This window comes from Barbatula barbatula (assembly GCF_947034865.1).
Source record: "Barbatula barbatula genome assembly, chromosome: 12".
Taxonomy (NCBI): Eukaryota; Metazoa; Chordata; class Actinopteri; order Cypriniformes; family Nemacheilidae; genus Barbatula; species Barbatula barbatula.
This window is the reverse complement of record NC_136775.1, coordinates 23,368,723-23,440,811: the sequence shown is the minus strand read 5'-3', so window position 1 is coordinate 23,440,811 and position 72,089 is coordinate 23,368,723. Positions and strand designations below refer to the sequence as shown.

The 72,089-nt window shown below is 39.6% G+C and overlaps 4 protein-coding genes across 5 annotated transcripts in view; 1 reads left to right on the top strand and 3 right to left on the bottom strand.

The window, feature by feature from the left end:
• eaf1 (ELL associated factor 1) overlaps nucleotides 1–1,759 on the bottom strand; it is a 4,514-nt gene extending 2,755 nt beyond the window's left edge. The window contains exons 1-2 of the mRNA XM_079469154.1: nucleotides 499–1,759; nucleotides 86–180 (exon numbers count right to left, since the gene is read on the bottom strand). Coding sequence (XP_079325280.1) covers nucleotides 86–180; nucleotides 499–601 — 198 coding nt within the window. The 5' untranslated portion in view covers nucleotides 602–1,759. The remainder of the gene's footprint in view (nucleotides 1–85; nucleotides 181–498) is intronic.
• pmvk (phosphomevalonate kinase) lies at nucleotides 1,434–6,776 on the top strand. Its single transcript, XM_079469155.1, has 5 exons — nucleotides 1,434–1,949; nucleotides 2,019–2,082; nucleotides 2,876–3,028; nucleotides 4,852–4,981; nucleotides 6,256–6,776. The coding sequence occupies exons 1-5, from the start codon at nucleotides 1,861–1,863 to the stop codon at nucleotides 6,402–6,404; spliced, it is 585 nt and encodes a 194-aa protein (XP_079325281.1). The 5' UTR covers nucleotides 1,434–1,860; the 3' UTR covers nucleotides 6,405–6,776.
• Nucleotides 6,777–13,630: 6,854 nt separating this feature from the next.
• LOC306901905 (tropomyosin-1-like) lies at nucleotides 13,631–16,700 on the bottom strand (the record flags this gene model as incomplete). Its single annotated transcript, XM_079470094.1, has 6 exons — nucleotides 13,631–13,745; nucleotides 14,757–14,827; nucleotides 14,995–15,142; nucleotides 15,455–15,503; nucleotides 15,825–15,858; nucleotides 16,587–16,700. 6 exons carry the CDS (start codon nucleotides 16,698–16,700, stop codon nucleotides 13,631–13,633), a joined length of 531 nt encoding a protein of 176 aa, XP_079326220.1.
• Nucleotides 16,701–33,392: 16,692 nt separating this feature from the next.
• Nucleotides 33,393–66,557, bottom strand: arhgef2b (rho/rac guanine nucleotide exchange factor (GEF) 2b). Of its 2 annotated transcripts, XM_079469075.1 has the most exons (21): nucleotides 66,287–66,557; nucleotides 48,799–48,961; nucleotides 46,743–46,810; nucleotides 46,168–46,231; nucleotides 45,777–45,909; nucleotides 45,361–45,470; nucleotides 44,663–44,806; nucleotides 43,387–43,637; nucleotides 43,167–43,292; nucleotides 42,916–43,033; nucleotides 42,568–42,816; nucleotides 42,407–42,483; nucleotides 42,148–42,320; nucleotides 41,954–42,021; nucleotides 41,686–41,874; nucleotides 41,496–41,600; nucleotides 41,004–41,041; nucleotides 40,887–40,928; nucleotides 35,233–35,283; nucleotides 34,807–35,149; nucleotides 33,393–34,458 (listed from the first exon to the last, which is right to left on the bottom strand). In XM_079469075.1, exons 1-21 carry the CDS (start codon nucleotides 66,344–66,346, stop codon nucleotides 34,406–34,408), a joined length of 2,625 nt encoding a protein of 874 aa, XP_079325201.1. In that variant the 5' UTR covers nucleotides 66,347–66,557; the 3' UTR covers nucleotides 33,393–34,405. The 2 variants fall into 2 exon arrangements, with proteins under 2 accessions (XP_079325201.1, XP_079325200.1); XM_079469074.1 differs by having other exon boundaries at nucleotides 41,954–42,320; nucleotides 66,287–66,454.
• Between the last annotated feature and the right edge of the window lie 5,532 nt (nucleotides 66,558–72,089).

Here is a 72,089-nt window from a genome sequence, read left to right as displayed (position 1 = left end):
ATGTAAAACACTTTTTATCATGCCAATAAAGCTTTTTTGAATCTTGAGAGACAGAGAGAGAGAGAGAGTTGAGGTTTGCTCTCACTGGTATGTGTGGTAATGTGATGGTGACCTCATCTCCTTTTCCTACTTGTAATTCTCCTTCACAAGATGTATCGATAGATGCAGGTTTAAAATCATCTGTGAAGAAAAACAGGACATGCTGATCGATCCCAGTGAAGCTTCTTGGTACCTTAAACATCGTGTTATTAGACAAACATCATCATCATCATCATCACTCTCATAACCCAAACCCTAAACTAACCACCACACAACACTTTCAGCTGTTTCTAATATGAAATAATATCACAGGAAGTGCCATGTTTGAGTTATTATAACATGTCATCAATGACAACACACGCACGCGATGGCGATTGTTCGTTATTTAGTAAACAAGACACGTGTTTGTAAAGAACTTGCGCTGTGTGGAATGTGTCGTCGTGTGTACGGCAGACTCACATCTGACGGTGTGAAACGATGATTTGGGTTTCTTCTCGAAACTCTCCCCGAGCTTTAACACGTGCTCCTCTTTATCCAGAGTCGGGTTCAAGCTGCCGTTCATCACTGCACATCACAGCTTACACATTCACGTCACTTCTGGCCTTTAATCATCATCATCAATATCAACAACAACAGAAGAAAACTTGATCTACACGCCCCTGCAGAACAGGCACTTCCGGGTCTCAAATGAACGGAAACGAACAAAGATGCTGCGTCGATATTGTTAAAGTCCGCCCCCTCGCGGTGAGTTGTGGGGAAATCATCTAAAAATCGAATCATCCATTAAACAATTGACAATTGTAAAAAGGAAAAAATCACATATTAGAGACCGAGCTGATAGAAAGCTTTTTAATTTGAAAGTGTACAAAGCAACAAAATAAAGAAAAGAAATGAGGGCTTTTCAAAACGATCATAAAGGAAGTAAACAATAGTGCTGTCGGTAGTGTTGTAAACAATGTTTCTTAAGTAAACCAAACTTAATCTTTTTATACTTTTTTACATGTTCAACTGCGGCAACTTTCACAATAAATCTTATTTTATTGCAGCTTTACAAATAACACTTCCTTACAACCCTGACAAGACGGAAGATAAAGGGAATTATAGTGAGAAAAAACTCAATAGACTGTTATATTGTTTACATTCATGTAAAGAATTCTGAACAACAGTTATAATTTACAGTAGACCTTTACGCATTTTCTTTCTTTTTTAAACATTGGAGCACAAATTAATCATCATTACAAATATAATATGAAATGTAATAGATGAAATAAATAAAAACTAAACATATATCCCAACATATACAGCAAACTAAAAAACCGGAAAACGGATACTTTTATTTTGAAAGCCTGAGAATCGCTTGCGTCTTTCATTTCCGTGTTATTACCCATTTGGTGGGTAATAAACACTTCTATTACGTCATGTTGAAGCTGACTTTCATTATTTATGATCTATACGGTGATGGAAGAAATAATGAATGTTGAACGTTAAATATTTGAGTGCAAATAAATGAAGCACACGCCCCGTGAGCAGATGGCGTGATGCTGATCCGATTACCGTAAGTCCAGCTAAGAAGTCTAAACGTCCCTTTCACCGACACTTTAAATACACATGTAAGAGTTAAAGCACTAAAGCCTTCACTGACGCCCTAAAGCACACACACACACACACACACACACACACACACACACACACACGATACTACAGAGACGGAGTTTGATCCAAGCGCATGTGTGCGCGGGGAGTGTTTGACGTCACTACGGTAAGGAAACGCGAAGGCGTTCCTATTTAAACAGCAGATCTCACGGACACGCAGACGGAGTCATGACACCTGCGCAGCCGACGAGTGTTCTTTTATTCAGTGGAAAACGCAAATCAGGGAAGGACTATGTGACGGACTTACTGCAGAAAAGGTGAGACGTCGAGGTTATGTGAGCCATTGAACATGCACGTATGAGTAATATTGTAACTGTACATTACAGACTGTCTGCAGAGATGTGCTGCGTCCTGAGACTGTCTGCACCGCTCAAACAGCAGTATGCTCAGGTACCCTCTCACACATCTTCATCTATTAACATTGCAGTGGCACTGGCTTGGACAAACTGGGAAGTGGATACTTTAAAAGAACAGCTTCAAACACACATGAATACGAATTATTTGTAAGATGTTAAAACTGTGTTTGCTTAGATGTAGACCTACAGTCAATACGCTTTGAGCTGAATTTCATTTCCCTTCATCTGCTTCACTTTACAGTACACGCTATAGATTATGACGTTGTCATTTACCTGTCTGCGCTTCACTGGACATAATAGACCCTTTTTGTTAGTAAACATTGCGAGACATTTTTTGGGCTAGAGCAAATCTGATTTCATTTGAATATGCGAGATCACTCTCTGCCCTGGAGCGCAATTATTGTTCAAACCCCCATAGACGCTCACTCGGTGGACGTACCAACAGACAGGATGACCTCCAGTTAAGTGGCCTCACATGTACATCGGTCAGACAGAGAAACCAAACCAAGCGTGTGTAGTGACGAGAAAGTGAGAGTGTTGACCTCTATAGAGACTGCTTGAACACACACCTGACATGACACACGTCTCACTGTTCCCTCTTCCTTTATACTAATGCATTTATGGAAACTGAAGAAAAAGAGACGACAAACTCTTTTGTTTTTGTTTAAAAAACAACTTTTCCCCAGTTTCTAATGAGGTGGACAGAGACTTATACGCGTACCCAGACCAATCATTTATTTCATTTTAAGAGATAAGCATGTGAGCATTAAATGATCATATTAGAGTCTGTGCAGCACATCTCTGATGAAGGTGTGTTTGAACATTAGGATCATCATCTGGACTACGAGGAGCTCTTGGGTGCTGGTCAGTATAAGGAGAGCTACCGGGCCGACATGATCCATTGGGGTGAGATGAAGAGACAAGAGGACTCGGGCTTCTTCTGTAGACTCGCCGTTAAAAATGCAGTACAACCCATCTGGGTACGAGCACTGGAAACACCCTGCAGTCTTGATATATAATGGAGAGAGAAGATAATCACGGAAGCTGCAATCTGTAAATGTTTGCGTTCAAAATAAACAAAAAACTATTATTGACCAAGTACATCAAACCAACTGTGTCTTTACCTTAAGGCCGAGCCAACGATATTCTGGGGTGTTCTGCACCGTTGACTAAAGTAAGTCCCTGTTTGAGATGCGTGGATGGGCTATTATTTCATCCGCAACCGCATCACAAAACTCATCATCCGTCCGCCATCCATCCGCACCAACGTTTTTTTTTACCACTTTTCAAAACGAAATTTAACTTGCCCAACTTTAAATTTAACTTGCCCAACACTTCCAGTGAGCAGACCCGTAAGCATGGATGTGCTGTGTCTTACTCCTGTGTTTTGCTCAACACAAACGCTGTGTGTTGAGCAGTCTTTCAAAACCGCACCTGCCCACCATCCGCTGATTGGCCGATGCAAGGCGCTGCTGATGACAGCCGCGAGACTAGAAAGCTCTTACCTCAGAATATCAGCAGTGAACTCCGATCAGCGCACAGGGACAAAAATAAATAAATAGAATCAATTAAACGCACTTCGGCAAACCTGACCTTATCTAATAGGTTACTGTACAATATTTTCATTGTAGCATAATAGAAAACGCATTTTGGCACATCATTTCAACATGCTGCTGTTCAGCCTACTACTAATGAATGCCTATTTCACTTTATTTTTTAGCAAATAAATAAAAAGCTCAAATAAAAGAAGTTATTTACATTATAGGCTAATAAACTATAGCCTAGGCGCTGTCATGTCAGGTTGACGACTAGGATGAGCCTGTTCTGAAAACTGAAAGAAACACCGACTCTATTCGATGACATCTACCGCACAACAGTGCATATTCACATTTGTAATTGTCCAGAACAACCCCAATAACTTTTTGGATGTAGGTATAGTCAGATAATAATATTTAACAATGTATATATATATTTTTCATTTGATTGGTTCAACCGCCCGAATTTAATTAAAATGATGATTTTTCGTCACGTCATCCACCCGATCCGTGGTTTATCCGTGGAGTCCGCAGCTGTAACCTCCAACCGCGCATCTCTAGTCCCTGTCTTTCTGTTGAATCGGCGGCGGAGCCCTTGTGGGAGGGAACGAACAGGATGCTTTTCTCATTTGTATCCCAGCTGATACTAGCTCTTCCCGTTTCGGGTATCAACTAGTGCCACCTGCTGGAACGGAATATGTTATTCCTCACACGCAGGCGCAGAACAAACGTGCTACTTGGCCGTCGGGATTTGACCGTAAGCTTAGTGTGTCAGGGCCATTTTGGACCCAGACACAGCCAACGTTTTCCGACCTCCCAGTCTGCCGCATTTGGTTGCGTCGGCTTGGTGTGTACCTTACTTTACCCCTAAGGTGTCCAGTCCTGCACAGTTCAGCCCTAACCAAACACAGCTGCGGCAGCTAATCCAGGTTTACCAGGCAGACTAGAAACCTCCAGACTGGTTTGTAGAGCTTGAGGACACTGGCACTTAAGTGTATGGACACTGCTGTCTTATCCCAATGCGACTGTAAACGTCTGTGGGGTTTAAGATTGCTTTGAGTAGCCATTGGGCCGAGAAAAGAGGCAAACGTTACGAATTGCAGCTTTTAGATGAACTAAATGACATCCCATAGATATGAGTTTGAAATACAGGATCACTTTATATTGACGACACTGAATATCCTTCAGTCACAATAGTTAGATCTGCTAGGATAATCATTTATCATTGTCATCTGTGTGACTGATACCCATCTTTGTTCATGACGCAGATTATCAGCGACTGCAGGAGACTGTCAGATGTTCATTGGTTTCAAAAAGAGTTTCCTGATAAATGCATCTGTGTTCGGGTGGAGGCATCTGAGAAAACACGATCACAGAGAGGCTGGAGTTTCACTTCAGGTATACATTACATATTACTTTCTTTGATTGCAGCATTGTTGTAGATCGTGGATGGGAATCTATGGCTCGCAAAGAAAATCATGTGGTTCACCAGGTGTCTTACCGTGCACCGTAATTTGATGGTTATAAAACATCATCATAATATACATCAGTAATATGATTGAGGTTTTCCCAGCCAGTGCATATGCTCAAGCGTCACAACACTAATCAATGGCAAACTACGTTTCTATGGTAACCTCTCACGCTTAGATTCAAGCTACCCAGATCGTGAGGAGCTCAGATGAGCTTTTATTGAACGCCATGGTACTCTATTGTGTATGATTCAGAACTCATTGCCTCGCTAAATAATCTATTAATGTATGTACAACGTAAAAGTTTTTGCTGTAATGCAGTAATATAACACATTCATAATTTCATTTGTTTCATATTATACCTGTTACAATCTCAGTATCGAGCATTACAACAATGTATTTCCCACCTTGAAATAATTTTCCTGTCCTCTCTAGAAAAAAAATCTGTCCAAATAAATGGAAAAAACGCCCCAAAAATACATAAAAAAAAGAATTGTTGTGATGTTTTTTTCAGCAAAGTAGTTATAATTGTGGTTATTTTAAATCAAATGAACACAAAAGTAACGCAAAAGTAGTGTAACAAAGACAGTAATATTGTAATATAAAAAATTAACGAATTTAACTTGCCCAACACTGCCAGTGAGCAGATGGAAGCAAACTGCGACCCGTAAGCATGGATGTGCTGTGTCTTACTCCTGTGTTTTGCTCAACACAAACGCTGTGTGTTGAGCAGTCTTTCTCACATATGAACCATGTGAAGTTCATATATACAGCTGTCAAGATTGACAGAGGTGTTTCAATGCTGGTATGTTCAAACCAAACTACAAATCTATTAGCAAGATGCTAATTATGTCTCTTTCATGAGCTGCTGCAGACCAATCGGTGTATGACATCAAAGTGCCACGAGAGCAGAGCTCTAAGTGCTTTCTAATCGTTCTGGCGGTACTCTGATTTCAAATGCCGGCAATCACTCTGCAGCAGTTAAAGATGTTGAACACACCTAATGGAAAGCCAAAAGACACATTTATTGAAGTCATTAAAACATATTATTTATAATGTAAAATAGCTTTTGCAATGGCTCCTTTGCTAAAATGAATGAACCAAAAATGGAAAAACGTCTCTGTGGTCAACAAAGGTTCCTGCATATCTGATTGTGCCAATGGCCTTCTGATGGGTCTGACTCGTGTTAATGTGCTTTTGCAGGTATCGATGACGCTGAGTCTGAGTGTGGTTTGGATGAGGGAGTGAAATTTGACTGGATCATCAGGAATGATGAAGATTACGATGTTCTGGAGAAACAGCTGCAGGGATTACTGTCGCTGGTTACACACAGGATGAAACTGAATCGATAAAGATGCTTAACATCGCTTTTCTGTATTATTTAGCTGTTTTCCTATATAAAGACTTTCAAAACCAGCAAAACTAATGGCTCATATCGAAATGGCCAGTGAAATTCTAAATAACATTTCCTTTTTTATTAAATATTGCAGCGTTTATTGTAAATAGCTTTTTAAAATTCATAAAATTCAGATAAAATCTGAAAATGCACATCATTATATGTGAATCCATGCATAAGTTTAAAGCGGGTAGAAATGTGACAGTTGGGTAAAACTGTTCCTCCTTCAAATATGATCTTGTCATGTGAAACATATAAAGTGTGAGTGGCCTTGAAATTTTAGCAGGTCTTGAATATGAATAAAAGCACAGTGTTGCTTGTGTGCATGCATCAATCTAATTATTTCTGGCTGTATATGTGAATCCATGCATAAGTTTAAAGCGGGTAGAAATGTGACAGTTTCATGAAACAGATCCTGCCCAAATTACACCAACCCTATTTCAATCTCAGGTCACTTCAACTTTAAATCTAATCTGCCTTCGGGTACAAATGGAGAGTTGTGAGTTTTACCTATACAGACATTACAAACATTATAGTACAAAAACTTAATTTTAAATAAAGGAGTGAATATGTTTGTTTAAAAAAGTTCAATAATTTCCTTAAATCTGTCCTTATTTAACAGCTGCTGCCATAAAGCTGTTTTATACCGCTTCGTTCTAGAACGCAGGACTACAAATCTATGTCTATATGGCAGCAGTTGAAAGTCATTGTTCAAAGGATAAGAGTCATCGTTTAAAATAGAGTCATCAGTTCTATACATGATAGAAGACTAGACTGTGAATTTCCAATCAATTTACTTTAATCTTTAACAATTTGACTCTGTGAGTTTCTATTCTAACAGACAGGTTTCCCAACCAGGATACCAGGAAAAATGTTAAAGGTAAAAAGCTTGTAAAAATAAAGTCATAATGGTTCTGTCAATGTGGAAATGGGCCACTTTTCTTAAACAAAACAGACACTGGTGCCCCTTTTTACACAGTGCTTCACAGTTTGCTTGGAAGTTAAATTTAGGATCAATGTTAATTCCAAGATATTTCGTAGGCTGGCACAGATTTGATCTTAAATAGATGTAACTTCATGTGGGTGAGCTTGTTCCTGAAGTCAATAATCATGTCTTTTGTCTTAGATGAGTTAATGGCGATAAGACACCACTTTTCGAAGTCATCAATAATCATGCCATGACTGGTCTCGTAGCCATTAAACTCACAGACAATGACAGTGTTATCTGCATACTTTACACTAGTCCTATTTTTTCACTTAGAATAAACACAAGAGGTGAGAGCACACATCCTTGTGGGGAGCCGGGCTAATAACACACTTGTTCAATCAGGATTCCTTTTACCCTCAGTCTTTGTGTCCTGTTAGTAAAAAAATCTAAACATCCAGCCCACCATATGATTACTCAAATGTAAAATGTTTTAAAGGATTGTATCAAAAGCATACGAAAAATGGAGTCAAGTCAACTTTATCTATAAAGCGCTTTTTACAATTTTCATTGTTACAAAACAGCTGTACAAGAAACATATTGACTATAAGCAAAACATATAAAGTTATACAAGTACGAAAAAGAAAAGGTGAAAACACAGAAGACTGACACAGACACACAAACAGACAAGACACGCAGACACACTCACAGGGGCCATCACTGAGAACCACACACCCAAGATAAGGAGAGAGAAACACAGGTCAAAAAATTAAACACACTATAAATTCCTATATGCAGTATTAACTTAGTAAAACTTTTACATTCTAGCAGCCCCCCCGGCCAGGCAAAAAGTGCAAAACAGTTTGCAAACGGTTGCAAGGAACCCAAAACTAAAACATGAAAAATAAAACCTCAGAGGGAAACCAGGCCTGACCAGGGGATTCCAGTTCCCCTCGGGGAAAAGCTGCAGCGCTTTCAAGATTTATGATTATCATTAATAATCTAATAGCGGCTGAAATTTTGTAGTGAAGACGTGTCAAGTCACTGCGTCCTTTTTTTATCCAGCTCTATCATCTCACCTCTTGTCAGGTCTGGACATGAACTGCATCCTGCCCGCTCCGGTAACCTTGGAACAATGAGACAAGACTGGCTGAGAGTAGAGTACTGTTCTGCACTCTTTGATGCAACAAATGCATCAGTTGTTATTGGAAGTGTCCCTGGTTCCGGTTGATCTAACTAGTGCAGCCTAAACCTTCAGAATATATATATATATTATGATAGTAGTTCACAAATAAATCGTACATGTGTGACATGGAAAAGTAAAAAACAAACCAACTGAGCCACAGGAAAGCAAAAGGTTACTCGCTTCGCAAGATGGCGCCTGTGTTCGGCTTTGCCTCTGCTCGGTCTCTGTCCTCACGTGTATTTGAGGTTTTTCTAGTGTTGTTCTTTGTTTTATCAGCACTGATAACAAATAGCTGTGTCTCAGCTGTTTTAAAATATGATCGTCACACGCTTTTCCGCATTAAGGAGACTATGAAGGACCTCTCAGTTACCTGGGCTGGGTCCTCGAAGTTTTTCCCTCCTAACATTGAATATTCTACGTCATCGCCGGTGTACTTGCTAGTCAACAAGCATCACGGTAGGAGGAGGAAGCGGGGATCCAGGGCTGGTGTCCAGGCCAGGGGGAGAAAACAACGTGGAGGGCCACCATATCCAATTGGTACCGAAGCTTTCTGGGTCGAGAGGTGCTTGCGGTCAATTCCTGTCTGCAAGGTGTCGTGTGCGCCTCTGTTGCTTTGGAGTAAGGTTAGTCAATCGGACCTGAGCTTCCTGACTCGGCGGCCCCGAAATCCATTTCCGCGTGAGCGGATTCTGAGTGCTGTGACATACCAGCGAGCAAATGCCGACCCATCGGAACGTGCCCAGCTGGCGCGATTTGCTCTGTTTAATGCGCGCTCCATTGCCAACAAGGCGTTTATACTCAATGATTTATTTATAAAGGAACAAATTGACTTTATGTTCCTAACTGAGACTTGGCAGCAAGATATGGAATACACTCATCTCAATGAACTGTGTCCGCCGGACTGTTCTGTGTATGGGACACCGCGTGTGTCGCGGCGAGGAGGCGGGCTCGCACTCGTGTACCGGGACCGTTTCTGTTGCAGGTTGATAAATTCAGACTCTTTCGACTCCTTTGAGCTACAGATGACTAAGGTTGGAAATACTGATTCATTTTACTGTGTCTTAATTTACCGACCTCCTGGTTCTGCTCGCTTGTTTTTAGATGATTTTGCAGAGTTTTTATCATCAATTATCAAACTTGAAAAAGTATTGATACTTGGGGATTTTAACTTGCATGTTGATGACTCTTCATGTTCTGTGGCATCTGAGTTCTTAACACTCACTGAATCATTTCATTTTAAACAATGTGTTTCTGGGCCTACACATGTAAAAGGTCATACTCTGGACCTTGTTTTTTCATTAGGTCTGTGCATCATCCAATTGAGTGTTTTGGACATTAATGTGACAGATCACTGTTGCATATTTTTCAATCTGTCTTCTAATGTTGACTGTCTTCCTTGTAGACCGATGCTGCAATGACGCATTATTACTCAAGCCACAGCTGAAAAATTTTCTGAGTCATTTGACCCTAGTTCTTTTATTGATTGTAGTGATGCTGAACGATTTTTTCAGTCATTTAATAATCATTGTCTGTCGGTTTTAAATTTAGTTGCTCCCTTGAAAAGTAAAAGCACATTCCCAAATAATATTTGCCCTTGGATGAATGATGAAATAATGTCTTTCAGGAGAACGTGCCGTAAAGTTGAACGTTTATGGAAATCCACAAGTCTGGAAGTACACAGATTGCATCTGAAGGAGCTTATCACATTGCTAAATGTTAAGATAAAACAGGCAAGGTCAGATTATTTTACAAATCTTGTAACTCAGAACAAGAATAATTCTAAGGTCCTGTTTGATACAATATCTAAGATAGTATCTCCCCTTGCTTCCCAAGTGCCTGTACACTGAGTGATTGCAAGAGTGATTGCAATAGGTTTTTACATGCTTTTGTAAATAAGGTGCAAGATATTAGAATGACTATAAATCCATCTCTTGATGTCATATCATGTGGGTCAACTGCCTCATACTCTTGGGATACTTTTTCACCTATCACTCTAGATGATATTATGAGCCTATTAAGTAAAGTAAAACCATCTGCAAGCCCGCTCGATGTATTGCCGACTTCGTTGCTCTTAAATGTGTTTGATTTACTTGGACCATTTGTTGTTAAAAAGATAAACCTTTCCCTTTTCAGCGGATCAGTCCCCAGTCATTTTAAACAAGCAGTTGTCAGCCCTTTACTAAAGAAACCAAATTTGGATTCTTCTGTACCAACTAATTACAGGCCGATATCTAAAATGCCTTTTTTATCTAAAATTCTTGAGAGAGTGGTCGCTGGCCAGCTGACTACATTTCTTGATGGAAAAAAATATATACTTGATAAATTTCAGTCAGGTTTCCGGAAAAGTCATTCAACGGAGACGGCGCTTCTTAAAGTATCAAATGACATTCTGATGGCTGCTGACTCAGGACAGTACACGGTGTTGATTTTACTTGACTTATCGTCTGCGTTCGATACATTGGACCATACGGTCCTGTTAAATCGGTTACGCAATGAAATGGGGTTTTCTGGTGATGTTCTTAGATGGTTTACCTCTTACCTGACTGACAGATCATTTTGTGTGTCTATCAACAACATTCTGTCAGATATGACCCCTCTGTTATATGGAGTTCCTCAGGGTTCGGTTTTAGGTCCTCTTTTGTTTTTGTTATATATTAGCCCTCTTGGTGAAATAATTAGAAATTTTAATACTGTGTCTTATCACTTTTATGCTGATGACATTCAGTTGTACTGCACATTCAATGAATCAGAGTTCGGAAAATTAACAGATTTGTTGGAATGTCTGTCTTGCATTAAGACTTGGTTATATAACAATTATCTACAACTAAATACAAAAAAGACAGAAACTCTGATCATTGCTCCAGAACAAAAAATTCCCCAAATCAAACAACACCTACACTCCTTGGACTCCTCCGTCCAGACGAGCCTAAGAAACCTTGGTGTTCTGTTTGACCAATCAATGTCTCTAGATGGTCATTCTAGACAGCTGGTCAGAAGCTGTTTCTATCATTTGCAAAATATCTCTAAATTGAGAACAATACTGCCAAAAACTAATATGGAGATGATCATTCATGCTTTTATTTCTTCACGGTTGGATTATTGTAATTCTCTTTTTATTTGTTTTAACAAATGTTCTCTCAAACGTCTCCAACTGGTCCAAAATGCTGCAGGAACAAACAGAAGGGCACACATTACTCCAATTTTATTTAGTCTCCACTGGCTTCCGGTAAAATACAGAATTGATTATAAAATTTTAATTTTAACTTTTAAAGCAATACATGGACAGACACCTCAATATATCGCAGACATGTTGACCCCCCACTCTTCTTCTCGCATTCTTCGCTCCTCAGGTCAAAATCTCCTGATGGTACCTAAAACCCGCCTTAAAACTCGGGGAGACCGCTCCTTCCAGGCAGTTGCTCCAAAATTGTGGAACGCACTGCCCTTGTCGTTGCGTGTGGCCGATTCTATTGATTCTTTTAAAAAACAGCTGAAGACACTACTGTTTAGACATGCTTTTAGTTGATTGAGCTTTTATGTTTGTTTTTATGTTTGTGTGATGCTTATTATATTGTTTTGCTTGCTACATGTAAAGCACTCTGTGATTCTTTCTGTGATGGGTGCTATATAAATAAAGCTTACTTACTTACTTACTTACAAAGCTTTGGTTTTGGTGTCTAGCGATGGGAAAAACTTTGTGCAAATGATAAGCGACTTTCAGGAGCGACTACCAAAAGGAGTTTTTGTTTACGTCATATACGTGTCTAATTATGTTTATATAAATACACACAACATAATAATATCATTGAAATATGCACGTGTATATTAACTTGTAGACAACTTATATGATGTACAAAATTGAAATATATCAAGATAATTCATGTGTGTAATTATTTTGCACAGTACATACACACATATAATGTAAACAAAAACTTTTATTTTGCATACGATTACAAAACGGAATGCTCATGACGCCTACTGCTTAAGAACTAACGTAATTAATGTAATTAATTAAATATCAATCAGGTTTGACATCTTTTGCTATTTCACAGGTTTAACTACTAGTGATGGAAATTCTGATTCATTCGAGTTATTCGTTCCATTTCAGTTCATTCACCAAAATGATTCGTTCAGACTCGTTCACTGATTCATTCAGTGACCATTTCGTCATTTATTGCACACATATGCCAGTAGGTGCTTCAGTCGGTCTTTCACAGCAGGACATTGATCCCACTCGGGTGCAGATTAAAAAGTGCCAGACGTGACTGATTTATCATATTGAATCAAAGTAACTCGTAAATAACAACAACAAACTATTTGTTTAAGTGTCATGAATGTGTCATAATCTTGAATTATTGTAAATATGATTATATGAGTACATGGTTATAACACGCAATTCTATACTTTCATTAGGAAAATAAAATTTTTCTACAAACCACAGTTAAATCATCATGTTTGTAAAATAGTACATTTAGGTTTTTAAAATGCAACTATCGTTTAAGCAAGATATTTGTAGTACAACCATTTGTATTGGCATGGTAAGAAGACAAAGTTACTACCGTACTGGATTAAAACCATGGTTCATATTCCTAAGGGTCTTTACATTGTGTTTACATTTCTGTACTTGTTGAACGAAAGACCTCCTCTCTCATTTCGTTCACGAGTAAGCAGCAGCTCAGAAGCCTGATCGTTCAGACTCAAAACACTTGTTCGTTCAGTGAATTCGTTCAGTACATTCAACCACACTCGAACGCCATTGGCTTGTGCTTTAGACACTCTTTTAAGGCAAGATGCTCTCTGTGCTCAAGGGAGACATGTCAGTGAACGAGAAATATGAGTCACACATTTCATGAACGAGACCGATTCGTTTATCACAAGAACGGACGGTATCATCAGTAGAAACACAAGACAAACGAATATTTGAGCAAAGGTAAAACGTGAAGTGAATCCAGTCCAAGCCACAATCACAGATCACACCAGAAAGCCACCTGACAGCAGATGATAGCGAAACACAGCATAGCTATCAGGTGGACGGCACATGACAAGCAGGACTGAGGAGCCACAGACGCATTTACTGCAGGAGCCCTGCGGGTTTATCGAGGGCAAGTACCTTCTCCTCACAGGCCTGCAGGGTCTTCAGCGATTGATCGAAACCCCTCAGCTGCTCCTCCAAACGCCGTCTCGAGCTGTTCTGGACGGCCAGTCACAAGACACACAAGCGCATGCAGAGGGGCATACAGAGGAGGGTCCAGACCGCAGACATGAGAAGGAAGCCAGGTTATTGAGTTTCTATTGTTCTGCTCACCAGCAGGTCTTGCTTTAGATGTGTGCTTGACATGTACATGCCCTCAAGAAGCAATAAGGGCAGTACTATGGCATCAGATTTAGAACACCAGGACTTTATGACCTCAACTTTGAAACTCTTTTATTAAGAATTCACTGTCCTAAAAATTCAGGTTTTCATAATTCAAGTTGACGCGTTCAGGTCATGGGTCTCAATATTCAGGACATCAAATACGACTTGAGAATTTCCAAGGGCTTTAACCAAGTGCTCTTACAAAAAGATTTTCAAATTATTAAAGACAATCAAACTTGAGGTAATACATTTGATGGCTTTTTCAAATTCAAGTCCTGATGCTATAAATATGGCGCCATACAGTACAAAGTTAAATGCATTTAAAAAGTAGCCATATAGCAGCGGTTCTCAACCAATAAATAGCGCAAAGGTCTGTTTAGAAGAGGAAGATAGACGGTCTTCTGGTTCAGCATCCGCCATGTTTGTCAATCTTCAACAAGAATATGTGAGGCAGATTGAAATGTGTAAAGGAAGATAGTATTGTTAGTATTGCCGTGGCCAATTGTTGGGCATATGCGGAGCAGTTGAGAACCACTGATCTGAAAAGCATTTCAATGACATTCCAGTAATGCAGGCACTCGTCATAGAGCTAATGGAGACGTGAAAACAGGCTTTAGAGAGCAAAGAACACGGTGACAGTTCATCGTGAACTGCGATGACAAGTGCCTCAATGAACATCGCAATTCTCTTCAGTCCTTAAATACCACAACCATCCCACCATTTGCATGTTTGTGTGCACTCATTGCATATTTCTAGAGTTCAGAACACCAGACGTGAGCATGAGAATTCAGCTGTACTCTTGCAGTATGTTCGTGCGCAAGTAATGAGGAAAACGACTCACGCTTCAGCCAGCGCTGCTCTCTCCTCTGCACGCTCCAGATCGCCCTCCATCACCACCAGCTTACGAGCCACCTGACAGACAAAACACAGCACAAAGCGCATACTCAACGTTAGGTCAGATTCAGGTACAGATAACTTCACATGGCATTAAGTATTTTAACAAACATACAATGGCATCTGTCAGGAAAAGAGGCACTATGTAGATACCAAAATAGACATGGACTGATGCAGCGACTAACCTCATCGTACTTGCGGAAGATGGAGGTACAGGACGTCCTGCTGAATGAGGCCAGACGCATCGCTGTGGAGGCCTCATTCAGCAGGACGTCCTGTACCTCCATCTTCTCCTCATCCTTAAGTGCTCGGTTCTCGATCACCTTCATTGCTCTACACATCACAACATGCTTTCAGCATCTGGAGTGACCGCCACCCTTTATCACTTCACAAAGATAAATGGCTCAACTAATCAAATGTGAAATTCTAAATGCATTTTTGTAAAAGCAGCATACAGTAAGTGCATAAATGTAAATGTTACACTATTTGTTCCTTAAAACAGATACTACTAAACAACTTGAACTGTCACGCTAAAATTATATCAACAGCAAGAATTCCACATCACAAACAGATACTTTTCTTTGCACATGCTCTTTTAGGAGACACTTTTCCTCTGTCATCCTAAACATTATGGGCTTGTTTGACCTCTCGCTCTCATCAGCAACTTTCTCTGCATCTTCCAGCTTCTGCAGCGCTGTCCTCAACCCCGTTCATCTCATCTTCCATCAGCCGCCTCCGCCTGGAACACAAGTACTTTCATTACACATCTTAGCATATTAACTACCGTAAGTAATAAACACACATCTTTTTTAACTCATTTGTCTTTGTAACATATACAACATACAAGTATAATGCAACATTTACTGTCCAGAACTTGTATGTCTGCGTTGTATTCAAGTTTTATCTCCCCAAATGCATTTTTTACTTTGAATGTTTATTGTGTCAGATGACTGCTATGCCAAATATATCAAATCCTGAAGTGTTTGGATATCCTGTAAAAATGTCCAGCGTTTACACGCATGATTCTGCTGGATTTGTCTGTGTCTGTGCTGTATGAGGACATGAACACATGACCTTTATCTCCAGAGATGCTCGGAGAGTTTATTTCTTATGTGAAGTGAAGCTATCAAACACACATTAAAAGAATAAGCTTCTTCCGACGACCTACCAAGATAGAAGTCAGGTTAACTACAGTAGTTTAAAGTGGAAATACAATATATTACTGTTTAATAGTAAAACATTTAAATAATGAACTTTGAAAAATGAAAGCTCATTTATATAAACTAAACGCATCACGCATAAGCTGAAGTTTGAAATTATTATTAAAATTCTTCAATAGAAAATAGGTATTTTTTTATATATTTGTATTATAATGCTGTAGTGAGGGAAGTATCACTGTACAGTTATCACTCAAGCACTGGCCTCGTCCTCACTACAATTGCATGGACGTGTATAAAATGGGTTTAGTTTGCACAGATATTAATAATAATAAATAACATTTTAAAAATAAATTAAATTGAATTCAAATGTGATTTTTTCCAAAAAGGAATCAAATTGTTGATTTTAAGAGACCTGTCTTATTTTCTCTATGGCTCTTTAGGAAATAAAAATAATCGATGGCATAATTGCTAGAACACTCGATGACTATAATAATGGATAGCTACACACCTAGTTGTTTTCAAAAATCATGTTTTTCCGATACTCTGAATTCAGACATCGGATTGGGAACGGAGGAAAAGATAGATGGTTCAGAGGTCATGGAAACCCTGATGTGTACCTGTTCTCTCTGTCTCTGCAGGGCTTCAGCTCTCTCCTCTGCTTCATCCACCTGCTGTTGAAGGACTTTTATTTTGCGTTTCACCGCTTCAACGGTGTTCGGTGTGCCCGACATCTTCAGTTTACACACGATCACTTACAGACGGACAGACACACACAGACACACACACACACAGACGGACGGACACACACACACACACACACATACGGACGGACGGACAGACACACACACACACACACACACACACACAGACAGACGGACAGACACACACACACACGGACGGACGGACGGACAGACACACACACACACGGACGGACGGACAGACACACACACGGACGGACGGACGGACAGACACACACACACACGGACAGACACGCACACACACGGACGGACGGACACACACACACACACACACATACGGACGGACGGACAGACACACACACACACACACACACACAGACAGACGGACAGACACACACACACACGGACGGACGGACGGACAGACACACACACACACGGACGGACGGACAGACACACACACGGACGGACGGACGGACAGACACACACACACACGGACAGACACGCACACACACGGACGGACGGACGGACAGACACACACACACACACACACACACACACAGACAGACACACACACACACACACACGGACGGACGGACAGACACACACACACACAGACAGACACACACACACGGACGGACCGACGGACGGACAGACACAGACAGACAGACAGACAGACAGACACACACAAAATAACCTGTCAAAATAAAAGCTGTTCGACCAAAGTCCCTGTAAGGAAAGTCACGCCTCTTGACCGCTATGTGTGACATGAAAAACAGTGCTCACAAATGGCCGTTTCGTAGATTGAAAAGACCCCGGAAACGTAATAGAGAATAATAACAAAACGGACAACAAAATAGCTAAATAAATAAAACGGGAAGGCACCATATATTAAAAAATACAAACCCAATACAGTAAATGTGTGTAAGCAGCGCAAATTGTAAACGTTCGGAGTGTTTCTTTCTAAACTGACAGTGAAATGTCATTAAATTGTGGCGAATGCAAAGTCAACATGAGAAAACAAGCATCCACTTAAAAAGAACACAAAATACATGTTGGAATCTTACAAAATAGTATTATAAATGTAGTGGGATTGCCCACCGGCCTTACCAGTGCAAGCTAATGACCATCGTATGGTCACAAGTGGCGTAGTCGGCAGGATGTTATGTGACGAGCAGAGACGGACAATAAATCGATATTTGTGTGGTATTATGGTGTGTTTCCGTTACAGCAAAACAGCAGCTGGTAAGATTCAGACAGGAGTGTAGTAGTGGAGGAAACCTTGGTTGAGTGGTAAGGGTTTTTGTTTTCTTTTTTTTCTTTTCTCTTTTTGGCGGGGGGAAGCTGGTAGACATGGAGGGTGAATTGGAGGAGTTGCGAAGACAGGTGCAGTCATTGAGGGGAGAAAATGAGCGGTTGCACCAACAGCAAGCAGGCGAGGCGATGGGAGCTGCGGGCCCCTCAACTGTGAATGTCCTACCTGCCCCTAGCCCCATAGTTGAACGAGTGGTCTATCTCCCTAGAGAACGGAGGGGCCGTATGTTTAGTGGTAGAGGGGAAGACATTGTGTTCGAGTGGGTGGAAGAGATACACGCTTGCTTGCGGGTCCGACATCTGCCTCTGGTTGAACAGACCTTATTTGTTTTAGATCATTTAGAGGGTCCTGCTAAGAATGAGATTAAGTATAGGGCAAGGGAAGATAGGGAAACACCAGAACAGGTGTTTTCCATCTTGAAGGAACTTTATGGGTGTTCACAGTCCTATATTGCCCTACAGCAAAACTTCTTTTCCCGTAAACAGCTTGAGGGTGAGTCTTTGCAAGAGTATTCCCATGCCCTTTTTGCACTAATGGATAAGGTGGTACATCAGGCCCCAGGAGGTATGACTAATTTAGTGGTTTTACTCCGAGACCAGTTTGTAGAGCATGTGCTGGATAGTGGCTTACGGCGGGAGCTCAAACGTTTTGTTCGATTGGATCCTGACTCCACCCTATTGGATGTTCGTAAAGAAGAGGGGTTTCATTATGAGATGAGGGAGAGGAGTTATTCGGTCCCAAATTCCTCTGCGCTTCAGTATGGAGTACAGGGACGAATAGAGCCCTCTGGCCCATCGGACGGTAATGTTTCGGAGCTTACAGAACTGAAGAGAATGATGAGGGCCCAGCAGGAACAACTTAATGAATTGACTCCGAGTCTACGGCAACTACAGTCTCAGAGTGTAGGAAGCCATCCTAGGCGGCTTGGCCCTATCATTTGTAGGCGATGCAATCAGCCTGGGCATATTGCTCGGAATTGTACATTAGGACAGGCTCCGTTTAGATATCAACAGGCTTGTTTGTCCCATGTAAATGTATTGCCTCTTAATGGGCAGGCGGAAAACTGCAACCCTCTGAACTGATGAGCCACAGTTCAGACGGGATAGGGCCTGGCTCAGGGGCTCGTGCCCCCACTGATAGAGGACCTTCCACTTTGTTGGGTAAGTGCCCCTCCGTCATAGTTAATATGGGTGGGGTTAAAGTTCCATGCTTATTGGATACAGGCTCTATGGTAACCACTGTCACAGAGAGCGTCTTCTTGGCAGATTTTGAACCCTGGGGTAAAGAACGGTTGAATGATTGTGGATAGTTGCAGCTTCGGGCCGCTAATGGTCTATCTATTCCCTTCGTAGGATACCTGGAGTTGGATTTTGTTATATTGGGTAGACGCATTCACAATAAGGGTGTCCTTATTGTAAAAGACCCTCCTCAGGTCCTTTCTACATCGGGGTTGCCAGGTCTATTGGGAATGAATGTTATAGGTGAGTGTTTTCAGGAGCTGTTTAATCAACATGGTTCCGAGTTGTTTGATCTCCCTATAGTTAAAGAAGTTCCAGCGTGGACATTGGCAATGCAATATTGCCAGACTGGTTGCTCTCGGAGGTCGGAATTTAGAATCCCAGTTACTTGTGCTGCGCAGTGTGGGTTTTTGTCTATGGCTCTTTATGAGCCTTCGGATCATGGGAATCCACTTCCAGCCGGCTTGTTGGCGTCTGTATCCCTGGTTCCGGTGAAAGGTGGTATCACTAAAGTCCCTATGGTTAACTTGGGCGAACTTGATGTCTTTCTGCAACCACGGCAAGTGGTGGGAACATTGTGCCAGGCCCAGCTCATGAGCTGGCCAGGAGAGATTATTGCTACTCGTCCAAGTGCTTTTTATGACCAGCAGGCTGTAGTTTCCTCACAAGTTGGAAGTGTTGATGGGGTAGAAGAGGTGATCCAGCAAATGGATCTTTCGTACCTCTCTGTAGAAGAGCAGAGTCAGGTGAAAGGTCTGTTGGGTAAATATAGATCTGTATTTTCAACAGATGATTCTGATTTGGGGTGTACCAACCTGATTACACATGAGATCCCACTATTGGATTCTGCGCCGATACGACAGAGGTATCGTCGTATCCCTCCTTCAGACTATGTTGCGGTTAAAGAACATGTGCAACAATTGCTCGCAAGTCAGGTGATTCGGGAAAGTAGTAGTCCCTTTGCTTCCCCCATAGTCATTGTTAAGAAAAAAGATGGCAGAATTCGGCTGTGTGTCGATTACCGACAGTTAAATCAGAGGACTAGGAAGGATGCTTTCTGCCTTGGATGCCCTTTCTGGTGCTCAGTGGTTTTCAACTATCGATCTAGTAAGTGGTTATAACCAGGTTCCAGTGGCAGAGCAAGACAAGGGTAAGACTGCTTTTTGCACACCCTCTGGGCTATTCGAATTTAATCGGATGCCCTTTGGGTTGTGCAATGCCCCAAGCACATTCCAGCGGTTGAAGGAACGTATGTTTGGGGATCAACGATTCCAAACCTTGTTGCTGTACTTGGATGACATAATTGTCTTCTCGACCAACGTAGCTCAGCACCTTGTGCGATTGGAGTTGGTTTTTAGCCGCTTACAGCAGGAGGGCTTAAAGGCCAAACTTGAGAAATGCTGTTTTTTCCGTCAGGAGGTTCACTACTTGGGGCATGTGGTTTCAAGAGGGGGAGTTTCTTCCGATCCCGGTAAGATTAGTACGGTGGTAGAATGGAGGCGACCTCTTAACGCTGCGGAGTTACGATCTTTTTTGGGCTTTGTGAGTTACTATCGCCGTTTCATCGAGGGATTTGCCAAGTTGGCTGCCCCTCTGCATCGCCTGGTAGCAGAGTTGGTCGGCACAAAGAAAAAGAGGGGCTCAGGCAGACCCATAGAGAGCTGTTGGACCCCAGAGTGTGAGCAAGGGTTCCAGTCTCTTAAGGAGAAATTGGTGGCAGCTCCTGTGTTGGCCTATGCTGATTTTGCTAAACCCTTTGTTCTTGACATTGATGCTAGCCATTTGGGACTAGGGGCGGTGCTTAGCCAGGAGCAGGGTGGAAGGTTACGGCCATTGGCCTATGCCAGTCGGGGGTTTAGGCCTACGGAGAAGAATATGGAGAATTACAGTTCCATGAAGTTGGAACTCCTCGCCCTTAAATGGGCGATGGCAGAAAAGTTTTGAGATTATCTCCTGGGCCATCAGTGTATGGTTTCTACAGATAACAACCCACTGAGCTACCTGAATTCAGCTAAGCTGGGGGCAACTGAGCAGCGTTGGGTGTCTCAGTTGGCAATTTTTGATTTTGAAATAAAGTATCGCCCTGGTCGGGTTAATGGTAATGCCGACTCATTGTCAAGGCAGTATTCCTCTTGCATCCCGACACAGGTCCTTGGTACACCATTGCCCAAGACACTCTGCACAGTTGACATCCACCAGGAGGATGAAGGTGAGTTGGTAGGTGCAGAACAGCATGCTATTGTCGCCTTCCCCTCTCATTCTAAGGAAGAGCTCCAGCAGATGCAGTTGGATGATCCCACCTTGAGGGGATTTCTTGTATTTTTTCCAGGAAATAAGTATCCATCTAAGGTGGAGCGACAGTTCATGTCTAAGTCTGGGCTGGAGCTCTTGCGACAGTGGGGTCGATTGTTTTTCAAGGAGGGATTGTTGTACCGCCACCTTCAACTTCCTGATGGTGGGGAGGAGGTAGATCAATTGGTATTACCAGAGGTTCTATGGAATGAGGTATTTACGCAGTTACATGATGTGCATGGCCATCAAGGCAGGGAACGGACCTACGAGTTAATTCGTTGGAGATGCTATTGGCCAAGTATGAGTGCCTATGTTCAAGAGCATTGTCAGAACTGCCGGCAGTGTACTATTTCAAAGTCCAGTTATCCAGTAGCTCGTGCTCCCATGGGCCACTTGTTGGCATCTAAGCCCAACCAAATATTGGCTGTTGACTTCACCTTATTAGAACCATCTAGTGATGGACGGGAAAATGTCTTAATTATAACAGACGTATTCTCCAAATACACCTTGGCTGTGCCAACTAGGGACCAGAGGGCAACCACTGTAGCCAATGTCCTGGTCCAGGAATGGTTTTATAAGTTGGGTGTGCCAGCCAGACTTCATTCTGATCAGGGTCGGAACTTTGAGAGTGCAGTGATTGCCCAATTGTGTCATCTTTATGGGATTCAGAAAAACGCACACGACTCCGTACCATCCTCAGGGTAACGGACAGTGTGAAATGTTCAATCGAACACTGCACGATCTTCTTCGGTCCCTTCCCCCTGAACAGAAACGTTCCTGGACTCGACACTTGGCGCATGTGGTCTTTACGTATAATACCACTTGCCATCATACTACTGGTGAGTCTCCGCATTTTCTGATGTTTGGACAGACTCCACGGTTGCCGGTGGATTTTCTGCTGGCAGGAGTGAAGGATCCAGTCGGGGGCAGTGTGGAAGATTGGGTGGCTGGGCATCAGGAGGGGCTTAGAGTAACCTATGGAAGGGTAAAAGCACGTCTCGAGGCCGCTGCGGAATATAGAAAGAATCTGTATGATCAGACAGTGAGGGGTCAATCACTAATTAAGGGCCAGTTAGTACATTTGCGCGAGCATGGAGTTCGAGGCCGGAATAAGATTCAGAATCATTTGTCAACTGCTCTGTATAAAATTGTAAGAGCTCCTCGGGAAGGTGGTCAGGTGTATAGTATATCTCCATTGGATGAGCCCATTCGGGTAAAACATGTGCATAGGTCTCTGTTGAAGCTGGCTCCTGAAACTGTACAACGGGCTTATCATGTTGACCTGGGCTTACAGGGCCAAGATTTTCAGGAAGATGAGTGTGATGGGGACTCTGTGATGGTGGTTATGGAGTCCTCACTGCCTACCCCTGTTAATGACGCTTCTGTGGAAATCGTTCCAAATGGGACCACCGAATGTACTCTCCCTTTGGTCTCTGTTTTAAATTCACCGTCTAGCGAGGCCTCTACTTTGGGGGCACATGGCGTGCGGAGATCAACTAGGAAAACTGCTGGGAAACATCCGAATCGTTATAACTTGCCCAGGACAGTAATTGGTGATGTATCCGCTAGTCTATCACTACCATCCGAGGACCCCCTCCTGGGACAAGGAATTGACTGTCATTTCCGCCCTTGGCTGTAGAAGGTTGAATCATTGGGACAATGATTGAAAATCCTGGGTTAGATTGTAGTGGGATTGCCCCTTTAAGAGTAGTCTGCGTGGCCCCTTTAAAAATAGTAGCGCATTAAGTGGGTGGGTACGTCAGGTAATCACATAGCTATATAGATGCAGGTGAGAGTTGTTTGTCATGGCATTGTACTGATGTGACCTGTTTGCGCAGGTCGTATATCTCCTTCACTCCTTGGAAAGATTTGTCAGGTGCGACCAGACATTATTAGTGAGCATGTGCGAGTGAGTGTCTTGCACGTGAAAGAAGTGGCCAGCTGCTGTTTTGCTGTGGCTTAAATGGCGTTTCCAGTTTGGGACGCGGGACTTTCGTTATTGCATTGAACGCTTGTAATTGCATTGAGTGCTCGCGATTGTCTTGAATAGAGTTGAATTTAAATTATTGTTATTATTATTTGGTTTGTTTATTTCGTTACTCGGGTTGGTTGTACCATTTCTTTGTCTTGCTTTATATTGACACTGCTCCATTACTGAGCTGATTAATTGTCGTTTATTTGTTTTGTTTTTGTGTGACCTTGGTTTATTTTGTGGGTGTTGAATGGGTTTAAAACCATTATTGTATTTTCGGGTTTGGTTGGTTTGACGTGTTTTGATTTGTATTTATTTTGAGTGGTGAAATATTCATGCAAAGACATAAGACCAAAGAAAGAAACCAACTTGTGTAGCTACTTTATTCTTTTTTTTTAAGTGTTTTTCTGTTAGTACATTTTCTTTTGTCATATCCCTCCAGTGTATGGGTGGCCGGCCCGTGGGAACTGCCTCAACGAACCCCATTGGGCTGATTCATCCACATTTGATTAAATTGTTCTACTATTGATGTTGAGCCCCAGGTGTTTTAGCAACCATTTGATAAATAAATTGATAGTCTGTGGTTTTGTCTCTGCTCGTCCTTTTCATTTAGTTGAAAGTCTGTTATTGGGGAGGCTCGAGAATTTGGGGTCTTGAGCACGGGCCTTACCAGTGCAAGCTAATGACCATCGTACGGTCAAATAAACAAATATCTTTCCAAAATATAAATACATGTCTAAAACGCATGAAAGATATGTGTCAATAAATTTCATTGACAAAATATGTATTTAGACCAGGCCCGGTACTAGCTGGATCAACTGGGGGGGATGACTGTTTTGGTAGTGACCATTTTTGAATACCTTTGAGCCTTTTATATATATATTAAGCTTACTGATATTATAAATATTAATGTGGGTTACGAAATATGATAGAAGGATCTTAGTAAACAACTACGATTTGAATACTTCAATGCTTTTTAAATGTGCTTTTTTAATCTGTAGAATGGACCATATACAACATAAACTAATGAATTCTTAACTTTGAAATCAGTATGATGAATTCTATGCCTTTAACAAAGAAAGATTGGATTAAAAATCAAACAAATCTCAGGTAATCTGTCCATCCTTCTGCTGCTCGACCTCAGCTCAGCTTTTGATACTATATAGGCTATGTCACAAGTTATTACTCTGCCGCCTTTCTGGGATTGGTGTTTCGGGTGCTGCATTATCCTGGTTCGCTCCCTATCTCACTGCTAGACAATATTTCGTCACTATCCATAATTACAAATCTCCACTACTTCATTCAGTCAGGGAGTTCCCCAGGGCTCTGTTCTCGGTCCATACTATTTATATCATGCCTCTTGGATGTATTATCCGTCGTCTTGGTCTTATCCAGATTGACACTGTTTGCAGACCAGATTTTATTCACCATCAATCTCTACCGTTGTAAGTGAGCTAAAGGCTTGGCAAAATTTTATTTTTCTCAATTTTAATATGAGCAAAACAGAAATATGAATTACTGGCCCCCCCTTCACTAACAAAACATCTAGTAAATACCTGTAATCTTAAAATTGATGCTACAGCAATTTTCCATCTGCTACTTTTAGAAACTTAGGCCTTACTCTTGATCTAGCACTGATTTTGGATGTTTACACCAGTAAGCTATCCAAAGTTGCATATCCTAAACTCGGTCGCTTAGCCCAACTTTGAACCTTTATTTCTCCAAAAGATGCTGAATCATTAGTACATGCCTTTATTACACCATGTTGTAACTATTGTAATGCACTTTTTGCTGGATTACCACTGCACTCGATTTCCTGTACAATGTATTTTAAATTCTGCAGCAGGACTCACACTAAACAATCTTCTCAGATCACCACCATCTTATTTAAAGTCCACTGGCTTCTTGTGTCTTCCCGCATTGTGTTCAAAATTCTGATGCTCAAGTCTCCTTATGTTCCGCCTAGAGCCCTTCTCACTTCAGGATGTGAACTCCTTACCGTGCCCAAGATGTTTTCTCAAGATGTTTCCAACTCGCTCATATAAAAATGAGTAAAGACTTACAAAAGTAAGACAAGGATATGAAAATAAGGAACTAAATACAACACAAATGACTATGTCTCCCTCAGGTAAGTCTCCCTTAGGCAAGTCAAAACTTTAATCATAGTCTGTGCTCCTCAACTGCTATAAATGTTACTGTTTCCAAATATATAGAGACTATATGTGTCCCCCGAATAATACTACAAAGTAAATATTTTGGTAAAAGTCTGAGAAAAAATCTGATCGTGATTTAACCTGAAGACAATGTAATAAACAACCAAAACCAATTCATAAGTTCGGCCTACTTAATATTAGATCACTAAATTCAAAGGCAGTTCTTGTAAATGAAATGATCACAGACAACAGTTTTGATATACTCTGTCTTACCGAGACCTGGCTTAAATCAAATGATTATTTCGGTCTAAATGACCGTGTACCCCACCAGGGCTGGACTAGGACAAAAATGGGCCCTGGCATTTTTACTCAGACCGGCCCACCATAATGGGTCGGACACAACCAACCAGTACACCATCCTTGCGGTCCCTGTAGATATGCATATCTACTGTTCCATTCCCCCAAAAACCTACAAAGCTGAGAACTAAGTGCCATGGACCAATGTACCAGTGCAAGTGGACCAGTGTACTCACTCTCTCTTGACTGACTCCCTGGTGATAGACCTATGCCTACTTGTGGTGTGATTCGCGCAAATTGAGCGTTAGTAAGGGAAGCCAAACAATCCAATAGTGGGATGAGACAGCGAGGTATTACAGAGCTCGCGCCGCGCTGACATGTCATCTGCACGATTCAATTTCCTATCGCCAACTGATGGGCAGCGTGGCACAAACCAATCCGCTGCACTGACCAATTAAAACATATACAATGTTCATTTGGCGCCACTCATTTACATTTTACCCATAAACCTCTGCTATTATTAACATTAATAGTTGAGGTAAAATGGCTAGGCGCAAAACGTACTACAATAATAAAATAAATTACCTGAACATGTAAACTGTCCTATATAATTTCCAGGAGGTTGGCGTGCTCCTCAAGACTACGATATTGAAAGTCATTGAAGTTTCTGCTTTGTACAGGTCTTTCCGTAGCCTCTTTAGTATAGAGTCTATACATATGTGCAGTTCTTCAAAGTATCGATGTAAAACACTACCGTTTACTTGTACACTATTAAAGATAATAATAAAAAAATATTATGCATTTCATCCTGATTTCCTTTGTCTTCTGTAGGGAAAACTGATAGACTTCAGCAGAGAAGCAATGTAAATGTTTTTAAGGAATGAGGGGCCTCTTTATTGTACATTTGTGTGTACGGTTTGCATAACGTGTGCGCTGACGAGGAGTCGGCTGGCTGGGCAATTGAATCGTGCAGATGACATGTCAGCGCGGCGCAAGCTCTGTAATACCCGCTGTCTCGTCCAACTTCCCATAGTTTGCGCGAGTTGAAAAATCTGAATTTTGGCGAAAATTTGCGCCGCTTTTACGAACCAGGAGCTTGCTCTAGTAGGGACGTGATTATGACATAGCGAGCGGAGGCAGGAATCCGAAACAACAATGAAGGACTGCGCCTCTGAAGGATTTGATGGACCCAGACATGGCGCCGAACGAGTCTACGTCGTTCTTCAGCCTTGCATAGCACATAATGCGCAGCTATCCTCTCAACTAAATCCATGTCCATCCGCCAAGCAAAATGTTCAAGCGTCCAACTAGACGCTAATAGCGCGATTTACTGCGTTTGGTGTGAACACTCTATAAGACACTGACTGCATCTGACACGAGAAAATTGGGGGGGGGTTGGAGTCTGTTAAGAGATGATTGGGCCAGCCCAGTGTCAGTATGGAAAATGAACCAATGGGCCGCTGTCCCTGCTTTATGGAACGGTCGTTGGCCGATTAAAAAATATAATATTATATTATATCGGCCCCCAAGTGCGTCGGCCCACCGGGCATTTGCCCGGTATGCCAGATTACCAGTCCAGCACTGTACCCCACCAAGTTACTGTTATATGCATGAGCCACGTCCGGTTGGTTGAGGTGGCGGCGTAGCTACAATATTTAGAGACTTTCTTACTGTAACTCAGAGAACAATTTAAGTCATTTGAAGTGCTTGCGTTGAACATAATTATTCCAAACAAAAGTAAAAAAACCTTTGCTTTCTTTTACATTGGCTACGGTGTATAGACCCCCGGGTCCCTATACTGATTTTCTGAAAGAGTTTGCAGACTTCCTATCGGACCTATTGGTTAACGTTGATAAAATACTAATTGTCGGAGATTTTAATGTCCACGTAGATAGCGCTAACGATGCATTAGCACTGCCGTTTACAGAACTACTACAATCTTTTGGGGTAATACAACACATTAAAGGACCCACTCTTAATCATACACTAGACCTGATTATATCTCACAGAGCCGATCTAACCAATATAGATATTACGCCTCAAAGCGACGATGTCACCGATCATTATCTTATAACGGGTACTTTGCGCACGTCTGGAATCAGCCCTTTAACTCGTTATCGACAGGGTAGAACAATCACCTCCGCTACTAAAGATAGCTTCACAAAGAGCTTGCCAGATCTGACTCCTTTAATAACCATACCAATAAATAAAGAATCGCTCGATGTCATGACCAGGAAATTGGGCACTATTTTCTCTAATAAATTAGAAGCTGTTGCACCTACGAAATCAAAAAAGATGAATGAGAAAAATATTGCACCATGGTACAATAGCTCCACTCGCGCCCTTAATAGAGAAACTCGCAAACTAGAGCGCAAATGGATAAAATCGCAATTAGAAGTCTTTAAAATGGCGTGGAAAGAGAGTGTAAATTGTTATAAAAAGGCACTAAAAGCAGCAAAGGCTGAGCACCTTCGTAACCTCATAGAAACCAACAAAAACAATCCAAGGTTTCTATTTAGCACAGTCGCTAAATTAACAAATAAACAGACATCAACTGACCTGGCTATTCCGCCGCACCTCGGTATCAATGAATTAATTATATTTTTTACAGAGAAAATCTTAAACATTCGCGACAAAATAGTAAAAACTCAACCTCCAAATCTCCTTATGAATCACCAACCATCGCTCCAAAAGAATGGCTACAGCGCTTTTCACCTATAAAACAGGAAGATTTAATTAAACTTATTGCAACATCTAAACCTACAACTTGCTTATTAGACCCCATACCAACTAAATTATTAAAATAGCTACTACCTGTTGCAATTGAGCCCATTTATAACATTATCAACTCGTCAATTAATCTAGGCCATGTCCCAGGACCCTTTAATATGGCCGTCATTAAGCCTCTAATCAAGAAACCAAACTTAGATCCAAATGAACTAGGAAACTATACACCGATTTCAAATCTCCCATACCTGTCTAAAAAACTAGAAAAAGTAGTGTGCACTCAGTTGTGCTCTTTCTTACAAAATAATGACATACATGAAAAAATTCAGTCAGGCTTTAGACGCATCAAAGCACTGAAACTGCGCTCGTTAAAATTACAAACGATCTGATTATAGCATCAGATAAAGGTAACATCTCACTCCTGGTCCTGCTTGACCTTAGTGCTGCGTTCGATACCATAGACTATAACATACTTCTAGATCCCTTACACAATTATACCGGTATTGAGGGACAGGCACTACAATGGTTCATATCTTGAAAATCTGTCCATTTAAGTGGGGAATCATCAAATCTAACGCAAGTAAATTATGGATTACCTCAGGGATCGGTTCTGGGACCCTTGCTGTTCTCCATATACATGCTTCCCCTCGGAAACATTATTAAAAAACATGGAATCAGCTTCCACTGCTATGCAGATGATACTCAGCTATATATCTCATCAAGACCAGATGATTCCTCCCCGCTATCCATATTGGCAGAGTGCATTGAAGATATAAAACATTGGATGACCTGTAATTTCCTTCTTTTAAATTCTAATAAAACAGAAATATTACTTATCGGACCAAAGACACGCAAAACAAATATTTCTGATTATAAACTGCAAGTTGAAGGATGTACTGTTACTCCAACAAATACTGTAAAAGATCTAGCCGTTATATTAGACAGCAACCTGTCATTTCGAAATCACATCTCAAATGTCACAAAAACAGCCTTTTTCCACCTAAGAAATGTTGCCAAGTTACGAAATATTCTGTGTGTTGCTGACGCGGAGAAGCTTATTCATGCATTTATAACCTCAAGACTTGACTACTGTAATGCTCTACTTAGTGTTTGTCCTTCATCATTAATAAACAAACTACAGTTAGTTCAGAACGCAGCTGCCAGAGTTCTAACCAGATCCAGAAAATACCATCACATAACCCCAATGTTATCAACCCTTCACTGGCTACCCATTAAGTATCGTATTGACTATAAAGTTCTTTTAATCACTTATAAAGCCTTAAAGCAGGGGTGTCAAACTCATTTTAGGGTAAGGGCCGGATGGAGAGAAAAGTGACAATGTGCGGGCCGAATCACCTTTTTTAAACCATATTGCACCAAATTACAAATGAATTAGCAAAAAAACTAGAAAGACATACTGTTCTGTAAAAGGTGCATTTAATAAATCCTCAGAACGGTTCAATAACACTCTTATTCCTCTTTGAAAAAACTATTTTGTTTAGGTAAAGGCAATCAAAACCCTTTCCTTTGAATATGAATATTTTTTGTCAGATACTTTTTAAACTAGTAATGACAAAAATGCAACAGACTCTATTTGTGTACAGACGGTCACATTAAATATGAACCATACAAGCTATACAATATAATTCACTAATAGGAAAAACTGCCTTAACATATTTAACAATTAGTACAGTAGTACAACTTCACTTTGGATATGAACATTAAATATATACTAGAAATTTCCTTTAACAACAAAAGATCTAGATCGCATCTGCATTATGATTTTAATTCCTGACATCTCTTTTCTTCAACCACATCAATCTCATGATGTCATTTAGCTGTCTGTTTGTGAGTCGAGAGCGCAGGTTGGACCGATTCTTGATGAATTCTCCCTCTGAAAACGGCTTTGATCCCGCTGCGATTTCGTTGGCAATCAAATAGCGTTACAGCTTCATCAGTCTCTGTTCTTTTTGTGAACATTGACTGCTTTTTTCCGAGGCTAAAGTTAAATTATTGACTTTTCGAAGTTGTCCAGTGTATTTATCATATTTCTCTGCGTATATCTCATAGTGCCGTTTAATATTCTACTCGTTTTGCACAGCCACGGCTTGTGAGCAGATTAAACATACCGGCCTACCGTCGAACTCACAGAAGAAATACGTCTTCTTCCGTCAGTTTTCTTTATTTGGACATTTTAAAATCACTAGTCCTTGCCGCACAACTTAGCCGACTTTGTTTTCGAAATGAAGGCGGCGCTTTAGAATGCGCATGCTTGTTAGGGGTTCCGGCAGAAGCCCAATTAAATGATCAATGATAAAATAAAAAATTTAATAAAACAAAACATAATATGGCAGCGAAAACCTGATTGTATTAATAAACTTTAAATTAATTAAAATAATAATAAACTTTTATTTCATATTTGTATTATTTTTCAAATCTTCCCTCGGGCCGTATTGGACGCCTTATCGGGCCGGATACGGCCCGCGGGCCGTATGTTTGACACCCCTGACTTAAAGGGTTTAGCCCCTACCTACCTAACAGAGCTTCTATCACACTACAACCCATCACGCTCTCTAAGATCTCAAAACTCAGGACTTTTGATAATACCTAGAATAACTAAATCCACCAAAGGGGGTCGAGCTTTCTCATACGTAGCACCTAAACTCTGGAATATGATATTATTATTCCTGATATTACTAGAGGATCAGACACACTCGCCCAATTTAAATCTAGATTAAAGACGGATCTTTACAGCCAAACATTCACTTAATGCAAAATATGCTTAATAAACCACCAGGAGATGCTGACATTAGATATTTACTAGAATAATTTAATGTACTATATAAAACACCACGTAGCGTGTTTTACCATTTTTTGTGTTTTTCTTATTTTCCCCTGTAAAGCTGCTTTGGAACAATGCAAATTGTGTAAAGCGCTATAAATAAAGTTGAATTGAACAAATGTATGTCTGTGCATTCACAAACGCAGACAGACAGACAGACAGAAAAAATTCAGATCGAGACAAGTTTTAATGCGCTTGTGCTTTTTATTGTCCCAATTGCTTCCATTGTTTACATCATCTGTAAGTCGCTTTGGATAAAAGTGTCTGCTAAACGTAATTGTAAGAAATGTTGTACACATAAAAGCAAACATAAAATCCTTCCTTATTGAAGAACTGCCTAACATGAAATATTCTATTAGTGAACTAGAGATTATAGAACAAAGACATAATGATTTGTTTTTCTTTCTTATTTATGTATTCATTAATTAAGGTTCCTTGGCATTTTGGGGCCCTTAACATCCTCAAAAAAAGTCCATGTGGTGAACTTTTCCTGTGGGGCTTACCCAATTGTCATCAAGCATTCAAACTTGACTAAAGTGGTGGGGGTTAGTTTTATCTACGGTCCCCAAACTATTGATCTTCCCCAACTTTCAAAATTACAGTCATTTTGCTCCCCCCAACAGGAAGTCGGACGTTTTGGATCTAAGGTGGAGTTTTGACTATGGAGTGGTGCAGAGATGATGTATTTTTTGGGTAGGCCAACCCAAAGTCAGCACCGCATTGGTTCACCCGTCTGAAAACATATGCATTTTATCTCTTGGACTTTTGAAGGAGCGCAAAAAATAAGATGTGGGATTCACAAATGTTCATAAAGTTTACACCTTTGTCTATCAAGATAAGCCTTACAATCTTAACATTTGTTACTTTTGACAATTGTTAAGACGCAGTTTATGCAACTTGCCCCAGGTGTGTTTTATGTCATAGATTAAAGTGTGAAAATATGTGCAGGTTTGTTAACCACAGAACAAACCCATAGACTAGGGGTGATGGAACAGGAAGTTCTAAAATGCTAACTTGCTCCTGGGGTTTTCATAGAAAAAGACGTCATCTCTGCGGCTCGGCTCCCTATAGGTGATCACCTGTTTTAGCTGAAGCACCTCATCACCCTGATGCAGTCTATTGTTTGCCGGGGAGATGCAAATTGTGAATGGATTTGTGATATCGCTGTGGCGAGGCAATTCATTTATGGAATATTGTCAAGCAAGTTTATCATTTGCACAGACTTCATAATAGTCCCCTTACAGTGAGGCAAAAAAGTCTTTAGTCAGCCACCAAATGTGCAAGTTGCCCCACTAAAAAAACATGAGAGGCCTTTCATGCTTTCAAAATCAGACAATGTGATTTTTTTTCTCATTCTGAAGTGAACCTATTGCCTTCATCTATTTCCAGGCCTCTCTCATCTTTTTATGTGGAAGAACTTGTACAAACTAAATACTTTTTTGCCCCACTGTACATTAACTCAAGTTGCTTCAAACTTGAATGCACTGTAGATGTTTAAGAGGCTCTTACTATTAAGACTGTTCAGTCATGTGGGTCACATGACACAGATAGTGTTTATTTAGGCTGGGCAAATGTTGATTTCAAACGGAGTTTTGGCATCTCGAACGATGCTGACATGGCAAAACGATACATCTACGGTTAACAGGGTTTCATTTCATCTGCATGAACGGTTTCAAGTGATTTGGATCAAACTTAAAAGCACATGTCCACTGTGCACTGTGATGGTGTAGTACTGCTTGGGCTGGTCTTAGGACCGCTAGATTGTTATATTGAGGCGGCAATCAAAGAAGTCAAGATAGCGTCATGTCTGGATTGTAACCAATTCACCACAAATCACACCTTAATCCTACAGTATATATATATAAAAATGCAGAGTCAAATAAAGTGACAAGCACGATTGCCTTCATGTATTTCAATTGAGTACAACAAGTTAAAAATGCAATATATAAACAAAATGCAGCTATTCGTGAGCTATGATATGAGCTCACTGAAACATTCCAACAAAATATCACTAGTGTAACATTAAACAAACCTTTAGTGTCATTTTCAAATGGCCAATAAAGACTTCCTGATCATTTCATTCCATTATGAACATCAACATCAATATATGTACTGTATATATAATATATATATATTTCAGAAGAGACCCTCGGCTCTTCATCACCTACATTTATAACCAGTGTCAGGTTTGAGTACTGCATTCAAAGTCCTTTTCCATGCTACATTTCATTATATCAACAATATCCCACAACTCCCGCGTCCCCCCAACATTATAACAGCAGACACTAGAAATACAGCGACAATCTATAGATCGAAATGAGCAACAAAGGTCCACGTTTGAGTTGGACCTAGAGTTTAGAGTTCATAGTGAGTGAGCACAGAATAATGTCCTTCATTAACACAGTCACAGGAAAAGTGGTAGTGATTCTTCATTGAAGTCATGACAGAACAGTGCTGTTCATGGATGCACACCTGCAAGGAAAACCCGAAACACAACTGAGAGTTTGTGGCTTGATCTGAAATAGATGCTTCAGTGAAGGGGATCTGTTGGAAGGATAAGCAGCTGCTACAGGGGCTGTTGCTGCTAAAAAAGGATCATGGTTTGTTTGTCATTAGTTTAGTCAGGCAGTGCTGGTCTATATAACTGCCAACATCACACCACATCTCATGAGTAATCGATGCAGAAATACACAATTGTTTTCAAAAGTTTAAAAAACTTTTCGTTTCTTGTAAAAACGCAACACGATTTAAATTAAACACAATTGTAAATCACAATCATCTAAAAGTGTCTAAATTGTTGTAAACCACAATAATATGATATAAACGTAATAGCGTTAACATTATTTTACAAAAGAGATCCATGATTTTTAGGGTTTTGGTTTGAGGTCCCCAGGTTGGTCGGATGTTAACTGTGTGCTTCATTCCCGCACTCGCTCTCCTCTGGGATATCCTGCAGATCTGAACACACAAACCAGTGCACTGAGTAGAGAGTACCAGACATTCAGCTTTTTAAGTAAACAGTGTTTAAGAAGTCTGACATGCATATGAACGCAAAACATCTCAAAAAGACACGTCCACGTCACATTTCGGGCCAGTTAACAATACAATTTCTACTTTCCTTCCTTACATTTGAGGGATAAACGTGAAGGCTTGGAAATATTCTGGACCCTTTTAAAGAACCTCTAGACTCATCTCGAGAGTAAACAGAAGGAGATACAGTACACATTGCGAGTCTGCAACAGAGCGAGGCACACGTGAGCCTTAATCCTCAAACTGACACAGCAATGGAGGAAGGAAGAGACTCACCTCTGGGACTGTCAGCCCGGGGCGATATGATCGTGTCACCGTTCTCCTGCACACCTTTTGTGTGATCGACTGTATCCTGTGATGTCACTGGGTCCGTTGTGTCTTTAATACGCAGCTTCTGGAATTGTTTTTCCGTTTGATTTTGCGCTCTGTCGCTCTTCTTGTGTTTGTCCTGGGTGGCACGCAGTCGCATCACTTCCTCCTGCAGCAGGTTGTACTTGCACTGCAGCTGTGCCAGATCACCCTGTGTATCCTCCGGCAGAGCATCCCTAGATGGAGTACGAGCTGATGGATCTTCCAGCATGTCCAGCTCCAGGAACGAGTCCTGTCTAATCACAGCAGCCTGACACACACACACACACACATCAGTGGCATGTTTAGAAAAACAGAACACCGGCTGAAGGTCATTTTCTCTGTGAATCTCACCTGTAGAGCATGCAGCTGGGTGCTGAGGTTTACAAGTCTCTGGTGCACCTCCTAAAACACACAAACAGTTGCATCAGACATGCCCTGTTCTCATGTGATGCACAGCTACGGTACGGTCACGTCTTGTATACGGTGGAATTATTTGTGTGGCAATAAGAATGAATGCAAACTTTGAAGAGACAAACAAAAAGAAATAATGAGAACGAAGATTAACACTCGGATAATGAAAACAATAAATTCCGTTTTCGTTTGAGCTTCTCAAGTTTACGTTCGCGGTTCCGGCAAGACGGCGGCGTGAACAGTCAAAAGTTTCGAGCTCTCGGTGCCTAACTTTTAGTAGGAAAACAGTTAACATAGTTGTCAGCAGAATTAATTTGCTTTAGATGGTAAGATATTCTGTAAGATATCTTTGACCTTAAACATGCCTAGATCTGCACAAAAAGGGCCAGACGTGTAGCGGCTAAAGATGGCCATGACTACGAAAGCAGTATGATTGAAGACACGCTTCTGGTAGAAAATGAAGAATTTCCGCCACTCCCCGTGACTCCAAGCAAACCTCCACTTACAAAAAAACCAACACTCGTCAAAGTTCACACTGGTAATGTATCTAATGCCGATGAGATTGTAACAACGCTCGCTAATCTTATCAATACACGGAGTGATGCCCTGGAAACGATGGTACAAAACGTCTGTGCAGAAATAAAAGAGCTAAAAAACAAAATGCTTTACATGGAGAAACGAATGGACAGGGGTGAACAAACATCCAGGGTATGTATGAGTCGGGTGACGGATTTGGTACGGTATGGTAGGCGCTGGAACCTGCGGCTCAACGGTCTGCCAGAGACGACTACAGAGAATGTGTGAGAGGAGGTTATCCGCGTGTGCCAAGAAGTGCTACCACAAGAAGCAGCGAAACTACCAGATTCTATAGATGTCGCTCACCGGATGGGAACCAAACGTGCTAATGAGACGAGGCCTCGCGCAACAATCATTCGGTTCACTGCCAGGAGATTCAGAGATGCTGTATGGAAGGCGGCTAAAACCAGTGAGTTTCTCCAGAATCAAGGCATGCAGTTTAAGGAGGATCTGACGAAGGAGGACAGAGACTGCAGACAGAAGTTGTGGCCTCTAATCAAAGATGCGCGCGATGATGGCAAATCTGCTTACTTTGTTGGAGAACTGAAGTCACGGGGTGAGGCAAGGATCTTTCTTTCTATAGGATAGTCAAGATTCTCAGAAATCTGAGTTCATTTGTTGCACTGAATGCCAAGATGCTGCTGTAAACTTCGATCGCAATGAACAATACTAGTAACACTTATGTCCAGGCTTTATCCTGTGTTCAGAAAGGTATATGGCCAGTTGTTAAAGTTTAACAGCAGCCTATGTTATATTGTTCTTTCTATTCTATCGATATGTTAATATTAAGCAAGAAATAAGAGAGAATTTACGTTTAGCCAGCGTGAGTATTAAATAGTAGTATTTTCCTTCACATAACTACTGCAGTTATTCAGTGGGCGCTGATCTCGATACCACTTTGATTTAAACTTTTATACCAGTTTGACCAGACATTTTAGTTCTCTATTCTTTAACTAATCTGTCACATTTGTCACTTATTTCGTTTAATGCTAGGGGGTTAAGAAATATAGTTAAAAGGAAAGCTTTATTTCTCTTTGCCAAACAGTTTAGGGCGGATTTTTGTTTTGTACAAGCAGCTCACTCTATACATCGGTATGGTTCTCTCATGGATCTGAACACTCCGCTGGAGTAATTACCTTAAAGAATAGATTTAATGGAGATGTTCTTCAAACAGAATATGATCCTGCAGGACATTTTATTTGCCAAGTTATTATGCATGTTGATAAAATACTAATATTAGGAAATTGATATGGGTATAATAACACTTTGGAAAATAACAACCTTTTCGAAAAAATTGAAAATATATTTATTGACTGGTTACATAAATATCCAAATGCCATTCTGTTAGTTGGGGGGGGGGTTAATATTATACTAAAGGGAACTATGGACAAGTGGCCACCAGGTCGACCTAACATAAACAACAACAATCTTAAAAACTTCATGGATAAATTCAACCTTACAGATATTCGGAGAGCCAAATTTTCACATAATAAGATATTTACATGGAGTAATAAATCAGGATCTAGTCAATCCAGAATTGACTACTGGTTATTGTCTGAGAGATTTAACAAAGATGACGTAGAAGTTGACATTATTTCTACTCCACTCACAGATCATAAAGCTATCAGCATTAATATAACATTTTCTACTGCAAGTTGTTTTATGAATGGATCATATTGGAAGCTTAACAATTCTCTGCTACTATATGATGAAATAAAAAAAGTCATCACTGGCTTGATAAGTAGCTTTTGGTTTAAAGCAAATAAGGAGGATGCATTTTGTTCAAATTGGGAACTTCTGAAATTTGAAGTCTCTAAATATTTAAGGAAATTTGGTAGCCAGATAGCTAAACACAAAAGAGCTAAAGAAACCGACATAGTTGTTGAAATAACAAAACTAGCAAATAAATGCCCAGACAATTTGATGGATGAAGAAAAGTTACAATTGTCAGATCTGCAAATTAAACTAGACGATCTATATAGAAAAAAAGCTGAAGGTGCGTTTGTCCGTTCCAGGAGACGTTAACTCGAAGAAGGTGAACAAAATTCACAATACTTCTTTAATTTAGAAAGACACCATATTAATAACAGCATTGGTAAATTAAATGTGAATGGGGTTGTAACAAAGGACCATAAACTAATTTCTAATTACTGTTGTGAATTTTTTAAGAAAATATATTCATCCAATTATTCTCCAGCGGTATCTGATGCCTTTCTGAGTTCTATAGAGGTGAAAACTATTGACAAAAATGAAAATGAACTTTGTGATATGCCCATTTCTATTGAGGAAGTGATAAAGGCAATTCACCTGAAAAATAATAAATCGCCAGGTACGGATGGTTTGAACGCCGAATTTTATATGCAATTTATTGAAGATTTGGCCCCTTTTTTACTCAAGATGTTTATTGAATGTATTAATAATTAATGCCTTCCACCCACATTGACTCAAGGGTTAATCACTTTAATCCCCGAACCAAAAAAAGATTTGCTCTCTATTGATAATTGGCGTCCAATTAGTTTACTGAATAATGATTATAAAATATTTGCCCTGATATTCGCTAAAAGACTTAAAGCTGTATTAGATTCAATTATTGATGAAACACAATCTGGCTTCATGAGGAATAGGCATATCACAAACAACATAAGATTAGTTTTAGATATTTTGGATTATCCTGAATTTAATAAAGATAATGGGTTCATTCTTTTTCTTGATTTCTGTAAGGCTTAATTAGTCAATTAGAAAATTTGGTTTTGGCAATTTCTTCACTAACGCAATTAAAACCCTTTATAAGAACAACAACAGTTCAATTCAATTGTTGGGTGGCACTTCTAGTAGGTTTAATTTGTCTAGAGGAATTAGGCAGGGTTGCCCGGTCTCTCCTTATTTATTTCTGATAATAAGTCAACTCCTTGCTAATCATATTAAAGCCAGTTCGATTAAAGGTATGACTATTATTGATAGAGAACTTGTTATAAACACAATTTGCAGATGACACCACCCTTTTTCTCCAAAACGATAACCAAATACCCATTGCAATTCAAATAATAGAAGCGTTCTCTAAAGCATCTGGTGTAAAGAAATGTGAACTCATGGCGGTCAAAGAATGTTCAGTGGCATCTTATTGCAACATTCCAGTAAAATCAGAAGTCAAATACCTAGGAATTACAATAAATAAGAATCAAAAGAATAGAAGTTCATTAAACTTTAATCCTGTTATCCAGAAAACTCAAAGGACGTTTAATCAATGGCTTCTAAGAGACTTGTCATTAAGAGGAAGAGTTCTGATCTCCAAAGCAGAAGGCATATCCCGGTTCATTTATACAGCTATGGCTCTTCAGGTTGATGATAAAATATCGAAGGGGATCGATGGGATGTGTTTTGGTTTTGTTTGGAAAAACAGGATACATTATATAAGAAAATCAGTATTAATGAACTCGTATGAATATGGTGGTCTCAATTTCCTGAATTTTGCTACATTAAACAATACATTTAAAATCAAGTGGATTAGACAACTTGTTAGGTATCCAGTCTCTATTTGGAATATTATTCCCCTCCATATTTTATCTAGTCTGGGTGGCATAAATTTCTTCCTTGTTTCCAATTTTGATATTAACAAAATACCTGTAAAACTTTCTGCATTTCATCGTCAAGCTTTTCTAGCTTGGAGTTTAATTTACAAACACAACTTTTCACCACACAAATACTTTATCTGGAATAATAAGGACATTCTTTTCAAACAAAAAACTATTTTCTTTGAAAATTGGTTTCGAAATAATATTGTTTTGGTAGACCTTTTTTCAGAAAGATATTGTTTCAAGACCAAATGTTATTGCTTACTGGAGTCAGTTTGTGAGTGATGTTGACTGGAGAAAAGTCTGGCTTCTACCCAATCGCTATCTCTTAACAAACAAGGTTCAAGAAGTATCTTTTAAACTTCTTCACAGAATATACCCTGCTAAACACTATTTAACCAAATTTAAAAAGGATATTGATGAAAGTTGTAGTTTTTGCAAAAAGAAGACAGAAACAGCTGTTCATTTGTTTTGGCACTGCCCTTATGTTTCTTTTTTTTGGCAAAATGTACTTTGTTTCATTGTTAGAAATGTTGATGAAAATGTTACATTACTGTGGAAAATTGTTCTACTAGGTATTGTAAACTCAAAAAAAATTAGAAAATAAGTGCGGGGTTGTTTATCTTTTATTTTAATGGCTAAATTCCACATTCATAATGCTAATTTTCAGGGGAAAAGCCGTGTTTTGTTCCGTTTGAAAATAAAGTGAAGCTTTATATTGAGACAATATTGCCCTCGAAGAAACAAAAAGCTATTAAAATTCTGCAAGCATGTACACTCTTTAAAGTATTCCTATAATACTGACTGTACCTCCCCCTAGCTTTTGAAATGTACTGTATTTCTATTGTCTGTTTTGATACTTTCTTCAATAAAAAAAAATATTAAATAAAAAAAAGTTTACGTTCGCCTTTCTGGCACAATCCTCGCGTGTGGGCGGGATTTAACGGCACTTTACTCTCATTGGCTAGTGAGATTGGGATTGACAGTTCCCTGACTAGGGAGTCGGTACTGAAGTCAGTACAGCAAATTGCTTTGTATTGGTGTTTGTACGTCGAAGTTACTTTCTTAGTTTGTTGGTAGACTAGCAGCGAATTCATAAACCACGATTTGGACCAAAGGTTTTTGTTTTCGTTACATATATACAGTATATATGTTTTTGTTTCTTAAAAGTTTGCGTCCTTTCAACTTTCACGTGTGAATTGTGTGCTATAAAATGCATATTCAAATAAGATGGCTTTGATCAAATGCACAAAAGATTTTCTGGTACTGTATATGGCTTTCTAAATCAAAAGCTTTTCATAAAACATGAGCAGAGGTCATTTCTGTGCCAAGCAGACGTCTAAATCGTTCTTTAAAATGAAACATGAATTTAACCAATAACGCTGTTATTCTCATTGGCTAGGTGTGTCAACGGATTGATCCATTACATGACTTTGAAACATGTACCTCATTAAGTGTCTTGTCCAGTAGCTGGTTCCCGTTCCTGTCCTGTCAAATGTATAGAATGCGTTTAAATGGATGTCAGAGAAGAAGATGAGAGCATGTCGCTGTGTTTTCTCTTACCTTGTCTGATGCGCTCTTCACACCATGTTTTCCGTTAACTGAAATCACAACATCTACTGTGAGATCAAGGAGGAGGAGATCATTTGATAACATTTGTCAGCAGGCACAGGAAGACATTTGAGACTGAGCAGCTACAGCCACAGTGAAAAGCAGATTTTTTGATGTTCATCACATTTGCATGTACACTATAATGAAATGTATTTATGTTTTAATATTTATCAGTACGAACACTGGTTTAAATTCTTCTATCCAGTCCTTTTTATGAAATGTTTTTAAAATGACAATTATGCACATTTTCACTGGTCCATTAGCTTTGCGGGCCGTATGAATAAGATGTCCCACTGATCCATAAAGGGACCTTTAGTTTGTAAACCTTTATGATGTAAAAAGCACAGATAAGAGAACTAAATGAGGCACATTACACATGTACACATATAAACGTGCATTCTATTTAACAAAGTCTTGCCATTTACGTGGAAATGTATATCGTACCTGTTGTTTTAGAGATGTGCTTCACCTCTTTGTGTTCACCGTTCAATCTGCACGACTGTCCACGGTCATTGCTGGAATCCAACAGCACTTCACTCAGTCTGTCCACTGAACGTTCCAAGAAATAAACAATAACCATCATGCCTTTCATACTATGCTCTGTTCTTTACATGTCGAGCTTCCGCGTCCTCACCCTCATTGATGGCATCGTTCAGCAAGCGTTCAGCTTGAGGAGCGTAAGGTGTATCTGCTCGGAATATGTTTCGGGAGTTTGTGGGAATGGTGACGTTTTGACCTCCTGTGGCCTCTGCTAGATCTGAGAAGAGTGTCACTCGCTCCTGTAGCAGCTCCAAAACTTCACGGTCCTTCTGCTGGATGTCAGCTAGAGAGAAAATGGAAAAGAATCAAATCAAGAGCATGAACAGATCCAAGAGACTGCTGGGAAGAAAAATATGACAAACCTCGAAGTCTGCGTAGCAACGCTTTGTCCTCAGTTTCAATCAGAGGAAAATCGTCCCTCGATGGGCAACTAAAAGAAAGAACGAGATAGATGGAGCAAAGCGAGAGTCTTAGGTGTCGACTGCGCAGCGATGTTTCAATGCTACGTGTCAATTGTGTAGAGAGGATGGTGCAAAAAATTGGGACTGATTCTGACTTGCTCACTGTCTGCTGAACGATTTTCATCCATGTTTTCCGGTCATCTTTGGATTTCGCATGGAGCTCGTACATCTCTGGAGGCGTGGAGTGACTGATGAGGAACATTCCTCGCTCCTGATTGGCTATATCTCTAACAATCAAATTTTGTAGGCACAGCACTGCTGGTTTGTCCTGTAACGTGAGGCACATGGGTCAGTTTTTGGCGCATGTCCTATGAAATGTCATGTACAATGTGTTGAAAAAAGACTATGACCCACCAAACAGGGAAAATTGTATTTTTGGTCTTTCTCCTGCATGAACACGAGGATATCCGTCATCAATAAAACGTGGACGTCTACGGAAACAAAGCAAGAGGTTAGTGATAATCCACCTGTGTATGCGAGGTATCATAACACGCCACAACACCAAGGGCTGGAACCTTTGAGTCTGGATCCCTGAGCCTTCCACAGCAGTGTTCCTTCATGAATGAGTCTGCGGCGGAGCAGCTCGCCTCCACGAAACACCCCTCCACCCTTCACCTCAGTCTGAGCCCGCGGGTCCAGACGGGACTGGATCTCCTGCAGCCGTTGTGCTCGCTCCAGCTCCTGAACTTGCTGATCCACGGAGCACAACAGCTCCCGGATCAGGGCCAGAGAGTGAACCAAAGACTTGCTCTCTTCCTCACTACCTAAAAAGTCAAATAAATGGGGTTTCAGGTCCGCTGGTCTATCAAAACAGGATCTTGGATAGCGATTGGGCGATGTTCTAGGGATCAAACAAGCCAGACCTTTAGTGTTGTCCAGAATGCGCTGCATGAGCACGGGATATTTAGTGATGCGCTGAGTGACGAGTAAAATGCACTCTTGAACTCCATGCCGTCGAAGTAAAGAACCCCTGCTGACTCGCTTGAGAGAATAACACCACAAAGCCAAGAAATTAGCCAAATATTGCACTCAATACAATAAACATGTCTCACTGCACTGTTATTAAGCGTTCGGCTCAAACTGAACACAGCCGCGTCTTTCTCTGCATGCTCACCCGTATGAAGTGCTGGAACTTCTTATCACGGGCCAACAGCTCCTTATAGAGCTTGACAGATTTAAGATGGCGACTGCAGAATTCCACATAGCACTTTCTCATCTCCTCAGCGTTCTGACCTGAAAACTAATGAACAACAACAATCAAAGCAAATGTATACTTGGACGACATTGACTTCAACGCGACTTTCCTTTTTGGAGGAACTGTGTGTGAAGCTCACCTGCTCCACCAGAATATCTCCCAGCTGCTGGATGGTGAAGTTGCGGGCGCTGCCAGGTGCCAGGCTGTGGCTCCTCCGTGCCAGCAGCAGGCTCAAGAAGCGCGAGTGGACGGACAGCAGCTGGTCTAAGCAGGGGAAAATGGCATGGACTACACCCATCTCCAGCATCAGCTCCTCCAGCATCCCTCTGCGAAACACCCCCTCCATGATCCGCAGCGTCCGCACGTGGTTAAACTCTGTCTGAATGAGCTCTGAGAGAGACGCAGGCCATCAGGTTTCAATCAGAATCGCCCCAAAACACAGTGCTATCAAAAAAAACCACAGATCTGATACAAACTAGGCTTGTCAAACGATTCATCGCAGAATAAAAGTTTGTGTTCACATAAAACACTGTATGTCTGTGTACTGTGCATATTAGTTTTGTCCATGCATATACTTAAGAAAAAAAGATCAAATATTTCCTAAATATGTTTGCATGTATGTATGTGTTTATAAGGACAAAATGAATATAGACAGTCCACAGACATATATTGTTTCAACACAAACTTTGATTATTCTGGATGTGATTAATCATTTGATTTCTGAGAACTGATCTTTATTGTTGTGTCTGCTTACCAATTATGTTAACAAACTAGGATCCACTGTAAATAGATTAACCCACCAGGGTTAAAACCCTTTTTTACAATGATCTTTTGTCAGTTGTAAATATCGGTTTACATTTCCAACATTTCTTTTGCCATTGGTTGTAATAACAGGGCTCCCACTCGAAGCCAAATGTCACATTCCCTGACTTTCACAGACCAAAAAGTATCATTTCCATGACCTATGATGAATGAATCCAGTCATGTGAAGTGGTTGTTTTTTTAGCCAAAGCTCTTGCAATGTACATTTATCCACAGGTGACTGAAGTGATTGCCAGGTGACAAGTGGGAAGGGAATAAACTGGCGCTGAAGATCACCATAACAATACCCAAAAATCACGAGAAAAGTACAGAAAAATGACATTTTGATAAACGGAAAGAGAAATTTCAATGAAATCCCTGATATTCCACGACTTCCACAGAAGATGTTTACATTTCCATGACCCCTGGGAAACCCTGTAAAAGTGCAGTGAGATTTTTGAATGCAAAAGGAGTCTGACAGCAGCCGGTGCTCCACACCAGACACCTGTCTCACCATCATAGTGTCTGTCTACTGTTACATGAAGAAGGGCTAATCCAAAAGAACATTGGCAGTGTTGGCTTCTGGATTTATTCCGTCAGCGTGCATGTCTCACCATATATAACGTCTTGTCTCTTAGTGACATCTTTGCGATGAGACTGCAGATAAGACGAGTCCACAGCTAGGCTCCAGGAGTCTGCCTCAAAGTCTTTCCCATCATTCTTCAACTCCTCCAGCATTGGCGTGTAATACATCTCTCCTGTGGATGTGAGAGCACATCTTTTCAGCAAAACGCATACAACCCCATTTCCAAAATAGTTTGATATGATCTGATATTGGTCTCATGCACTCAAGGGACACCACTTCTGCAATTTGCAGACCGGGCTTGTGTTTCTGGTCGGACGCATTCGCAAGAATGGAAGTCAATGTAACAAATAGTCGAGTGCGACTTAAAAGGGGGCATATATGTGATATGCTGCTGCAATCAAATGATCATTTTTTGATATAAACCGATGTTTTGTTTGCAATACAACATAAAAAGTATAAGATTTGCAAATCATTGCATTCTGTCTGCATTTACATTTAACATTGTATGACGTATCGCTTATTGCTCCCTGAATTCTCTGTAAGTAGCTTTTGATAAAAGCATCTGCTAAATGACTAAATGTAAATATTAGCAGTGTCCATATATGTGTGACAATGGGGTTGTACATTGTCTCATGTCTTTGTTTTAAAGCTGCTTTGGAACAATGCACATTGTGAAAAGCGCTATATAAATAAAACTGAATTGAATTGTTCGGTCCTCACTTGTACCTTCATCATGGAGTGACTCCATTGACATGGCTCTGTTCCTAAAGTTCAAGGAGTCTGTGGAGTGAGAGAGAATCCGCCGGAGTCCGAGAGGAGAGTCATCGTTCAGACTTCTGTTCCAAACATCAAGTGTCAAGATCAAGAGATGTGTTTGATGTAGTTAAACGTTGTTATAAGGAACTATATTTCACGTCCACTGGCTGTGCTGACACACACACACATGTGCATGAACATCTAAAAGACTGATGCATTTGTTAGAAATAGATGTATTCAGGATGACATTCAAATGCTAAACAAGTGTGTTTCGATCTGATCTCTTTCTACAGCGGTATGTTGCCAGCCAGCACGTACACATCAACATCATAGTCAGTTGAAATCGAACAAAATCACAGTCTATCGTCAGTGTGAGACAGTCGTACCCTGCTATGTTATTGGTGGAAACGCTCTTGTTGAGGGACAGGGTGGAGCGTCCTTTACGGGAACCCAGTAGAGACTGTCTTAGTGTCTCTGACGGATAGATGGCTGAACTAGGCCTCTCCTTCAATATCGTGTCTGACAAAAGAAAAACAACAGGAATGAATGAACTTCGCTTCACATCACAAGCCGTGAACTGTGAACACACCCTAAGCAGCGATGCCCTTGAGTATGGTAGGGTGTCTTGCTCAAGGGCACCTCAGTTGGGCAAACCTGCAACTTTCAGGTAACAATTGGACTCTAACCATCCGGCCCCAACTGCGCCTTCTGTTATTAATACAGAAACAAACAAGTCTATAGTAAAGCACATTGAAGGGAACGGAGACATGCACTCACTTTTGCTGCGGAGCGCCACGTTTTGTAAAGATGCCGTGTTCCTGACCAGCGCCAGCCTCTGTTGCTACAATTGAAATATAAGGTCATTCACATTAGGCTCATTACTGAAGTATTCACATACATTTCCAAGATTTGAAAGTAAACACTCTTTAAATGCAAATGTGTCATATTTGATTTGGGGGCTGTTACTCGCCTGCACAAAGCTATTGTATGGCTTCAGAAGATTATAGGAGTGACCAGTAGTATGGCCGGTCTTATAGCGTTTTGTGAAGCGTGACAGATATGGTCATGATGAAGTGATAAAAAAGAGCTCAAACACAACACATAAAAAACTTGTCTAGTCATTATGATAGAACTACAACTGTTGCTAACCACAGCATAGATGCAAAGCAACAACAGAGCCATCAGAAAAGATCTGCTTAACATCTTCCAAAGATCAGTTTTACATCCAGTCTAAATCAAACACCTAAAAGACGTCTGTCTGTTTCTAACCGAAGCCGTTATTAGTTTATGAACCTAATGCACATCTGCCCCGTGAGTTACTGGTTGTGTTTGAAAAACAATGACCCTCTTACCTTCTGCTTCATTTTTGCGCAGTTGGCCAGTGAGTCACGGCAGCGGTTATGGATGGTCACATTGCAAGCTGGAAAACAATAGAACATGAACAAAAATGATCTCTTAAATAATATACCTTAAATGGTTACAAAAATGATAGAAAAACACAACAGGTGAATACTGTGGACATCCTAAAAAGACACGGTTTGTGCTGTCAAAGTTTTGTAGAGAAGAGGTCAGCTTTAACATGTGAACAAGCTAGTCTGTCTGAACGTCTGGTTGAGAGAAGAGATACAGACGCCATCATCTTTAACTGAGAATATATACGGACTCGGTCATTTCTATTCATCTGAGCTGATGTTACTGATCACTCATGTTTCTGCAGCAGACATTTACAGTATATATATATATATATATATGAGCAGTTCACTTCTGAAGACTCGAGCTATTGAACATTTCTTAATTGATGTTAATGGTTTAGATGATGTCAACTAAAAGTTTCTTTAAACCAGTTTATCAAGCATTTTTTTTCAGCATAGTACAAGTTCACATGAATGTCCTTTTATTTGAAATGTGCGATCGATCACGGCCGGTGTGAATGACTTGATTACATGATGCAAGCGATTAAAAGCACTAATATACGTTACATTTGCATTTTGGCAATAAGCAAACGCTTTAACACAAAGCAATGAATCAACAGGAAGGGATACATCATATGGAATAATACAGCTAATACCATTATATACCTATACATTCAGTTGCTTATAGCGTGCGTTTATGATGAGTGTGACAGATTGTGTGTTAATCTCTCTAATGCTCCAAGAAACCTCCATCCAGACTCAGATTATGGGTGTTACAGAAGAAGAGAGGATTCTGGGTAGCAGCTGTGCGCAAAAAGGAAGCCTTCTACAAAGGACCCCCCCCCACACACACGCTGTTTCATAACAATAGACACTCTGCACATTAAAGTCATGTTTTATCAGTGCTCACATCAGATGAAAAACTTTACTTTTACTGTGGGGTCATCATGGTACTGTAGGGTCAAACCAGAATGAAATATCTAAATAAGCAGAACCACATGAATTTAAACATCTCATTGTCTAATGTTTCATCCATCTTATTGGTTGATTTATGTTACAAGCCGTTCTGATGAAGTTCAGGGTGAGCAGAGCCCTTGACATGTGAACTCTGGAGAGGTCAACACGATTGTATGTCATCATGTGTCCGTTTAAAATACACTTGTCTCTTTATCTGGAACGACTTTTCCATTCGTGAAGTGCCCTTCAAAGTAGAGATCGACCGATATGGGGTTTTCTATAACCGATGCTTAGAGGTCAGGGTCAGGCGATGGCCGTTTTTTTTTGAAGTTTTCAGCTACGTTTGCATGCTAAAATGTCACACTAATAATAAGTGGATGCAAAATATTTCTAGTTCGATTTTTGTTCAGACATCAGACAGCAATTACTAAACATTCATGGTTAGTGTTTTAGTAGTGCCTTCACCTTCAATTCAGTCTCTTATTCCAATAATCCATAGACATTAAAATAATTACACTCGAATTTAAAAAAGAAGTGTAAAAGAACCAAAACTAGTTATGCAACGGATCGCAAAACTCACGGTTAGGATCATACTACAGATTTTGAGTCACAGATGGGATCACTACTAAAGCCAGTAATAAAACAAGAACAATTACAGAAATTGGCATAAATGAACAGCCCACAACATATCATTATAAATGAAGACAGTAACACTAGAAATGCAGTGTAAAAGAACACAATAATGCAGGAGTTAAACACAGATGAGAAGCAGACAGAAGTCTCTTTAACTGTGTGTTCAGACCGAGCGCGAATGAAGAGTCAAGCGCGAGTGATTTACATGTTAAGTCAATGCAAAGACGTGATAGACACGCTTGCGGCGCGAATAGCCCAAAAGGGGCGGCACGAATTGAGTTGAAAAATCTGAACTTTGGTGAAAATTCGCGCCGCGTTAACCAATCAGGAGCCTGCTCTAGTAGTGACGTAGACGACGTTAACCGTGTGGTGTAAAGACAGTGAAGATGTTGTGTGCGTGACTCACTGGGGCAGCTGAGGGCTTCTTTGGCAGTGATGCTCTTGTTGCAGGCGGAGCACAGTGTGGTCGCAGAAACACTGAGGGAAGTGAAGAGATGACCGTTACTGTAACGCGCCTCGCGCTCCTTCGTCTCTTTCTCTCTCGCCTTCATCCGCTCCTTCTCCTTGTTCTGCACAAACACAAGAAATAAAAACAGTTTCGTACTTCTTTACTTGTTTTAATGGGGTTTATGCACTCTCATTTTTCACTCGGCACTACAGCTGAGCATGGCTGTGTGCCTCTGTGATGAAGTCTTGAGCAAGTGCAAAAGTTCCCTTTGCTTTTTGGAATATTTGTGGATGTAACTTGAAACGGCTAGCCTGAAACGCTTCTCCCTTTTTATATCATTCTTTATTGTTTAGCTCATTTCCCTGTAAGACAGCCTGGCATGCAAGACATTTACATTTATTCATTTGACAGACGCTTTTATCCAAAGCGACTTACAAGTAGTTTTTTACAGTGGGACATTACTGCAGAGCGATCAGGGGTCACTTCAGTCGTGACCTGCTGACACTGAGACTCAAACCGCTCTAACCACTAGGACACAGCAAGAACGACACCTGTCATGTTCCAAATATTCTCCTCACATAAATCCAGACTTGGCATGCATGGATATATACATTTCTGTACCAAGAGGTCATGTTGTGATGTTTTAATCCTCTATTGGTCTCAGCCTTTCACGTGAATCGCAGTTCAGAGTTCACCAAACTTGAACTTCGCTACGCAGTGAAATATCTGTGGACGGGTTTGCGTTTCCAGTCCGACGCATTTGCATGTCTATGAATGGAAGTCAATGAAAATGAAACGTTGTGTCTGCGTGTGAGGAAATAACTTTCTGACCAGCAGTCAGCAGTAGTGAGTATTTGATGCAAAACATGAAAGCAGAAGAGCTAGTGACTGAGATACAAAACAAAGCAGAGTTTGCCTACCAGTTTCACACAAATCACGCTAACCACAGACAAATTAATGATATATCATCTATAGCGATGTATACAACAAGTGGAAAAGGCAAGAGAATAGCAACAAAAGGAGCAAAGGGGATTGCCAATGGTGCGTAAACCATCAGAAAGACCAAGGGCCCTATTTGAATGATCTATAGCGCACGGCGCAGGTGTACTCAGGGCGTGTCCAAATCCACTTCTGCTAGTTTAACAATGGGAAAACAGTCGGTGCGCTCAGGCTCATGGTCTAAACCATGTTCCGATGAATTCTAATGAATCGTGGGTGTGTTTTGGGCAAAACGTGCAGTAAAGAAATCTCAAACACTGCGGGAGGCATATGGAGCAGTCTCATGTACAGTGTGAATCCACATCACTCACACTGCGGTTGCTATTTGAGATCACCAGAACACTATGGGTTTGCGTGTACCACAACTGTGCTTTATTGTTGAGATTTTCTCAATATGCAATTTTGCATCTGATCCCGATAAGTTCCATAACTGTTATTCTCTGTTTAGTATCATTGTGTACTGATGCCCTGATGTGCTTCCCATTCTAAAATTCAATGCGAGGGAATTGGGGTAATGCATATTTGTGTTATATAGGCTGGATTTCCGCAAGCATGGAACGTGTAGGCCTACTGTAAGAGATCATCATGTGAATCTTTTGCTACTTCTAGTCTTCTCCACTACATGGAACTTTGTTTTTACAAAGACGATTATGTAGGGAGTCCCACGGACCGTTGGCTAAACCTTCTTGGAAACACTTCAGCAAGTTAAAAGTCGTCATCTGATTGGTTGATATTTACAGGAGACGTGCATGTCGCATTCTTGAACGGTCTGCCTGGAAACAACAACAAATAGTCTTCGAAGAATGAAGCTGTTGTGTTTACAACGGTTGCAATAAGAATTCATCACAATCTACTTAACACTGAATTCTTAAATGTGTGTGACATTCCTGATTCTCGTGGATTTGTCTGCGTATGGGTCTTTTACCTTACGTTTGTTTGGCCTATTATCTTAATTATTATAGTTTGCAGTTTTGGTTCGTTTGCCTAAAATTTATATTTACTCAATCTCTTTTTTCAATTTTCATTAGTTCACTAGAAAAATATTATATTATATTGAGACGTATAATCATAACTTGTGTCACAGCGGATTGTATTATGCGTGCGCTTGAGCACTTCATTGATATTTTAAAGGCTCATTATTATGGTTTTGTACAGCTCTGTAAATAAAGAACAACGTTAGCAATGTTAAATAAAATATATTTTTCATACATGAAGCCTAAATCATGATCTGAGCCAGTCCTAATGTTAATATCATAGTTTCTGTATTTCACTCACGTCGGGCCAACGGTCACACGGTGTTTAGTGCTGGTGTCATTTATACCAGGGGTTCTCATTGCCCAACAAGGACTGTTAAAAAGAATTCAGAAGCCCACCTTTCCAAAACATTAATGTATGAACACATACAGTCTGCTGTTTATCTTTTATGCCACAGTAGCAGACCTAGTCAAGTCAGCTATGTAGATGAAAACTGTTGTAATATCATAGAAAAGACTTAGCAGATCTGTTCCGTAACCATTTATTCCTGTAACAATAGCAGGACAGGTCAGACCAGACCAGACCAGACCGGCTGTTCTGTGTTCAAATATCTCTGCAGTTTTGTTGAATGATGCGCTAAAACCAACAAAACTGCTTTCTCCACATATAACACACTGTGTCTTTGGTACCTGCCATTATAAAACCAATTTTTATGTATTCTGTCGATGGCTGTGACAGAAGCAGTTTTTTACCATCACAGTGTTAATGAAAAAAAGACTTACTTGAATACTTACATGTTGAAGAAAATAAATAAGCACTGTATTCATTCAACATGGTGCCCATTATTATCATCAGTGATTAAATAACTCAGACTTTTAAAAACACAGTTTTAATGGATATCATCTAATTATCGTTAAAATCGCCAAAAACATCTAGATATTATTTTTTGTCCATATCGCCCACCCCTAGCGCAAATCCATCTGTGAAACGGCCACTACAGAATATAAAACATTTAAATAAACATCAGAAAATAATGAAAACTTAAATGATTAAAGTTAAATATTCAATAAAAAAAGCTCTTGTTGCAGTGACGACTTCAGTCAGTCGCGTATTAACCCTTACTGTCCTTTTCAAACATAAATTGACATTTAGATAATGCATCTTGACTCGACTTTAGTGTTTCAACATGTAAATTCATTAGACTTATTAAATCATTACAAAATAACAAAAGGTGTCAATTTAATAATTGAAATACAAATTTGGCGGCTTTCAACCACTGCCTATACGGCCCACCAGATGGCGCTCCGAGGCCCACCGGTTGAGAATCACGGTATACAGTTCTCTGAATAATAGCATTAGGTATAAGCAGTTTGCTTTATTATGCCTCTATGGGTCAACTACTCCAAATAAAATGCACCATATTCATGTTTTGCTACAGCTATGTTTTGAATTGTTTTATGTGCTCTTGCGTGAGGTTTATTTGGGCAGAGTGAGAGCATGAGATAAAGCCTAAAGCATGTCGACACTACAGAAATACCCGACACAAAAAGCTGGCTTGAATCGTTTTGTGGAACAATGCACGTCAGTTTCAAACATTCATCTCCTGTACAGGAAGTGCACAAACACAACTTCCTCTGAAGAGGTCAAATCAGGCGTCTGAGGTTAAAAAGGGAAAAGGGTGCAGCATTGCAAAATAAGACCGAAGAGGCTTCAGAGAGCAAGACATTTTACAGTCTTCTCACTGCAAATATAGTATGGCTCATAACATTGATCCAATTCACTTCAAGAGTGAGGGAATAGCTAGAACATCCTCTCAGCACACATCATGACTGTAATGTACTACAACAAACAGGGTGTGTGTTCAATCCCTGCACTGGGTATATAACATGCTTTCACTCAAAGTGCATTTCTGTAAGTCACGGATGCCCTGACTAGACAATCTGAGACAGATGCTGATGGAATTTGAATCCTGTCATCAGCTAATATTGATTTGAATAACACTTCCCAACACTCAGTCAATTAAACACTAAGGAACCTTTTAATTTAACAAAACAACCCAACTGTAGGGTTAAATGAATCCAGAGAATGTTCATAGTTGACAAAACCGTGGCTTAGAAACAACCCAACCCTTTGGGCTGAAAGAATCCAGCAGAGGTATATTTAGAACTTACTGGCTGGACAGTCTGTACAAAAGTATTTTAAACCTACACAGACCAAGAGAGAACTATACAGCAGTCATCCTCAATAGGTGGTCTGGATCCGGACCTTTGCTTCATTCCATCGGACCGCCAGACAGCCTAATAAACCATTTTAAACTTTTGACTATTTTGGTTGTTTAAATTGAGCCGCACGTCTTCACAACGGAGAATCATGTTGAGAGCTGTGACGGGAAAGCCGCAACATCAGCATCAGCTGTACGTACACCGGTCTCGCATCTCTCACGGAGGAGCTCAGGAAGCATAAGAGAGGAGCGACAACAGGGGAGCGCGAGAGAGGACCAGGCCTGGGGCCTCATTTATAAATGTTGCGTACGCACAAAAGGTGTACGCCGCTCTCTACGCAATAATTTGTCGGGAAAAAGTGCGGTCCATCACGCAAGCACTGACCCGGGCGTACGCACAAAAATGGGTGAAATGAGAAATGGCGACACCGTTCGGCAGATGGAAGAAACACGTGAAAGTGTGTGAAACTAGACCGTTGTGTAAAATAAATGGCAACACTGCCTCTCATAAATAACACGAAGACTTCACAGAGCAAGTCTTACAATTAACAGCCTACACGAACACCCGTTTGATCGATCTGCAGTGTAAAACAAACAAAATCAAACGAAAATTACAACAGAAAGAAAAATTAAATATGTTCTGCAAGATTCTTGGCATGTTATTCAATTCATCCTCATAAATAATATGGTAAACAGAACAAAATAATGTACAAAACTGATATTCTCGTCAATGTGTCCGTCTGGCGGAGCAGATATTGATTAAATTAGATAGACAGATAGATAGATAATTAGGGAGATATATAAATAGACAGATAGCTGTATTAATAGTCCACTGGGGAAAGTTGTTTTCATAGTAAAAATGTCTTCATCAGCTCTGGTGTCCCATTTCCCCCACCCGTGGCAAACACACTCTGGCGATGGAGCGCTAGACGCTTTTTTGCCTCGACTTTGATGTCCGACCATTTCTTTTTTATTTCGGCCACGGTCGAGGTTGTAAGGCTACAGCATTTATGGCGTCTGCAACCTTTTGCCACTCAAGCATTAGTAATGCCCACACTGTGCCCTCCAAACAACATTTTCCACCTCGCCAAAGATAACTTCTACTTCACATTCAGTGACGTTACGTTTTTTTGATTTCCTCTCTGTGTTTGCCATGATTTTGCAATCAAATAAATATTAACTTGTGGGCGTTTCACAGACTATTTATGGGCAACTATGGGCGTGACATGAAGCCGCAAAAGCTGCGCTACATTTAGAATTGATTGTGATTTATTAAGGGAAAACTGCGTAGGATGTGCGTGCGCATGGTTTTATAAATCTGAATATTTCTGTGCGTACGCTCGTCCTATGTTTCATCCGTACGCCACTTCTGACGCTAATCCTATGCAGTTTTATAAATGAGGCTCCAGGGCTTTACGTTGTGTTTGTGTGGCCGGCAGTTAGTGATGCGCGGATGGCGGTTAAATCCGCGGGCGCTGCGGATGATCCGCGGGTCGGGTGGGTCGGGTAATAAAAAATATATTCTGATTAATTGCGGGTGGGTCGCGGGTTGATGAGATCATTCGTTGAAAATACAATTATTTATAACAACATTTCTTTAAAATACGAATGTGTTTTAATAGCAGTTTCAACCAGGCAACTGGCAATTTTGCACTCATGTAAAAGAAATACGCGGGTGTCGACAGTGGAGGGGGGGTTCTTTTCTTAATGCAGAAATGGAGGCGAAACAGATCCCGGAGAAACTTTCAGTTTGATGAGTCCTCAGAGGAAAATGTGTTATTCTGGGACAAACAAGATCGCTTATTTCCACGACTGCGGCGCCTTGCTAGGAGAATATTGTGCATTCCTGCAACAAGCTGTGCAAGCGAACGCTCATTTAGTGCGGGTTTTAGAGGCGAGGCGGAATCGTCTGAATCCAGGCACAGTAGATGCTATTCTGTGTTTGCACAATGCAAAAGAAAAGGCCAAGCAGCTAATGCTGAATTGGCACCGTTTTGTTATCGGACTTTGTTCTGTTTTCTGGAAAGAAAAAAAGTTCTTTATTGTTACGTTGAATATCTGTTTTAGGAATGTTCCAGTATATTTCAATTTATTTGAGCCGTGTTTGTGTGGCCGAAGCCAAACTTTTTGTTATACAAATAAATGTTCATTTAAAAGCATTTTACGATTAGCGTATCATTTTAATATCGGATATTGACAGACTAGTTCTAACGTCACTGAATCTGATAACATCATGCTTAAAGAAAATAATTAGATGAATTAAAGTGACGATCGGTTGCGGGTCGGGTGCGGATATCTATATCATAGAAAATTATACGTGCGGGCGGATGGCGGGTGGATAATTGATTTGAAGCAGCGGATGCGGGTGACATTTTAGCTCATCCGCGCATCTCTACCGGCAGTACACTGTGAGGGAGCTGCCGGTATTTTAAGTTCGATTTATTGTTTTGTTTATTTAATTAAATGTTGTTTTACGTTGGCTGGTTCCTGCATGTAAACATTTGTGACCCTGTGAAAACACAGACAAACGTCTCATAATCAAATGTATTATTATAACAAGCATCAAAGATTCATTTCAAGCATTGATTCCACTAAGATTGTTGTATTATTCAGTCAATATTGAAGATATTGTTATATTTTCACAGAATATTCTGTGGGATGATTTTATGAAGGACTTTTCATAAGCAGGTTCACATTTTGTACTGACTGAAGTAGTTCTGGTCTGAAAGTGGAAAGGTGACAATGGCATGGAAAGGCTCATTTAGTTTGTAACTCGGTTTTCTGTTTATGATTTTTATTGTTACTTTACATTTGCTGTTTGCATGTTGTCTGTAGTTTATTTTCAAATATGAATTATGAGACGTCTTTTAAGACATCATTCCTCTAAAGCCACAGAGACTATACATACATCAAAATATTAAATCAATGGCCTGATACAAGATCTTATCTTTTATATAGTATATCCATCTGGGCTAAAATGGTTAAATGTTTATTTATTTTAAAAACATTGTCCAGACCTCTGTTTGGAAGAGAATATAAAGTGTGTCCTGAGAATCAAACCCTTCCACACAATACTCGAACCACCCAGTCACAGGAAAACAGGTTTTGTTTATTTAAAGAGTTATATGAGATTGTTTTGACTTTACAAAGGATGTATTAAGCGTTTTGACTTGAAAAGACATTTGGATTTGCTGGCTGTGTGTATAAAACATTTACTCTAATATGAGATCGTGCAGCCAGATGACTGAGGACAAGCTGAACTGAACACTTGACCGTTTCATTTCATTATGGTGTCCGTCCTAAATCCTTGATATTCATCCTCATAAATAATATGGTAAACAGAACAAAATCCTTATATTATTATTACTTCATTCCACGGTGTCCGTCAAGGATTTAGAAAATGTTGAACTTGAATACGTTTTATTAATACATAGCTACTGTCCTTTTCAAACCTTACATTGTGGTTCATAAATCCTTATTATTAGTCATCATTTATATATGTCACTGGGTTTTGCAAATATCTAATCAATAGAAAGTGCTGGTCAACCTCTGTAATCGCTAAAACTTAAAAAACTCAATCTTATCTTCATATACTGTGGTGGGCTAACTGAGACCTGCATTGCATTGCAACTGCACTTATGCATTGTTGTTCTTTTCTTGCACAAATTGCTTTATTGTTTTCCCTACTTTGAAAGTTGCTTCGGACAATTGGATAAATGTAACTGTAAAAAGTGTTTTTTTTTTAAGATCATATGGTTATACTAAAACAAATCATTTTACACATTGTTGAAAATGATAAATGAGCTTTCCCTCACTTTCACCTGGTTTGGTCTCTGTTCTAGCGGAACAAAGACTTTGATTGTATGCGTGTTGACACAGCTGCGCACACATCAGTGGCAGAGATGCAGCTCAGAGCACAGTTTCACTTCATCCTGCTCCGACACACCTGTCTGTCATTCTCAAGTGATCCTGAACATGTGCTTGAGTTCATCCAGGCGTGTCTGATTACAGTTGGACCTAAAGTCTGACGGACACTGGATCTCCAGAAGCAGGGTTCATGACCTCTGGTTTAGAGTTGACATCATTGTGCTGAATTTCTTTCTGTGTGTTCGTTTCTTTTCAACATCTTAACGTGCTGTAATTCAGCAGTCATTCAATGTCTCGCTGGCCCCAACACACAACAATCCCACAAGTCTCCAGTTACACAAGTGTCATTGTGAAGGGTCTGTGTTGCTATTACAACCAATAATGACTTTTATATTGTTATTACTTTGTAATTCTGTACATAAGTACTTCGCTTTGGCTGTTGTGTTGTGAAGAACTAGACCATGCAGAAGAAGGAGCAAAAACTCAGCATGTGAAGGGTGGGAACATTATCTCTGTAAATTGGTTCTGAGATCGAATACTACTTCTAGCTCAAGTCAATAAATAAAGAGTCTAGCATGAGTAGTAGTCCATTCTGAGTGCTTAAACTGCCCTCACTTGAGACCATTTACACCACCAGATGTAATAGAAGTCTGCTCTCACCCCGGCAACCACCTCTGTTGCCCTCCTGTAGACGTTATCGGTCTCTCAAGACCCTCAAACAGTTTTCACCCATGTTCAATTATTGACATAAACACCATGGAATATAGAAGACGAAATCCCTCATAATAAACTTTACAGTTTCTGAAATATATGCCTAATATATACAGACAACTACACATCAAGCACGATCGAGGAACATCTCTATTTGGAGCATCCCTGGAAAGCGGCCTTTAATCAGTCTCTTTTGAAGGATGAGTGAAGTGTATTCTTCAGTAACCCATAATCCTTTGCACGAGTGTTTCTCAATTATAGTCCTCACACCCCCCTCCCAGTATGTATTATAAAGGGAGACATCTACAAAATTCTGGGAGAGGGGGTGTGAGGACCGGTATTGAGAAACACTGGTGCAAAGAATGTTCTTTTGTGATCCTCTGATTTAGGCATATATGAAAACACCAATCGGACTCGGATCCGGGGAAGAAATTGGTTTGAGATCACCTCAATGAGGTGGTTTTGAACGGTTTTAAAAAGATCTGTGTGTTTTGTAAATATAGTTGGACAGACGTGTGCGTTACAGATCAACTGTCAACATCATGCTCAAATTGATATTAGGACAGTTACAAAGAAGTCTCTGGATGAACGCTGCCAGAATTCTGACCATGAGCACAGACTCTGAGGTCATAACCTCACTGGAGAGACGGGCAGGCGCAGACAGATGACAGACAGACAGACTGTGGCCTCACGCCATACTAGTGGAAATAAAATGAAAATTGTAACCATTACTTTTTCACATTTAATTCTTCTGTGCTTTGGCAGTGTACAGACGCTGAAGTTGAATCATAATGTGCAGTAAAAGGGGTTCAGTGAATAAGAGGGTTAGTGTTATGACACATTCATGGCACGCTGGACTGCTCTAATAACATGTGACCTGTTCCTCCTGTCTCGGTTCTGTGCCTGAGGCTCAGAGTACAATTCAGTCTCTATCCTCGCAGTACTAATGGAGTCAAGTGTGTACTGTCCCATGCCCTCACCAAACACAAAATACACACAATACAGTCTGTAGAAACAAAGATGGATGGACAGGGATATGTGCAGGACATCTGCTCACAGTGGCTCAATTCAATGTCTTTGAAGCGACGAGAATACTTTAAGTGTGAAAAACAAACCAAAATAACAAATTCATTTGATATATTTAGCTGTCAGCGCACAAACCCAATGCGCATGCGTCAAGTGCTCTCGTGAATGTGCACCATAGACTGACAAGACAGGGGAGAATATATCCAATATATCAAGTCCTTGTTTGTTTTTCGCACAAGTATTCTCGTCGCTTCAAAAGAAAGGTCATGATGCACAGAGGGACCGATTTAAGGATGTCTTTAGTACTTTTCTGGACCTTGACAGCAACTATAACCTTGATGTCTATGAAGAGTACTTGAAATCTCTCGGATGTCCCTAAAATATGTTTATTTGTGATCCGAAGACGCCGGGAAGTATTAAAACATGTTAAAGGTCTTGTGGGCGAGTAAACAATACGACAATTTTGATTTAAGGTGAACTTTGCCTTTAAATGCGTGAAAATCTTTTTTTAATCCATCCAACAGATACCAAAGTGTAAACTAATTGTTATTCGCTCGACCTTTTTATAGTTCACAATTTTGTGATGCTAATTATTGCTGTAATGTTTATTTCCATGTAGCATCATAGACATCGGTGTCACATCTGGTGAAGTGAGGTAAGTGATGTTCAGTATTTGACTGGGTGTCCCTTGCCAAGCGTCTGGTGTAGGGCTGCACGTTAAATCATCATTAAATCGATGTGTCTATCACGATTGTGAAATGGTAAAGTCTGAGATGATGTTTTCTGCGCAGGTTGTTCGTGAAGCACAGCTCTGCTTTCTGTGGAAAATGCCACACGGCATGACGCAAATCCCACCTGGATCTGAAATGAGAACGACAGACGACTCATTCGCGTGATTCGGATAAGACTCCGATTGTCCCAAGCCAGAAACTTTTATTCGTTCACTTTCAGCTTAACAACATGGCAGCACAGCAACATTACATACTGCATGAAATGTCCTTTTAATGACATTGTGCAAGTCACTATTCTGTTTGTCCAATACAGCAGCAGGAAACACCCCAGTGAGCACACAACGGTTTCAGCAACAATTAACTTGAACTTCATGTATACAAAATGGCATTGTTCATATAAATGTTTAAAAACAACGAGCTTTATTAATAAAATTGTGTTTCAATTAGCATATACTGGTGTTTTGCTTTTGGTGCTGTGACAACACTATTACTGATAGTACTTATAATTAAGGAGCAGTGAAATAATCCCAATGACACCACACGGGAGTTTGTGCCGGTGTTTGGTCACTCACAGTCGGTCAGAACCCTCCATTCCTACTCCTGTGACACACATACACACCGCAGGTGACCAAACACCACAGTTGACAAGATAGCAAATGTTTTAAGCCATACTAGAGGACTTTCAGTTGTATTAAATAACAGTATGTGACAGTTCAGAAGCTTAATGGATCTAAACAGACAAACGAAGCTCTGACATAACAGAGGACACTTACAGCTGAGGAAACTAGAGACGTCCTGCGAGAATAAACCAGTGAACAATAACTCTATTGGAAGTGAAGGTCAGCAGGTTCTGCGAGTGGGATGAGTGTTATCAGTAGATCTCAGGTGGAGGGTAATGTTTGGGAAAGGGAAATATAATCCATTTCAATTTTTCTTGTTAAAGCGGCCATAACTCAGACAGTTTCTGTAGATCTCATGTTAATCTTGAGTACAGAATAGTATCGCACCCTTCAAATATAGTCTTTAGTTTGATCACATTTATAAAGACAGATACTGCTGTACCATTATTTCTGAAAACATGCGACGTGCAATAACCGGCATCATGATACAATAAATGTTTCACATTCGTGTAGAACTCTCGCTGCATATCACTTAGTAAAAAAATATGAACAAGGCTAAGGGGCATTTAAGCTTGCGCTGTGCAGACTGGCCTGACTTTATAACTGTGGAGTTCGCGCTGTATAAAGAGGGCGCACAATTTGCCCAGACCCGCCTGACTGCGCATCCCGCGTTGTATAAAGAAGATGCATGTCTGCGCAGCTCTGATGATTGCTTCATATCGTTCCTAGTGAGCAGGATCTGTACTGCGAACTGTGGACCCAAGCCCCGCCCCCTGCCTTTATGGTGGATGCTTGGGCGTGCCGCATGCTTTTCTGGGAAAGTTGTCCAATAAGGGACTAAGAAAAGTTGTTACGTAATAGGGCTGCAACAAACAATTATTTGACAATCGATTAATCTGACGAATATTATAAGGATTATTAGACTAGAGGTCTTCTCGGGTCCAAAGATCTTTACCCGACCCGAAATGACCCGAATCACTTTTACTCAACCCGACATGCCAATTTAGTCCGACCCATCGTATATTTTTTTTCAAACCCGACTAGACCTAAATGTAAACGTTATTAATGGAAATGAAATTGATATGGCAATGGAAACGTTGATCCTCTTGTTTTGCTCTGGCAAATTGCGCAAACTCAGGCTAAATAGCAAAACAGCATAAAGACACAGCTTAATCCAGTTTCCTGATTAATCCCCTGCACAGATCTGTTTTTTTCGCAAGAGGAGAGTTGGTAACTACACGCGCACACACGAGCGATGCGCTGTTATTGTACAGGATAGTTTGGGTCTTCCTCGGGTCAATTCAGCAAAAAACATTTTCACTTTATATTTCCCGAGACCCGAAGAACCTAATAATAGACCCGACCCGTGTCTGAAGCTCCCGTGAATCTTTTAGACCTCGGGTTTTCGGATCTAAGTGGACCCGTGAAGACCTCTTTATTAGACTAATCAACCAATAATATCGCAGATTAATAATATGGTTGATCGGTTATTCTGTTTTTGCAGTTCATTAAAATGTTGTGTTTGAGCCATTTTAACTAATAAATAAAACAAGGACAATATTTCAGCCTTTGAAAATAGCTATTTAGTGAACGTCAAGCCAGCTGAATGGAGAAATTTCCTTCAGGTTTCTGTCTTCCATCATCAATAGTCAAACTGCTGCTACTGTGTTTTAAATAAGGCAGGGCATTGACACATGACAGTTTGATTTCTAAGTTTGCAATTTTTTCCAAAATCCTGTTTGATTTAATATCAATACAATGTCTTATATATTAAGTAGGTTCTTAGGGTACATACGGATTAGCACTGGAAGACAAGTGTCTGATAAATGCATAAATGAAAAAGGTTTTTTTCTTAAGGACAATCTCAACTAATGATGTAAAAACTATACAGGGAACAAAGTCTGTACATCACCATACCATTTAACGTTAAAATGACTAATGATTCTAAAGACTGATCAATAACATGACTTATTTGAGATAAATATAAGCTACCCCAGCTGGAAAAAACAAACCCCAAACTCCTCAGTATTTCAATAGAAACCATTCATTAAAATCGTTACAAAACTCCATTTGGTAGTGTGTTTTGTCCAGCTTCCACAACCAAATCTCTACAGATGAAGCAGAATGCAGAATGGTCTTCAATGAACCGAAGAGAGCCCACGTCACTCCTCTCTTCATTAAGTTACACTCACTCCCTATAGTTGCTTGCATCATATTAAAGACTCGGCTCCTGGCCTACAAGACCACCACTGGTTCTGCACCCCCATATCTTCACTCACTAATACAGACTTATGTATCCTCTAGATCCCTACGCTCTGCTAACAAACGTCTTGTTGTGCCATCTCAAAAAGGAAAAAAAATCATTTGTGGAATGATCTGCCCGCTGCTACATCCCTGTTGAGAAAACCAACATATGCCGGGTTAGGTATGTTCTGATGCTGGTTTGACAAGCTTAAACCAGCTAAGGACCAGCACATGACCATCTTAAACCAGCATCAAAACATAAAAACCCAGTTTATGCTTCACATTTACATTTGGCAGATGCTTTTATCCAAAGCGACTCACATAGCATTATTCTATACATTTATACACAGGTATCTGCAATCCCCTGGGATCCAACACACAACCTTGCGTTGTTAACACAATGCTCTTTCCACTGAGATACAGGAAAGCTTATGCTGTTCTTTTCAACAGGGAAGATCAGCAGATTCTGTAGCCATCTTTAAAGGGGTCATATGATGCGAATACATGTTGATCTGTGTCTTAGATGGGCAACGTATAACACACCAATGTATTAGACTGATTAAAGTGTCGGAACAAAAGATGCATTCTAACTAAAAGACAATGCTTGTCTGAACACCTTGTGTAACCACAGCCCCACAAATCTACGTTGGTTTGTGGTGGTATGATTGGACTTAGACCGCACAAATGTTTATGCAAGTAAGGTGGACATACCTGTCAGTACAATTGAAGAGGAACCTAATGTTCTGAATATGGTAAGAGTGGGGCTCTGGACTCATTTTTCCCACTGGTCACACTGGTGCGACTCACTTTCCCAGTTGGTCGCACTCATTTTTTTAAAGTATATTATGGTATGGTCAAGGTCTATATGATTACTTCTTTCAAGTTCTATATTGGCCTATGAAATGATCTGACACAAATCTAACCTGTCACTCTTCACAATCCTCCTTTGTTGCTGTAATTTTGCAACTGGCCTCAGTAAGTAACTCAGGACTAATATTATATACTGCATGTCCTTTACTACACATTGTCCTAAATAAACATTAAAAACAAAATCTTACTAATCTGACAGTCTTGTTTAAATGGTCTAAGCACGCTTGTGTTCTGATGTGTTTTGAGTGACTGATTTGATGGGTTCAGACAGTGAGTCTTATGATGAGTCAAATAATACGGAGGAGATCGGGAGCTTAAAGGGATGACCGGCAGGACTGTTGACGATAGAGGACTGGGCACGGACACATGTTTAGTTTTGTTTATGTTTCGTATGGCCGTCAGTGGTCCGTGAGGGAGCTGCCGGCATTTTACTTCCGTGTTTATTGTTTATTTGATTAAATTAAAGTTGTTAAATGTTCATCGGTTCCCGCCTCCTTCATTCCCGTCGATGGATCTTGTTACATAAACATTTTGAATTTTTTTGGATCACTGTTAATAATTGTGTTTGTTTTATTAATGTGTCAGATCTGTGGATCTGTAGTCTGTTATACTGCGACTGCAATGCATGCTGGGTATCAATATAGTAGAAAACTTATTCATGACTCCCAGCATGCATTGCAGTTGATCCGTGTATCTGAATTATTTTGATGATTGTCGCCATTGATGAATGTTTATGTCAGTGTGTGTGTCAGTGTAATATGTTAGTTTACTTGTGCATTGACTAGCCAGAGCACTCAGACCATCATTAATTGATTAATAATGTTTAAAACGATTACAATTTATTACAGCCTGACAATTTCCATGAGAATAAAACCAACTTTTACAAAAAGCATCTCTGTCTTTCTCAGCGCACAAGGGTTTTTAATTCATTATTACACGACCTTAACCAATAGATTGAACAAAAGTCAAGAATCCAAGAGCCCAACTAAGGCAAACATTGATCACAATAATGGTGATTATTGCGAGTACAAAACTGATATTGATATTTTCATTATTTTAATGTTTGCTTTGCAATCAACTCAATTTATTTCAAAGAGACTCGTTTAATTTATTGCCATGTGAAAACAAAATCGTCTGATATACTCCAGATTTCAACCAGTTTTTACATTATACAAAGGACCCCTGTACATCAACTTCAGAAAATGTCATAAAGGGCCAATAAAGGGACGTCAACGTTGCAAAATGCAGAAGAGACGTCTTTTGGACAAATGTTTAGTCAGGGGGAAAGTACAATACTTACTTTGTGGAATTTTTTACCCAACTAAAATATTTTTAAACTAATATCAATCTGAGTAAATAATACAGTGTGTGTATATGCCATGGTATATTTAATGCACTTAATAAGCTTGGTGCCGATTTTATCGTTTCCACCAAACATTTGACATATTCTTGAAGATTTCTAGAAGTCTCGTTTCAGACCGACCCTTTATCTACTCTTTTCTATCCTTAAAAAACATTGGCTCTGTATACTGTAGTAGGTTATATGAAACCAGTTTACTGTCCTTATGCTGTTCCAATTGCTTCCCTCATGAAAAAAATTCAATTTAAAGTGATTGATAAAAAGATTCTTCATTAATGTCTCATTGGGTATAGATAAAAACTTTAGGCATCATGCCTTCTCTTTTCTTAAGCAAAACATGTTGTTCTTATATTGACGTGACATTTTTAGACTGTTACGGTAAAGAGATGTTGAAAGAAGGCTTTTGAAATACATGTTTTGTCAGAGCTAAAATCTGTTGCAGCAAGTTTTTTTCAATCATGTTTGGCATCATAGAAAGAAAGATATTCTAAGACAGGATGCAGAAGGGCTGTTAACCAGTCTGCCTGAAGAATGTCTTCAAGCCGATACCGAAGGCTCCAGATCTGCAGAGGTCTTATCAAAAACGATGCTATACATAAGTTTCCTTGTCCACATACCGGATACCTTCTTTGCACAAGCTGTTTCAATACTACAGATGTTTCATAGCTCTATTGTTTCCTAGCCTGTCCAGTTAAAGATTTGATCAGTAGTCAATGGATCATGGTCAAAGAAATAACGGTGATAACTGACCATTCGTTCCTCCAAAGGATTCACGCCGTTTTTCTGCAGGAGATCCAGGGAACAACAAAGACAGAAATGTACATCAGCATCAAGTCTCTCCACAGTTGAATGATGCTGTGCACACGTGTTATCATTGTATGGAGAATCGTTCACTGCCTGCTTGACTCTAACCATAATGTAGAGAACAACGGTTAAAGGATAAACCAACAGCGCACTGACACCTGGAAGCCCCAATTCCACACCAGCAAGAGGCGCAACTCCCGGAGGAAATGCGAACACCTTCCACATGATGTTCTGCTGGGCTCACTGATCACTGCATTGGTGCTTCATTCTCTCTTGTCTTTCTGATGGTATACTGGATAGATCTGCTGATGTACCTGTTATCTCTGTCCATGTAAATGGATGCAAATTTAAAAGGACATCAGGCACCACACACAAGGTCAAAACACAATCTGTTCACTGGCCGAGCGTTTGGTCAGGTGAGGTGAAAACGCGTTTAATGTGGACATCTGGTCTATTATACTCGTGTAAAAACAAACGACTTTAACCACATAAACGCGCCAAGAGGACATTTTTACAGTGTAAACTAAAATGCAAAGCTCGTCTATGCAAAATCCACAGACTGTATCGAGATCATCAGACAAAACTACTACTGAACAAAGAATATACACTGAACTCGACACGGATGGGAGTCAAACGGGGATTTAGTATATAAAGCAGCACGAGCAGGTGGAGGTGATGCAGCAGTGCAGTTTAATGGCTGCAGTCTTTGTATCTCCCTCCCCCACACAATCTGCACAACACACACACACAACCGCACAATAGACTACAGCACACAACACACACTCGTCTGTGATACACAAACACACGCGTGACGTTACGCGTTTCATTTCAATGTTGTGCGTGAACCCGAATAACAAAGACGCCGGGCGACGTCGAACTTATCAGACCGCGAGACCGAATCTAACGGGTCCGGAGCGCTTCATCAGATCGGGTCTATACGCGAGATGCTGCAGTATTATTATTATTATTATATCAGGGTGTCCGCTTCAAGGTTCAACATGGAGCGCTCAGAACTCACCTTTATGTCTTTCATTTTATCTTGCCGTGTTTTCGGTAACGGGTCCGATGAACGGGACATGCCGAGAAAATGAAATCAACTCCGCCAACAGTTGAACGTCCACTTGTGTCGAGCGTATCCAGAGAAAAGCGTCCGGTGACCGCCACACGAGCATCAAACACGCGTTTATATCAACCTCCGGAGAACAGACGCTTAATAACGCGTGTTTTCTACAGGAAACTCAGCAGCCCTCATCAGCGTGATGGTGACCCCGGGCAGACTTTTAGCCAACAGGAGACGAGTATTTCTATGACTGACAGCCGCTCGACCTATCAGCGTGAGGAATCAGCCCACCGCAGCTGCTTCAGTGCAGACGATACAGCAGGACGCGCCACATGGTGTGTGCATATTAGCATGGTGTGCGCGTGCGCGTGTGCGCGTGTCAAAGGGAAGTGAATAGAAATCCTCACTTGCTCCTTTACATCATTCTGAACAAATATGCACATGAAACCTGTATCTGTGATTATTGAGGAATTTGCCACTTAAATCATCTCATAACAGAAACCTGTTTTCACTCGTTTACACTCAGAGTAATAAACAGATATCTATTAAATCATCTTATAACAGAAACCTGTTTTCACTCGTTTACACTCAGAGTAATAAACAGATATCTATTAAATCATCTCATAACAGAAACCTGTTTTCACTTGTTCACACTCAGAGTAATAAACAGATATCTATTAAATCATCTTATAACAGAAACCTGTTTTCACTTGTTCACACTCAGAGTAATAAACAGATATCTATTAAATCATCTCATAACAGAAACCTGTTTTCACTCGTTTACACTCAGAGTAATAAACAGATATCTATTAAATCATCTTATAACAGAAACCTGTTTTCACTCGTTTACACTCAGAGTAATAAACAGATATCTATTAAATCATCTTATAACAGAAACCTGTTTTCACTCGTTTACACTCAGAGTAATAAACAGATATCTATTAAATCATCTCATAACAGAAACCTGTTTTCACTTGTTCACACTCAGAGTAATAAACAGATATCTATTAAATCATCTTATAACAGAAACCTGTTTTCACTTGTTCACACTCAGAGTAATAAACAGATATCTATTAAATCATCTTATAACAGAAACCTGTTTTCACTCGTTTACACTCAGAGTAATAAACAGATATCTATTAAATCATCTTATAACAGAAACCTGTTTTCACTTGTTCACACTCAGAGTAATAAACAGATATCTATTAAATCATCTCATAACAGAAACCTGTTTTCACTTGTTCACACTCAGAGTAATAAACAGATATCTATTAAATCATCTTATAACAGAAACCTGTTTTCACTTGTTCACACTCAGAGTAATAAACAGATATCTATTAAATCATCTCATAACAGAAACCTGTTTTCACTTGTTCACACTCAGAGTAATAAACAGATATCTATTAAATCATCTTATAACAGAAACCTGTTTTCACTCGTTTACACTCAGAGTAATAAACAGATATCTATTAAATCATCTCATAACAGAAACCTGTTTTCACTTGTTCACACTCAGAGTAATAAACAGATATCTATTAAATCATCTTATAACAGAAACCTGTTTTCACTTGTTCACACTCAGAGTAATAAACAGATATCTATTAAATCATCTTATAACAGAAACCTGTTTTCACTTGTTCACACTCAGAGTAATAAACAGATATCTATTAAATCATCTCATAACAGAAACCTGTTTTCACTTGTTCACACTCAGAGTAATAAACAGATATCTATTAAATCATCTCATAACAGAAACCTGTTTTCACTTGTTCACACTCAGAGTAATAAACAGATATCTATTAAATCATCTCATAACAGAAACCTGTTTTCACTTGTTCACACTCAGAGTAATAAACAGATATCTATTAAATCATCTTATAACAGAAACCTGTTTTCACTTGTTCACACTCAGAGTAATAAACAGATATCTATTAAATCATCTCATAACAGAAACCTGTTTTCACTCGTTTACACTCAGAGTAATAAACAGATATCTATTAAATCATCTTATAACAGAAACCTGTTTTCACTCGTTTACACTCAGAGTAATAAACAGATATCTATTAAATCATCTCATAACAGAAACCTGTTTTCACTTGTTCACACTCAGAGTAATAAACAGATATCTATTAAATCATCTTATAACAGAAACCTGTTTTCACTTGTTTACACTCAGAGTAATAAACAGATATCTATTAAATCATCTTATAACAGAAACCTGTTTTCACTTGTTTACACTCAGAGTAATAAACAGATATCTATTAAATCATCTCATAACAGAAACCTGTTTTCACTTGTTTACACTCAGAGTAATAAACAGATATCTATTAAATCATCTTATAACAGAAACCTGTTTTCACTTGTTCACACTCAGAGTAATAAACAGATATCTATTAAATCATCTCATAACAGAAACCTGTTTTCACTCGTTTACACTCAGAGTAATAAACAGATATCTATTAAATCATCTCATAACAGAAACCTGTTTTCACTTGTTCACACTCAGAGTAATAAACAGATATCTATTAAATCATCTTATAACAGAAACCTGTTTTCACTCGTTTACACTCAGAGTAATAAACAGATATCTATTAAATCATCTTATAACAGAAACCTGTTTTCACTTGTTTACACTCAGAGTAATAAACAGATATCTATTAAATCATCTTATAACAGAAACCTGTTTTCACTTGTTTACACTCAGAGTAATAAACAGATATCTATTAAATCATCTCATAACAGAAACCTGTTTTCACTTGTTCACACTCAGAGTAATAAACAGATATCTATTAAATCATCTTATAACAGAAACCTGTTTTCACTTGTTTACACTCAGAGTAATAAACAGATATCTATTAAATCATCTTATAACAGAAACCTGTTTTCACTTGTTTACACTCAGAGTAATAAACAGATATCTATTAAATCATCTTATAACAGAAACCTGTTTTCACTTGTTTACACTCAGAGTAATAAACAGATATCTATTAAATCATCTCATAACAGAAACCTGTTTTCACTTGTTCACACTCAGAGTAATAAACAGATATCTATTAAATCATCTCATAACAGAAACCTGTTTTCACTTGTTCACACTCAGAGTAATAAACAGATATCTATTAAATCATCTTATAACAGAAACCTGTTTTCACTTGTTTACACTCAGAGTAATAAACAGATATCTATTAAATCATCTTATAACAGAAACCTGTTTTCACTTGTTCACACTCAGAGTAATAAACAGATATCTATTAAATCATCTCATAACAGAAACCTGTTTTCACTCGTTTACACTCAGAGTAATAAACAGATATCTATTAAATCATCTTATAACAGAAACCTGTTTTCACTCGTTTACACTCAGAGTAATAAACAGATATCTATTAAATCATCTTATAACAGAAACCTGTTTTCACTCGTTTACACTCAGAGTAATAAACAGATATCTATTAAATCATCTCATAACAGAAACCTGTTTTCACTTGTTCACACTCAGAGTAATAAACAGATATCTATTAAATCATCTTATAACAGAAACCTGTTTTCACTTGTTCACACTCAGAGTAATAAACAGATATCTATTAAATCATCTTATAACAGAAACCTGTTTTCACTCGTTTACACTCAGAGTAATAAACAGATATCTATTAAATCATCTTATAACAGAAACCTGTTTTCACTTGTTCACACTCAGAGTAATAAACAGATATCTATTAAATCATCTCATAACAGAAACCTGTTTTCACTTGTTCACACTCAGAGTAATAAACAGATATCTATTAAATCATCTTATAACAGAAACCTGTTTTCACTTGTTCACACTCAGAGTAATAAACAGATATCTATTAAATCATCTCATAACAGAAACCTGTTTTCACTTGTTCACACTCAGAGTAATAAACAGATATCTATTAAATCATCTTATAACAGAAACCTGTTTTCACTCGTTTACACTCAGAGTAATAAACAGATATCTATTAAATCATCTCATAACAGAAACCTGTTTTCACTTGTTCACACTCAGAGTAATAAACAGATATCTATTAAATCATCTTATAACAGAAACCTGTTTTCACTTGTTCACACTCAGAGTAATAAACAGATATCTATTAAATCATCTTATAACAGAAACCTGTTTTCACTTGTTCACACTCAGAGTAATAAACAGATATCTATTAAATCATCTCATAACAGAAACCTGTTTTCACTTGTTCACACTCAGAGTAATAAACAGATATCTATTAAATCATCTCATAACAGAAACCTGTTTTCACTTGTTCACACTCAGAGTAATAAACAGATATCTATTAAATCATCTCATAACAGAAACCTGTTTTCACTTGTTCACACTCAGAGTAATAAACAGATATCTATTAAATCATCTTATAACAGAAACCTGTTTTCACTTGTTCACACTCAGAGTAATAAACAGATATCTATTAAATCATCTCATAACAGAAACCTGTTTTCACTCGTTTACACTCAGAGTAATAAACAGATATCTATTAAATCATCTTATAACAGAAACCTGTTTTCACTCGTTTACACTCAGAGTAATAAACAGATATCTATTAAATCATCTCATAACAGAAACCTGTTTTCACTTGTTCACACTCAGAGTAATAAACAGATATCTATTAAATCATCTTATAACAGAAACCTGTTTTCACTTGTTTACACTCAGAGTAATAAACAGATATCTATTAAATCATCTTATAACAGAAACCTGTTTTCACTTGTTTACACTCAGAGTAATAAACAGATATCTATTAAATCATCTCATAACAGAAACCTGTTTTCACTTGTTTACACTCAGAGTAATAAACAGATATCTATTAAATCATCTTATAACAGAAACCTGTTTTCACTTGTTCACACTCAGAGTAATAAACAGATATCTATTAAATCATCTCATAACAGAAACCTGTTTTCACTCGTTTACACTCAGAGTAATAAACAGATATCTATTAAATCATCTCATAACAGAAACCTGTTTTCACTTGTTCACACTCAGAGTAATAAACAGATATCTATTAAATCATCTTATAACAGAAACCTGTTTTCACTCGTTTACACTCAGAGTAATAAACAGATATCTATTAAATCATCTTATAACAGAAACCTGTTTTCACTTGTTTACACTCAGAGTAATAAACAGATATCTATTAAATCATCTTATAACAGAAACCTGTTTTCACTTGTTTACACTCAGAGTAATAAACAGATATCTATTAAATCATCTCATAACAGAAACCTGTTTTCACTTGTTCACACTCAGAGTAATAAACAGATATCTATTAAATCATCTTATAACAGAAACCTGTTTTCACTTGTTTACACTCAGAGTAATAAACAGATATCTATTAAATCATCTTATAACAGAAACCTGTTTTCACTTGTTTACACTCAGAGTAATAAACAGATATCTATTAAATCATCTTATAACAGAAACCTGTTTTCACTTGTTTACACTCAGAGTAATAAACAGATATCTATTAAATCATCTCATAACAGAAACCTGTTTTCACTTGTTCACACTCAGAGTAATAAACAGATATCTATTAAATCATCTCATAACAGAAACCTGTTTTCACTTGTTCACACTCAGAGTAATAAACAGATATCTATTAAATCATCTTATAACAGAAACCTGTTTTCACTTGTTTACACTCAGAGTAATAAACAGATATCTATTAAATCATCTTATAACAGAAACCTGTTTTCACTTGTTCACACTCAGAGTAATAAACAGATATCTATT

Bases quoted from the DNA above. Each gene is read 5' to 3' on its own strand.
- pmvk (XM_079469155.1), top strand. From the start codon at position 1,861: ATGACACCTGCGCAGCCGACGAGTGTTCTTTTATTCAGTGGAAAACGC. The intron at 1,950-2,018 runs GTGAGACGTCGA...TGTACATTACAG, and splicing joins ACGGACTTACTGCAGAAAAG to ACTGTCTGCAGAGATGTGCT. The intron at 3,029-4,851 runs GTACGAGCACTG...TTCATGACGCAG, and splicing joins ATGCAGTACAACCCATCTGG to ATTATCAGCGACTGCAGGAG.
- arhgef2b (XM_079469074.1), bottom strand. From the start codon at position 66,346: ATGTCCCGTTCATCGGACCCGTTACCGAAAACACGGCAAGATAAAATG. The intron at 46,811-48,798 runs GTGAGTCACGCA...ATTGTTTTCCAG, and splicing joins AGAAGCCCTCAGCTGCCCCA to CTTGCAATGTGACCATCCAT. The intron at 43,638-44,662 runs GTGAGACATGCA...CGTCTCTCTCAG, and splicing joins GAGACAAGACGTTATATATG to AGCTCATTCAGACAGAGTTT.